The sequence below is a fragment of the Ictidomys tridecemlineatus genome, chromosome 1 (genome assembly GCF_052094955.1).
Source record: "Ictidomys tridecemlineatus isolate mIctTri1 chromosome 1, mIctTri1.hap1, whole genome shotgun sequence".
Lineage (NCBI taxonomy): Eukaryota > Metazoa > Chordata > Mammalia > Rodentia > Sciuridae > Ictidomys > Ictidomys tridecemlineatus.
Window position 1 is genome coordinate 19,399,534 of NC_135477.1, and position 72,089 is coordinate 19,471,622.

Here is a 72,089-nt window from a genome sequence, read left to right on the forward strand (position 1 = left end):
CAAATCATTTCCTGTAAGTCCCAGTCTACCTCACTGATACCTTTCCCTGTGAATCTGAAAACATTAGCAGGGTAAACTCTCTCTCCATACTCTTTGAATGTATAAAACACAAATTCCAAAATTAGGATTCTAAATTTTAAGAGATAGCATAGATTTGATCTTTACTTTTAATAGAACCAAACAACATACATTTAGCATTTCTTCCTGGTTTTGAGTGGTAAGGACCCTGCCTAAATCTTCAGGGTTTGAATTCCTAACCTTGTCTGATGCCAATAATAACATGGAAAATTGGGGCAGTGAAGTGTGGGCCTTTCTAAACTTATTTTATCCCATAACACATTTTCTGGACTCTGAGGTACTTTACTTCAAAGTGAACCCTTCCCTGGATTCTAAATCAAACTACCCTCCTTGTTAGAATAATTGAACTTGTAAGCATATATTCACTATAGTGTGTACATAATTTTATATATAGGTGGGTTATATTTACATATAGAGATATAAATAGATTTTTTTAAATTATAAATAATGGGAAGAATAGCAGTATGGCTCTGAAGTTTTTATTCCAAAGGTTGTCTCAATAATTACGGAACTGGAGGCTTTTGGAATTTATTCTCTTATACTTGGACGCCACTGCATTTGCTCCTACATGTACTAGTCTGACTGAGCTGACTGGGGCCGGTCAGGTTTGGCAGCAGTTGTGCATAGCTTCACTTTACTGAAGGCACTGAGGCTGATGAGGGGGTAGTAGCTGCCTCCTAGTCAATTTCCAGGAAAGGAAGACTCCACTCTACCACCAGGCACACTCTTGCACCTTATTTCCAAGTTTATTAACCATGTTCAGCTTTTGCTGGTACCAAATTTGAGGGAATCAGTCATGACCATGTACTGATGTTAGCCTGTCCTGCATTCTCCATATCATGGGGATAGGCTTACTTTTTTTTTTTTTTTTTACTCAAAATCCTTAAGAAGCTCCTCATGAAGGAGCCTGTTAATTAGGACATAAATGAGAGAAATTTTTTACAAGAAAAAGGGAAAACAGCTGTAGGTAACATATGCTCATCTTTTTACAATGAAATGGTTGTGATTAGGCAGAAATCCTCATAAGAAAATGAAACATCTTGGAAGAATGTATGAGTTGAGGGTAGGTGTCCATTTGAAGCACGGATTTGGAATTGTTCAATAAAGATAGCTAAGCAGGAAAAATAACCTTCTTCAGTTTCTCCAGACCCATTGAAATATTTAGAAAGGATGTTCAGACAGCCCATAAACATGCTTGAACATAGCAGGAGAGCCTTCAAAGGATGAGCAACTATGAAGACGCTTATATGAGAAAAGCAATGTGAGATTAAGGGGGGTAGGAGAGCTCTTCCCTGGCAGGCACATCAGTGGACTGCTGCAGAGGAGTGGGTCGTGGGGACTTTCTCTACGCTTTCCGTGCCTGGCATATTACCATTTGATAGAGGTAGAAATCAAGGCTCAATTTACATAGGTTTCCTGTGTCTTGTAGTAATAGAAATGAATTTCCAACCCAGTAGTGTCTCATTTTCACACTTCTGAATTAAGTGCCTCCTGTCTACATGCCAGAAAATTTATCTCAGCATTTCTCATTGATTCCTTACAACAATACTATGAAGTTTTCCTCATTTTACAGAAAAACGAAGTGGGGTTTTGGCCCAGTGATTCCAGTGGAACTATTCTTGTAACTCAGACTTACTTCTTCTTCTCCCTGTAATATTAGTAAAGAGCTAGTTAAAAAGTTAGGCCTTCTAAATTGACCACCTAACTCTTAAATGGGGAAGTTAGTTTTGGTTCTGGATGGATGTATTATTATAAGGGTGTGCCTGATGTCATCATATTATAATCTCAAATCATTTATGGAAAAATACTCTTGTGAGCATTATTACTTAAACCTAATTTATATCCTACCTGTTGGCCATGACCGTTGAATTCACAGCTATAAAGCTTGATCTGATATAGCTTGACATGAAAAGTAAAGTGAAACATATTTGGTATTATTCTGAAGGTCGCATCGAGTATTTAAGAAATAGAGTTTATATATTTAATTTTAGAGGACTTTACAGGAGAATTGGCACCTAAGATTCAGAAATGCAAAAGTACTGATGGAGGTCTCTTTTTTAAGGAAATGTAGGCTCTAGAAAGCAGAACAACAAAGCTGATTCATTCGTGGGTGATCACTTAGTTTTCAAAATGATTTTCCTACCTATAATGAAGTTAAACTGGGAGGTTCTTTAAATGACAACTTCAAGTTTTACAGTTCATTGTCAAGGAGAAGATCCAAGGGAAGTTGAAAAAGCACTGAGTGCAAATTAAACAGTTTCAAACAATGTAAACTTCAAACAAGGATATGACATTTTTGAAATGATTCATAACATCAAGGTAGGTAAATGCTTTGCACTCACAATACCTCAGTGTATCAATTTAAACCATTTTACTCAAAGATGAAAAGAGTTTAGCATATGATAACATTTTTACTATTTGACTAGAAAAATGGAAAAGTCTGGGGTTAGATTGGCTTCTAACATACTTGATTTTAGGATTAAATGATATCTTCAATGCACGTTCTGTATGTGTGGTTCACCTTTGTGTTGGTCTCGTATCACCAAGACAGAGCATGAAGTTTTAGTGGTAGGTTCAAGCTATGTCACTGAATTAAGTCCAAAGGGAGGGAAAAGCATGCCTTGGTGGGAGGTACACTAGCCAAGATCTGAAATGAGCTCTGATTGCCTGTGTATGAGTTCCATCACAGACGGTGAACTAGGTTTTGTGCCTAGAGGGATGGACTATGAACACTGGTGTGGGTTTGTACTTTCCATGAGCCTGTCTGAAGCAGACACAAACGATCTGATCTGAGAATTCAGTGATGAAATTCTGGGGGAATAATGCAAGAAGTATACACTGTGCTCAGCATTTACCAATGTTCAACTTTGAAAAAATATATGAGCGGTCAGAAAATAAACTGATACTCAAGGAAGCATCAGGAAGGAACATTGGTGGTGCCCTTTACTAGACAGGGAAGGGAATTTGGGCCTAGTTGTAAGATGCAGTTAGGACACAGACACAGGCAAACACACTCCTTCCCATATTGCAAAAGCTTCTGGTTACCTCTGGGCTCTTCAATAGGGCCTTCCCCACATCCAGTATCACTCTCACCCGCAGTTCACACGTGTCCCGTGTGCAGTTCACACGTGTCCCGTGTGCTGTCTCAACATCTCATGCAATCCCAGAGCCAGGATGAAAGATGATATCAACTTGGCCAAGGATAGCAAAGGAAAAGGTTGATATTTTTTTTCTTGTATTATGAGATTAAAAAATAAATAGAACAATGTTTAATCCTCTGGGGGTTTTCCAAGTGTCTTCAATATAGTTTAAGAATTATTAAATGCAGTCTAAACCCTGAGAAAAAAAATGTAATTCTATTTTTTCTTTGACTAATATAAACTGAACAGGGCTGCCAGTTTCCATTTTAGCTATAATGTTATACAAGGGTAAGTTTGTAAGTTGATCCTACTATACACATTGGTAACTAAAGAGGATCCATCTAGGATTCCAGAGAAGTGTTGTAGCCCCAGGAGACCCAGTTAGAAAGACAAGCACACAGAAAGTTCTGATGTTCAATGTATTTCATCCCCCGCACCCCACCCCCATTTTATTCCAGCCTTTTGCAGGTTTTTTACGAATTTTGGTTGCTGTCTTGAGTGGCATATTCTTCATTGGCTCAGTTGTTATCCACTTCTGAGAAACTAATGCATGTATTTCTAGTCCAAATTTTAATGCATGTATTTCTAGTCCAAATTGAAAGGGATTCTTCTTAGAAGTAGAAATATAACTTTGTGAAAATTTACCCTTAATTTGCCCATATAATGATTCATTATTCTTATAGATTATATTCATTACCCCCTCCTGATTTTTACCTAAATTTCCCCCCAACCATAGCTGGAAAACCTTTTTCTTATCCACCCATTCATCTGTATTTTAAGTCCAATCTTAAATTTTGTTCCCAAATAATTTGGAAATAAAATTTTCTCATATTTAAGTCTTCTTAACCAAGTTTGAAATCTTTGTACACTTATTGTCTGACTTACCTATAAAATCTCTTTCACACTTTAAGTTCTTTATATCTCTATAGCTTTAGCCAAACACACAGGGCAGGGACACTGATCTTAACTTCCCACGGTACCCCGTGTGATTGGACTCCTGTGATTAGAGTTGCTTTAATTCTTTCTCATCATTCTAACCATTTCTCAAGTTTTTGCCTATGTTCTACCATTGGTTTCCTTAACACAAGTGTTCAGTTCATACTAAATATCAGTGTTGCCAGAGATACCTATTTAAAAGGCAGATTCTTAGGCCCCGATTCAAGAGATAAGAGCCAGTAAATTTTTAGTGAATTCAGAAATCAACATCAACATATTATAATCTATTATTCAAATATGTATTTCCAGCTATGACAACTACTTAGAAGTAAGCATAAGTAACCTAGTCCTATATACATATCTACAGTTAGTTAAATTGTTTAGTTAGTTAGTTTATATCATGCTCCCCTGGTTACCAAAATAAGTGATCTACCATTTGTGTGTGTGTGTGTGTGTGTGTGTGTGTAGTGCTGGGGATTGAACCCAGGTCCTTGAACATTTGTACATGTGAGACAAGCACTCTAACAACTGAGCTATATCCCCAGCCCCCATGATCTAACATTTTTATTTTGTTTTATTTTACCAGGGAAGTATACTGATTTAATTCCTTCTGTAATGTATAGTTTGATGAACATTATATATGTATACCACCCTGCAAACATATTTGACACTCATGTATGCAGCTAAAATTAAACTCATTTGAAGACTACAATGGAATATAGAAATGGTTTCTGTGGTCCAGCAGTTTAAAATAGAATTAGGTAAAAAATAAAAGGCACAAAATAAAATATACCACAGTCATATCTTATGATGTAATAAATAGAATGACAAAACTAATGACTGTCAAATTGCATGGAAAATGAATTATATTTTATTACTAATTTCAAGAAAAGAAATGAGGTTTTGTGATCCTGAGATACACTTCCATAACTCTTTCAGCCCCTTCTATTTATAGAACTTTAGGGCATCAGAAAGTGTTGTCTCATGAAAGACTTACATCATTGTTTCTTTGTCCCTCCAGCTGTAATTTTCTGTGATCACACAGCCCCAACATAACTACTATGAGAGACAGAATCAAAATATTCAAAAGTGAGAAAGAAGCAAGAGTTAGTTGAGGAAAATATGAGATTTATAGAAACTTGGCTGCCCGAGTTTGGAGGCAGTTAAAAAGCCCAGATTTTTGAAATACGTAAAAATGTCATCTCGATGGTTTAGTAGTAGTAAGTCCACTCATTGAATTCACTGAAGTGTGCAATTATTTGTTCAAGGATTTTATTTTATCTGAGATCTCAATGAGTTATTGGTTTGTTTGGAAAATTATTCTTATTCTCAATTCCTTAAGAGAGTACATTATTCATAGCCCACCCAGCATAAAGTGAGAATCTAAACGGAATATAAACTGAGTAACCACTCACATGGGTTACATGTCATATTTCCCATATAAAATGATTTGGTAGAGAGCAGGACTCTGAGACAATTCATTAGAACAACAAATATATCCTCAAGAGTCAATCTTCTTCAACAACCCAGGAAAACATTCACATTGAGGGGGTTCAGAAAGTAAGACTTAGGAGATGCAAGGAATAGAGTGGAAGTAACAGTGCCATCCAACAAGAGGAATCCCACACTAGATGTTAGAGCTCTAAGTTCTAGTGCCCAAGTATTACGAACATCAATGGGACATATTTAAGTATCATAATATTACTAGAAACTGTGCTAAAATTTTCATCTAATCTTTCCTGAAATGCTATGAGTACCATCTTATAGTTTTATTTTATAAACATAAAACACCAGTCTAAAAAAAAAACATTAAAGGACTTGGCCATATTGATATCTAGTAAGTTGCTAAGTCAGGATTTTTAAACAAGAACCTTTACTCCAATACTGCTAAACCATTACATCTAGGCATTCTGTTTTGACGCATTCTGGGGGTATTAGGTATACTTTTATGCATATCAAATATGCACATATAGGATTTTATCATTTCCTTTCTATTTCATAGCATTGGACAAAATGTCCTCTTACATACGAGATTTGAAAGTTCTTGTAAAAGTGTGCAGTTCTATTCCAAGGTCCCGTGGCAAAAGAGGGTCTGCAGAGGCTGGGCGTGCAAACGAAGAAGAGTCCAGTCCAAAGGGAGGTTCTGCACACTGCGACTGTGGAGAGTGCATACTCAAACTGCAATTTCTAGTTTTTCAGAAAATTTTATGAATCCTTCATTGAATCGATATTTCCTTTTTTTTAAAGAGAGAATTTTCATATATATATATATATATATATATATATATATATATAAAGTTTTCGGTGGACACAACATCTTTATTTTATTTTCATGTGGTGCTGAGGATCAAACCCAGCACCCTGTGCATGCCAGGTGAGCGCACTACCACTTGAGCCACATCCCCAGCCCGATATTTTCTAACTATTAATTTAAAACAACAACAATAAAAGAACTGAGCCTATGAGGGTAAGCAAAACATTCTTTGAAGTTGCTGGCTTGAGATATTTATACCACATAAAGGGAAAATATTTTTGTTACAAAGAGTTGCAGTGTTAGAAAACAGAATATATTTTCAGCTAGACCTCTAGAATCATGGATTCTACATCTGTGCATTCAACTAACCATGAAACAAAAGTATTTAAAAAAAAATTGCATCTGTACTGAACTTGTGCAGAAATTTGTTATCATTTCCTAAATGATAACATTTCCTAGAGTATAGCAACTGCTTATGTAGCATATACATTGTATTATGTCTTCTAAGGATTCTATAAACAAATTAAAGTAAACAGAGATATTCGTGTAGGTTGTATGCAAATGCTATGCAAATTTATATAAGGGGCTTGAGCATTTGCAGATTTTGTTATCTGTGGGGTTCATGGAATCAATCCCCCTCAGGTTCTGAGAGTGGATTGCATACTGACAGTGCTTGGCTTGAATATTTGTGTCTTCTTCAAAATTAACATTATATGTAATTAATCCTTAATGAAATAGAGTTAAGAGGTGGGGCTTTGAGGTGATTAGCTCATAAGGGTCTACCCTCATAAAGGATTACTGCCTTACACCTTACAAAAGGGCTAAGGGTATCAGCAATAGACCAGTCCAGAAGAGAGAAGATTTGAAAGAAGACTAGGATTTGGAATATATATATATATATATATATATATATATATATATATATATATATATATATTCCAAATCCTAGTATATATATATATATGACTATCAGTATAATGAAGCATTAATATAATTTTTGTGCATGACTCCAGAACTTTTAATTTGCATCAATGAAACAGGGATGCAAGAGAGAACTTTTGCTTGGGAGGAAGAAATGACTTCTAAAGGCAATTATATAGGCAGGGGTGTTTCAAGTGGCATTTAGAGTTCAATGTTATTTATGTATTTATACAGAGGTTACAGAAATACTTGGCAACAATTTTCAAGAGAAACTTGAGCAATCAAATTTAGGGTGGGATGAAGAAACAGCAGTTTGTGAATCTGACTGCCCATGTGAATCACATGGAAAGATTGTTATACATACAATATAAATACGGTATCGAATCTACCATGTATTGTATGGAAAATGAAAAATATGCATTTGTAATAAGGACATCCACATGATTTTTTATCATTTACCTGTTAGCACAAACACTGGAGAGGATCTTCATAAGCCTAATTTACCCAGGATGATTCAAAAAGAAAAACAAAAGTGACCATTAGCATCTAGGAGCAAATTCTTTGTCCCAGGCCCTGGCTACTTGCATTATATTTATTTCAATTTTTTCTCCCCGATCCTTATTGTTTCATAAATGATGTCATAAAGGCTTCAAACAGTTAAATAGATGGTAACTTTGAAGTCATTGGATAATTGAAAGGGCAGACATTTGATTTGGAGGTTTGCTCTCAAGCCATTAACTCATGCTCTTATGGTGCATTTTCTGTGCCTTGGAGTGTGGGCTTGGGGACAAGGATCTGGCAGGCAATAGGACAGGTGGTGCCCTCGGGAGAAGACTAATAATTTCACCAAGTCTTCCAGTGCCAGCTTCAGTATTGTCCTTTTCCCTGAATGGAAAACTTGTGTTTTTCATTTTGTTGCTGCTACAAACCCTCTGAACAGGAAGGTGGCATCCGTGAGCAGATGAATAAATTAAATCAAGGAGGAGAGGGAAATTAGGCAACAGCAACAACAAAAGATATTTTCTAAACAGAATACTATTTATCCTATTAATGGCCCAGGCTGCCGGCCTTAGAGTCACACAGAGCTCTGCAGTGAATACAAAAAACAAGCTCAGGAATACAAACACAAGCAAGAGGACCTGCTTCGGAGGGAAGTGGGAGCTGTGCTTACAGTGCTGAGCATTTCAGTTGTCAACACTGCTACAACCACAGCAAGGCAGAGTAAGTTTCACTCACTTCTTGGGTTTATTCTTTTCTCCAGGATAGGACAATGCAAATGAGAAAGAATTTCTATTCATAACAAGGAGAATGAATTTTATAAATTAAAATGGTCTCCAGATTCTAAAGGTTGGCCTGGTCTTGACTCTTTTTATTCATTCGCAACAGATCAATGTTCAGTCTTGGTGGTTTCTGTCTCCTTTAACAGAAATGCTTGAAGGTGCTGTGAGAAAGGGCCAGCCATGCACATACTATTTTGCAGAATCGCAGATGGCTAAGGCAAACTACACACACACACACACACACACATTCATCATTCATATTGGAAAAAACGACATTGAATATACTGCACATGGTTAAACAAACTATTAAATTCAGATATAATGATTTTTCCAAGGGAAAAAGAAAAGAAAAACAATAGTTATTGTATTGTGTAATAATTCTGCTTAGTTGATTTTTTTTTGGGGGGGGGGTCCTACAGCTACAAGTACTTTATCAATAAGGAATTCAAATGACCTCTAATACATAATGTTACATATCCTTATCATGATCTTGGGCTACCTTAATGTTCTTTTTTATGGTGCAGAAAGAGATGTTACCTTCTCAGGATGATTGACTTAAATAAATGAATTATAGAAAGAAGAGGAAAAAGTAGACAGGGAGACTAAGTAGGAGTTATTACCATAAAGAGGTGTTGCAGTATATCAAAGGGATATATGCCTCTGAGCTCAGTTCAGGGGTGGGAATTCTGCCTATCATCATGCAAAACATGTAGTAAGTTCTCAATAATGTTTACTAAATTGAATTCAATTTGGCAACTCGTAGGATCAAGGAGAAGTTAAAGATGATTTTTTTTATTAAAGCCAATTTGTTGATCGTTAGAGGATCCAGGAGTGTTGGGGATTTGTGAGTACATGAAAGTTGATTTTAGTTTTGACTGAATGACTTTGCCAACAGTTGTAAATGTTGCAAAAATAAAGATTTTTTTAAAATCCACAAAAACAAAAAGAATTGACAAATTAGAAGATGTCAGTATTGCAACAAAAGGGTAATGTCCGCGCATGGAAAGAGTACATACATATTTTTAAGTTTTGCTCCTGTAGTTGGCACTTAGGTACACAAGAACATGACTTTAACCCACAGAAGTCGAGTTATCTCACATTACACAAAAGTCATTATGGATTATAAACCTCATTTCCCAATGAACTAAGTTAAGTAGAATTATTTCTGTCATGGAAGAGAAAGATACCAAAGTCAGAGTTGAAGCTCATAAATATGTATCATAAAGCCAGGTGACAGGTTTTTTTTATTGGTTCTTTTTAGTTATATGTGACAGTAGAATCCATTTTGACATAATTACAAAAGCATTGAACATTTCTTTCATTTTCTTACTGTGAGCATTGCTGTCTATCAGCAGAATGAAAACATTTCATCTTGCCTAGTCTCTAATAACTTGTTGCTAATGATTGTAGTTACCACTCTTTAAAAAATAAGTCTCAGATTTTCCCAATGTACAGACCCAGAAATTTTACCTAAAGATAGATTTACATAGAAATATATAAAGCATTTGGAATTATTTATTATTTAAAATCCTTTTATTATTTGGACTTTAATAACTTCAGCTAGGAAATAAAGACAAATAAATATGTATGGATCACTAGAAATTTATTGCTTCTTTATTGCTTTTAAATAGCTTGTATCTTACATAATTATTTCAGAGTTTGAAATTTAAAAGCACAATTTTAGCTGAATCACAACTATGGATGGGTTGGTGGGCCACCATGTCCATTTCTATCCCTCAGCATAAGTTAGAATCCATCCTTCCACCTTCTTCCTAACAGAAATTGGATTTCTGTTCAGCCTGTTTCCTGGATAGTGAGGGGGGTGCACTGTTGACCTCATTTTATTGGTACCAATTTGCTTCATTGAAAATCATGTTGATATTTTCTCTGGACTTAGCAGCTGGCTCCTAAGAAAGAAAAATATTCAAGTCATAGGAAAGAGGATTTACTTCCTCTATAAATCATATCTTTAGTTTAGGTGCTTGGTTAGGTTATTCCTCTGGGTGAATAAATAAAATGATCTCCACTCCACTGTAAATCGTGCTACATCAGAAAAGTATCTTATTCCATAGCAAGATAGACTTAATGCCTTGATACCTAGTAAATTGCTAGCTTTATAGTCAAACTTAGATCTTAGATCACCTCTCTTCCATGGTTTACCATGATGTGCCCAAAGGTGGAGTAGAAATGTGCATTCTTTTCCTGGTTCTTATTCTGAAGTTACATATCTATTTATTTTTTGCATTTATCACTGACTTGTGATATCAGTTTTGAACTCTGCCTGCTATACCATATGTTCACAGGGTCTAATGTCAATTTCAAAGATTCTGTAAAGTATAATTAATTTGACAATAGTTATGTCAATTGAAGATAGTCAGGTTCTTTTGATAAAGGTGTTCCCCTTGACTTGTTTATTTTTCCAGAGATACATTGCAACATTACCCAAGACTCTCCATTAAATTTGGGAATTGGGGAACAACTCTCAGCAACCTGGTTCTGTTACATCAATTAACCAAGACATTCTAATTCTTACTATCTCATGTTTTTTATGACCTCTAATTTAATAATAATAGATACTGAGCAGGTACTCTGCATTCCCATTAAAAAGTATTTTTCTCCTTGCACAAAGGAATCAACTATATTAAAATACCGGATTGAAATCAGATCCTTCTACCACACATAAACCTCATTACAAAACAAAAACACAATATGAAATAGTGAGTTATTGGAAGTTTATTTTGAATATGTTATAACTAAATTTCTTTCTGAATGATTTCAACATTTATACTAAGACATTTGAAATCCAAGTAAATAATCCACCCAAAATATTCATGAATCAGTGAATTAACAATTTTGAATTTGTTAATTCAGTGTCTTGTATTTAGAGGAGGATTATCAAAATATCCTGGGGCAGAGATATATGTTTTCATAAAGAGCAACTTAATTATCCCTGTGCAAGAAGTGAAAGGTTTCCATATATATTTGTAGGAAGGGCTATGTGTGTGTGTGTGTGTGTGTGTGTGTGTGTGATTTGAACTTCTTATGTATTTTTTGTATCTTATGATTAACTTTAGGATATCGGAGAAAATAATGAAAAGGAGCACAGGAAACTGAGCTAAACTGAAGGCATTCCCTCAGAATTAAATCTCATATTTATATTTTTGAGATGGGCTTTTGCTAGGGCTCAGCCTCCCAAATGACTGGAACTATCCTCATGTACCACTATACCCAAATATCATAATTTAAATTCTGCTTCTAATAATCTTTCTTGAGAAGTAAATATGTCCAAGTTAATGCAGGCTTATTTTGAAATTCCAAATGTAAAAACACATATGTCACAGAAGAACTGATAGATTTATGAAGAAAGGACTCCCTTTCCCATTATAATATTGATGAGAGTACCCTTCAACAATCACCCCAATTCTTGGCTTTTCGATAGCATTTTTTTCCCACAATAAATGATCAGGTAATACTTTTGAAGAAAAGTTCTGTTTGGAACTCTTTGAGGCAGAATGAGTTTACAAATACATGAAGAGGGTGGAATCAAAATTGGCTATTCCTGGTATGAGCCAAGGCTTGGCTGGATTAGCGTTGTTCAGATCCAGAGAACTGTCGGATGCCTGCATTACCAGCTCTGTGTGTTAGTCAGAGCTCAGCTAGCTGGCAAGACGTGCCCTGCAGCCAGTGATGTGGAAGCCAAAGGAGAGAATCACTTTCACTGAGCCAGGAAATCTCATCTTCGATAACCTTTTTCTCTATGACTATGCATCCTCATCCCTGCTGCAGCTGGATCTTTATGTATCCAAAATTGAAATAAGGAAATTTGTGTTGACTGAGCATCTTAGGTGGACTAGATGGTGGTGCTAGAGATTCAAAAGTGAATAACAGCCAATCCCCGGTCCTCAAGTTGTTCATAGTCCTCTGAGGGGAGACGGAGATAAACTATTCTCATGTTATGGGTAAGAGCTACTATAAATGTAATGTCCTGGGTATAATGGAAACATGGTGGAGGGGTGAGAAGGGTGTGGGATGGGGAAAGGACAGCCAGCAAAGGATGTTTGAGAGCATACAGTATGTGTGTTGAAAAATCAATAAGGACTTGTGAGATAAAATAAATAAGAATAATAATTATCATAATTAACATTTATAAATCACTTGCCAGGCATATATAACTGCACTTACTACTATACTTACCTATGTAATAACTACTATTATTATCTCCATTTTCCAGAGAAGCAAAAGTATGCTTTGTCATTTCTTTTTGGCTTTATTTTTTCTGTTATTTTTCTCTAAAAATGTGAAAGTTGTTGTTTATTTGATTATGCCAGTAACATAGGGAACTTACCCCTCTGGAAATATAGTTTGATTCTACTGATGGAGACAGAAGGAAGGAGCAAGTCAGGAATGAAAAAGGTCCTCTCTCAACCCATTTTGCCTTTCTTATAACTTGTTATGACTTTTGTTTAAATTTCTACTTCTGTCAATCTTTCTTATCTCTATTAATGCAAAGGAAGAGTGAGTTGTCCCCAAGGAAAATCTGGTTTCTGTTAACACTTAGATAAAAATATAAGATCTTGGTTTTCTGCTGCCTTAGTAATCTCTCTGATCAGATTCAGTACTATGTTTACTAGGACAGATATATGTTGGTACTATGGAGGATACAGAGTATAGGAAGACTTGATAGTCGAGGAACCTCTGACTTTATTCTAATGTAAATGAATACTGTTGGGCTAGGTCAAAAAAATCCACTAAGGAATAATTAAGTCACAATTATCCTAGAGTCAGAGATATTTTAGTGTTTTAGTTCAGGTTGCAGCAGCAGAGCAGGAGACATGAATTTTATGTAAGAGATTGATTAAGGTATGCACCCTGGTGAAATATATTAGATTGTAAGGAGAAAAGTACAGGGCAGGGAAAGCAATATAGGCAAAGATGTGGGTTGAAATGAAGTCTAATATCTGTTTGACCTTACAAGGAATTCTGGAGGACAAATAGGAGTACAAAGTTGTCCCGACAAAATTTATTTTTTTATCTGAGTCTCAAATCAGACAATCTGATAAAATGGCAAAAGACCATATCTATATTATAGGTTATTCTATGGATAAAACATGATAACATAGTATTCCTTTCTTGTTTTTAAATGGAGATTAAACCCAGGGATGGTACCATGAGTCACATCCTCAGCCCTTTTAATTTTTTCATTTTGAGACGGGTCTCACTAAGTTGCTAAGGCTGGCCTCAGACTTGCAATCTTCCTGCCTCAGCCTCCAAGTGCCTGGAATTTCAGGGGTGCAGTACCACACCCAGCAGCATTCCTTGATAGAAATAATTTGATACTGATTGGTAGGATCAGTAAGTCCTTTGAAGTTTTCAATAATGCTGTAAACGTTGTCAGTGAAGCCTTGAATTTTGTGTTTTGATAAATGGTACTATAGTTCCATCATTAAGAGTGAGTACTGTTGTTTTCCTACATAGGCCATATATGCTCTTCTTGATGTTTCTGGAATAAGAGTGACCAAGGCAGGGTGAGGGTATCACACAGTGAATCTGCTGGGAGCTTTCTACTTGTTCTTTCCACATCAGCAGAAAGTCTCAAGCCATTGCTCCTGTTTCAAAGCTCAGTTGAAATCTGAACCCTAAGTACTTGCAGATGTTGAGAGATGAAATATGGAGAATTAGATCAAGCAGTTAAGTACTGCCAATTAGCTTTATCCACACTGTAAAAAATGAGCTTCTGCTTAAACAACTTACCAGTAAATGGATTGCAACTCCTGGACGAGTTTGACCAGTTCTGAATAAATTTCAAGATCCAGGGACAGAAGTTGCTATGACCCAAACATTATTTCTTTGGTTTATTGCATATGAACAACTTCCAACCTGGATCAACCAGGAAAAAAAAAAAAAGGTTCTATTTTTTCTCATTACATACCGTAGAAAAGAATGTACTGAAAATTGCTTAGAGGTATGGTGGCTTGCAGAAAGCATCTATTTACACATGAACTTGAAATTAGAATGTTCTAAAAAAGTGAAAAAGATGATTGGATATCTAAACCAAACTGATGCTTGAAGCTCCAAGAAGCTCCTGATTATCTCTGATAAGTCACCGAGTCCAAAGAAGAATCCTTTCAGATCTCTGAGGAAATTTCTTTGAATCTTTCATCCCATCTTCTCCTTTCTGCCTCCCCAAGATTCCCCTTCCATCAGTCACAGAATGATCTTTTTCTGCTCCCTTCCCAACCCCTTCTCTACCTCCTTCTCTACCACATACTTTCCTTCACACCTAATTGAAATATCTTCTAAAATGATCAATATTCTTCATAGTCACAAAGGACCGTTTATAGTGATGCTAATTTTGGAAGGTGGGATTACTGGAACTGCAAGAAGATATTCTTACTAATTCAGATGCAGTTGATAGAGGTAGCCTGAAGCCCTCCACCAAGGAGCAGTATGAGGAGATTGAGAACACAGTGAGGATGGAGATGGGAAGCAGTGCGAAGTTAGGATGAAGTGGCGATCACTTATCCATTGAAATGTTCTGAGCTGGGAAGGAGGACAATGTGACCAGGTTTACCCTTTATACAGATTTTTGTCTCTCATGGGGAAAGTGGACAAAATTGGACCACATTTAGATTAGACTCTTGCAGTCTGAGAAAGAAAACTGGATCGTGGATATAGATTTCTTGATAATAGAAAATACTCTAGACCAGACCCTACGCCAAGTGATAGAATTGGGAAAACATGGAAAGATGTGAAGACTGTATTTGTATAAGTCTGGATGTGTTGAATATATACAAACCCCAAAATATAATCTGAAATTTCTTATTTGAATCACATAAACAACACAAACATAAACAACATAGACAAATTTTGTTGTCATTTTCTTTCCATATTGAATTTACATAATGCAAAATGCCACGTATTTGAACCTCAGTGGGCAAGTAATGATCAAGGAAGATTTCTTTTTTTCTTTCTTATTCTTCATCCACATGGCCTTGAATATTGCCTCTTTATCTAGTTGTGTCTGTCATCTTCCAGTGTGTGAAAGGCAAAATGTTTTGGGAAGAGAAAGAAACCATGGGCGGAGGGGATTTCACATGAGTTGCAAAGCTGAAAGTCTTGACCGCCATGCTGGAGAAATAAAGAGGCATCATTCAATAGATCTCTTGAGTTTCTTACCTTATTTTGATTAAAATTAAGAGGTCAACCCATGTATGACATGACAGAATGGGTTTGGAGTGGTATAAAGGCCTGAACCCAGCTTTAATGTTGCACTAAATTAGTTTGTGACTTTGAGCAAATAATTTTTTTTTCCTTTCTGCACTCATATGTAAAAGGAGCAGTTTGGTTTAAGTGATCCAGTTTATCTGCTTAAAACATGAGCCAACAGAGAATTATTAGATTTGGTGGAGGTTAGTGACTAGAAAGAGAAAAATGCAGCCACTGAGTTTCTGGTAATGTTCTATATTCTAATTTCTGTATTGATATCAAAGATGTATTCATTCAAAGAAAAAGTAATCAAATTGCATTCATTCTGTTATATTTTAATAAAAATATTTGCATTAAATAAGAACATAAACAGATAAAAACACTCAGGTATCTCAACTCCTTTGGAGCCAAAAATATACAGAGGAATAAGAACAAATTTAATCTACCTATAAAGATCCAATTTATAAGCAACTCTGAATTGAAAATAACAATTTTAAGAAGAATATATGTCAGTAGTAGCCTCAGCGCATAATCAAGATGGTCTGATTAACAAATCCTTATTTGAATAATCAACTTGAAAATCATTTCCTTTGAAACTATAGCCTGACTATTACACAGTTTGATCAAATCTAATCAACTCTTACGTAGACTTATGAGATTTAATTAATTTCAGATGGACATTTACTGGGAAAATGGTTTCCAAGGCACCTCAGTGGCCATGTTGTCCTGTGGACTCTTGCCCACAGCCAATGTGACAGGAACAGTAAAACTATTGGGACACAGGAAGTCCAGAATCATACCACGGGATCCAAATGTCTTATGTACAGATTACAACTAGATGAGTGAAACCATTTCTTTGTATTGAAAGGCAAATTTCAGTTATGGCAGGCCCATCTTTACAATGAATTTACTGTTATCAAATAAGGATAGCTACAAATATACTTTGGGGTTTATGGAAGCAAGGTGGCTTCAGGATGAAGCAGCTGTGGAGGAATGCTTTGAACCATGTGGACCTGAATCCCTGCCCTTAAAATGAACTTCAGAATTTCTTACAAGTTTGAGAAATCTCAATAATCAGTTTCTAAAGAGCTAAAAACTGGTATTGAAAACCTGATTTTTGTAACCTGGGAGACTTTCGAATGAAGACCCAAAGACTCAGCAGACCATGAATTTTTATTCTTAGATCCAATGAAGCAGTAACAATAGGGTAGAAAGGTGATTAGACAAAAATGGTAATGATCAAGTGCTGATGAACTAAGTGAAGCAACGCTTCGCACCCACCCCCACACACACACAAAAAAAAAAAAAAGAAAAAAAATCTGGTGTTAGATAAAGTAAGTATTCATAGGAATTTAAATTGGTAAATCACTTTGGAGAATTATCCAGTGATCCCTATTCAAGTTGAGGATACACATATCCTATGAGGCAATGAATTTCATTCATTACGATGAGCCCTGAAGAATTCTGCTCACATGTGCCAGAGGGTCACGGGCAGAGAGTTCATGGTATCATTGAACATGACAGTGAAATATTGGAACAAGTTGTATTCCCATCAGTGTGAAAATGAACAAATAAATCATGGCTTCAAATAATGAAACAATACTCTGAAGCAGGGAAAATTAATTAACTAAAGGGATACATATTAACATTAATGTATTTCTTCAATATATTCATGAGTGAGAAAAGCAAGCCAAAGAATACAGTATGTTATGGCTACGTGACATTCACAAGCAGGGTGACATCCATAAAAAGATAGAAATGATAAGCATCAAGTTCAGTAAAGCAGTTCCCAGTGAAAAGGAGGTTGGAGGAAGGTACATAGAAAAGGAGAAGACTGATAGGGACGCAGGTATCTCTTATGTGAATTTGTAGGGTAGCTTCATATTCATTTATTATGTTAATCTGAAATATTCCAAAATATAATATAAAAACTTTATTTGAGTGATAACGTTACATCCATCTGTTCATCTACTCATCCATTTGTCCATGAATTTATTCAATACATTGTATTGAACTTCTACTTTTTTGCCAAGCTCTGTAGACAGCTTCCTCTAGAGAGACCATGAGAAATAAAAGGGCCTTAACTTCAGCCCTTAACTTCAAAGAGTTTATGCTCTAGCTGAGAAGACATAGAGAAGAATTTTATAATACAGTGTAAACATTTGAAAAGGGAAACCTTAAAGTAAGACATGGTTTAAAGAACAGGATACCCTGGACCATTATCTGAGGCAAGGCCTGTTGACAAAACCCTATAGGGACACTGAACAAAGATCCACTCACTGGGGTCCTTCCCCCCAGGATTCAATGGCATCCACTGTGTTGACAATGGTTCTTACTCAAGGCTGGTTATTATCAGCATTTTTTTTTACAATGACTAGAAGTTTTGTACAAAGAACAAATTGGATTCTGTTGTACGATTTTCAACCTGTCACAACATTTCTCAGAGTTGTAGCAGTGATAGGCACTGTGTAAATCAACGTGATGTTTTGTATGTGGAGAGCACTTTGACCATTTTACTCCAAAGACTTTATTTAATAGCATATTGGCTCAAGAACAGAGCTGAATTGACCTCTCATGAGAAGAGGGAAATAAGGTAGGAGGGCTGGGTTGTTCTGTCTGACAATTGTGTAGGATTAGGTGGGAAGTGCCAGAAAACAAAAACAACCGCAACAATAATGGCTCAGGCTGGGGTTGTGACTCAGCAGTAGAGCACTTGCCTAGAACATGCGAGGCCCTGGGTTTGATCCTCAGCACCACACATAAAAATAAATAAGTAAAATAAAGATATTAAAAAAATAATAATGGGCTCACCTGCAAGTTCCTCAACAGATCTGAATTTTCTTGGTTCAGTTTGCAAAAGTAGAGCTATCACTGAAAACCAATTGGGGGATTTTATCTGTGATTACCTGTATTAAGTGTGTGTGTGTGTGTGTGTGTGTGTGTGTGTGTGTGTGTGTGTTATGTTTATATATTTAACCTTAGTTGCTACATTGAATGATCTTAAAAACAAAAGCTATTCCTTTTACACCAAGAGAGAACTATTTTCATCCATTCCAAATTGTTCTCCTCTGGGATTCAGAATTTCCAAATTGGTACAGACTGTGATGTCGGCTCTTCTGGTCTCTCTTCTGTTTAGATAGTCTTCAAACTCAGCTCCTTATCCTGCCTTAATTTGTGTAGGTTATGAAGTAAGTTGTAAGCCACAGTTTAAATATTTTGTTTCATTTGCAGCCTTATTTACATCAGATCTTCATGATTTTGAGAAGATAGTATGGACTCTAGTTTCCAGATGAGATAATGAAGGTGTAGACACGTTATAATTTTCCCAGGTCAGTATTCCTTTGGCAACTGATGGCTGAGTTTAGAAGTAAACTTAGCTGTTGGTTCCTTGTTCCTCCCTGCTTTCTTGATCCTGTAGGCATCAATATTTTCATAAATTGGAAGTTATCACCCAGCACCTTCACCATATTCTCAATCCTGTGTCTACTCCTTGATTTTATAAACTATTCAAGTTGAAAGAGAGTTTGGGGATCTCTCAGTTTGAGGTTCTCCTACAGTGAATCCAAAGAGCATTGCTCCTCTGGGCCTGTCATTAATTCATGTTATTCAGGAAGCACATGGCTGTTCTGTCAGACTTCTCAGAGCTTAGATTTGTGAAAGTCGGTCTCTAAGAGGGTATAGAGTATGCACTGTTTTTCAAACAGTGTAAATTGTCAAATGCCTGTTTATGTTTGTCATGCTGAAAGTTGGAACACCTACTTTGGAAAGCACTAGTCTGAAACAACACATTTTTTTCGGGAGTTGGAAATGCTCGTGCAAACTATACCTACATAAAAACAATAAAGAAGAAGAAGAAGAAGAATGTTTATTCCATGACAGAAGCCTTTCTCATTTTTCCTTTCCTCACTCAAATCCATCCCTTCCACTAGGATGTTTGCTACCTACTTCCTCTCAGCATAGACAATGTCTATTGTGTCTGATTTCATTTGCTCAATAATATGAAGTTCAAATTTGTCATCCACACTGTTGTATCATCCCGGTGTGAGAGAATGTACCACAGATAATTCATCTGTTCAACCATTGACAGGCATTTGAGTCATGTTCAAGTTCATTTTTGTTTTGTTTTGTTTGTTATTATGAATAGTGATGTTATCAACATTCTGCTTCATGTTCTTTGGTGAATTTAACTTCAGAGGTGTTACGGCGTTAGTCTGCTTTCTGTTACTATAACACATACCTAAGATAATTAACTTATGAAAAGAAGAGATTTATTTTTACTCACAGTACTCGAGATTCTACTCCTTGATTGGTTGTTCCCATTGCTTTTGGGCCTGTGATGGGTAAGCATATCCTGGAAGAGAGCATGGTGCTCTCTACCAGGATAGCTGCTTACCTACCGCCAGGCAGTGAAAAGAAGGAAGAGGGCGTGGCCAAGGCCCTGGGATCCCCTTCAAGGTCACTCTCCCAATGATCAGAAAGCTTTCCACTTGGTCTTACCTCTCAAATGTTTCACCACCTCCCTATAATGCCACCCAGGGAATCAAGCATTTTACACATGGACCCTTGGTGACGTCTTAGATCCAAACCACAGCAATTATGAGACAGCTTTTTATCTCTATTACCCATTTTCACAATATGTTTGTGTAATAAACAGCTATGAAATCTCAGTGGCATACAAAAATAAACATTTATTGCTGAGGGTTTATGGTCAGCTGGGGTTCAGTTTGGTTATTCTACTGCTTCTGGATGGACTGACTCACAGGTGTGAGGATGGATCGTGTTGGCTCATCTCAGCCAAGCTTGGCTAGAACAAGAGTAACTCAAATCCCTCCATGTCCCTTGCATTCCCCAGCAACCTAGTCTAAGCTTGTTCTCAATACAAAGGCAGAGACACTATGGGACAAGTGGAGATGCCCAAGTGCTGTGTGATAATTACAAACAATGCCAAAAATAAGACAGATAGATGAACAGAGTTGAAGGCAGGGGATCGGATTTTGCTTCTTGATAACCAAGAGTATTGGCACAAGAGGAAAAAGGAATTGAGGCCAACAATGCCATTAATTAACTTCAGTTTTCCAACATAGGTCAACCTATGCTGCCTTTAGTATTGTTTGAGAGTTATACTTAATCAAAATTCTTACCAACGTGTGTGGTTTTTATTTTGTTTTGTCTTTGGCTATTTACATTGCTCTTCCTGGAGTTGGGGATGTAGCTCAGTGATGCTTAACTAGCTTGCACAAAGCCTTGCATTCAATCCCCAGTACTAGGAAAAAAAAAAGTTCTTTCTCCTTCTCCTCTTCATAGGGTATATAAAGATTTTGCAGTATTATTTTGTTAATATTTTAATTTTTTTACATTTGCATATTTATTAATGAGGTAAAAGACATTTTTAATTGATTTATTGGTAATTTAGATGTGCTTGTTTAGGAAATTTTTGTGCAAAGTGTTTTGCTTTTGCTCTTATTAATTTGAGTGTTTTGCCCACGTTTTTTATTTATTTTTGTATATCTTCTACTTATAAGGATTTGTAGGACCATATAGAAATTTATATCAATAGATAATTATTTCTCCCTCTCTGATGACTTTTATTTTTCTAGTGACATCTCTGATGACAGAAATATTGAAAATGTCCTTGGTGTGTTAGACTGTGAGTGTGACTGGCACAGAATTGGGAAATGAGTGCATCCCTCAGTGGAAGAGAACATCCTTCCTTTACAAAGGATTTATGGTCTAGGCTAGGGGCCAAGCAGAACATGCCTGAGAGGAAGAAATGTGAAACCAAATATAGTTTTGAACAACTGGTTAAGAGGAAAGGCTTTAAAAGGCTTAACTTAGGTTTCTGGCTTTACATTGGTAAACTAGATCACATTGTGTAATTGACTTTTCCTCCCTGAGCTCCCAATTCCTGAGGAAGACTTGGTTCATTCCCCAGACCTGGAACCACATCAAGCACAGGTCTATCCCAGCTGGGGGAAAAGCTCTCTTTCTCTCTTAAACACAACAGCAAACACAAGCAAAAGATCTCCTGCTAGTATGAGAGAGCACCATTTATCACATGATTCCTTAAAAGTTCAGAAAGAAATAGGAACACACAGAAAGCTGTGGATACTTAGACTGCAGATTTTCACTACTGTTTCCGTTTTCCAAGATGTGACATTTAATCTCTTAAAGTGCTCTGTATTCTTGATGAACTTCTACACATCTGTTTCATATTCCAGAGAAGGGACAGGTGAATCCCTAAGGGAATGTTGTTAAGAATTTTACACAGTGGCAGTCTGTCAGGGAAGGCCAATCACCTGAAGGAGAAGAAAACCCATCAGAACTGTTCAAAGCCACTTCACAGAGTGTGCACAGAAGAGAGAATTTGAAACTGCAATCTCCTGGAAAGGAAAGTTCTAGGTGCGTGAACAGCCATCTCACCCTCAGGAGTAGGTTTCCCTCCGGAGCCATTTTTTAAAATCTTATTTTGAATCAAAGTTGCCTTCAGTCTTTAATGCATTGCAGGTACATCTCTCTGAAAGAAATATCTCTTTGCAGTGACATAGGATTTGTTTATTCACATCCCTGAGATATTTAAAGAAACTTGGCTTGGGGATTTTGTTATTAATTTCTTAAAGCCTCTCCACTTTTTTTCTTTATGGTCAGTACATTCTTAAGCAATGCAAAAGCTGGAATTACGATATATTCAGAAAATATATAACATTTCCATATTGTTTAATTTGAGACTAGAGAATTTACCTCTTAATGTGTATGATAACCGCCCCCGCCCCAAATATAATATCTATGTCTTAATCCCTAAAACCTGTGAACGTGTTACCAGAGATGGTAAAAAGGGACCTTTCTGATGTGCTCAAGAGCCTTGAGATGGGAAGACTATCCTAGATTGTCCAGTGGGCCTGCTGGAATCACAAGCAGGAGGTGAGAGTGAGGAGGAAGTGATATGAGGATACAAAAGGAGTCGGAGTGACACAGCTTTAAGCTCAGGAATGCTGGCAGCCTGAAAAGGGGGCCAGAGGGGATTCTTTTGCACCTCCAAAGGAATCATCTCTGTTAACATCTTAATTTTGTCCCTATTAGACTCATCTAAGACTTATGAGCTCTAAAACTATAATAGATGTATTGTTTACAGTCATTACCTTTGATTAATTTATTATAGCAGGCAAAGGAAATTAATAGAGTATTCAATATGTTGTATGGTCAAAGTTAAAGAACAGGCTTAACCTCTCTTATGGGTAGCAAAATATATAGTTCCCCAATTTAAACCCTCCATGAGACGGCAGCCATCTCCAACCAGGAGATATCTGAGCCATGGCTTTATCTAACAAGAATGCATTAGGAAATTAAAGGTCTCATGTTAACACTGATGCTAAAAACTGCTCTGTACCTCCTCACCTGAATGTCAGGGGACTATATGAGGAAGTTAAGTTATGCCTCAAATCATAAACGACTGAAGCTGTTCCTCTGAATGGTATATGACTTTACCAGAACTGTTAAAATCTGTGCAATATAATCTTCTATTTCTAAGAATGATGTAGTGACTATTATCAGAATTAACCTCTTACCATAAGGAAATATGATACTTTATGCAATATATGAAGAACATGCTTTCAGGCACTGGACAAACATCCCAAAGATGTGATTCATAAATTAAGAGAAGCATGTGAGCTGGAGTTCACATTTCTATGAGGTTTGTTTCAGACATAAGAAATTAGGAACAAGATACTAGATGTCCTTTGCAGGGAAAGGAATTGGCAATTTGAGAATTATGCAGAAAGTGAACCTTAGAACTCTATCAGGTTCCCTTTGAATCTGTGGCTAAATGCTAAGCATCATATGAATGAAAAGAGAGCCTATGAGGCCTGACAGAGCAGAGCTGCCTGGGAACCATTGCCTGGCTAGAGATTTTATAGAGCATACAGTTTGGGAAATATTAAAGTTCCAAGGAACCTATCTTATTCACAGCTCAGTTGTGCCAGGGTGTTGGGGTAGATTGTAGACAGGCCAAAGAAAATGCCCAGCGTGGGAGAATATGGTTTATTGGGGAAAGCTTATGAGAGATCATGGACTGCTCAAAGAAGAGGTTAATGGTGACAGGCTAATAGATGGCATCTCTGACCCTGATGGTGTTTTGTCTAGTTGTGGTTGTCTGGACATATCCTTTTTTTAAAAAAAAACTATTTATTTATTTTAATTAGGTATATATGACAGCAGAATGCATTTTGATTCATCGTACACAATTTCAGCACAACTTTTCATGGTTGTACACAATGTAGCGTCACACCACATGTGCAGTCATACATGTACCTAGGGAGATGATGTCCATCTCAGTGCCCTTGATTACATGCACATCCTCAACATGGAATGTCCTAGAGGTACTTTATGTGTTAGGCTGTAGAAACAGTGATGTTTTCAGCATCAGCTTGCTTAGTTTACTTGTGTGACCAGCATCCCAAGAACTGTCTTGGCATTCATGTAAGAAAGCAGTTTTTAACAGGTAATACTAACTTGTCCTGGTTCCCAGCAGAACAGAGAGCCAGTGTCTTTCAAGATAATATTTATTTGGACTTTCTGTCCCAGGCTTGCTCTCATTAAGCTAGATTTTTAGAAACAGAAAGGGGCATTCAGGGATTTGTGTTTTATGGTCCCCCTTTGCTTTAGGGATGATATACTCCACCTCCAACATGCCTGATCGTGCCCATCTTTCACAATGTCTCCTGGGTGGCATATCAGGATATAGGTTTTACCTAAATCCCACAACAGTCATACAAAGAGCAACAGAATGCAACAAACCCTAGCTATAAGAATGCAGATCGAATGCAGCTTATCTCCAGGTAGCATGAAGGGTAACCAAGTAGAAACAGGATCAGTGCTAAGTTTACCTATAGTTATAATGCGGGTTTGCAACTGTATCACTGAAGGCAGGTTGGGTTAACCATCACAACATTTTGTTTCAATGAGTCCACAGATGCTTCCCTGTGCTGTAGTTAGCATAGTAACATTTTACTTTGAAGTAGCACCTTACTCATTTGGCTTGTTCTTTTTAATTTTAGTTTTAGTAAGCAAAGTTCTGGCTCTGTATTATCTAGGGTGGTAGCCATGTGTTTATCTAAAGCCTTAACCTGTAACTCAATGTCAGTGTTTGTTGTTTGAGGAGAAGGTACAGCAAGTGGGAAAAGTCACCAGGTGGGTAACTGTTTTAGTCAGTGATTTCATTGCTGTAACTAAAGGACCCAACCAGAACAACTGTAGAGGAGGAGAGATTTATTTAGGGGCTCACAGTTTCAGAGGTCTCAGTCCATAAGGGGTTTGCTCCATCATCTGGGCTCATGGTGGGGCTGAACATCACCTTGATGTGGAAGAGTATGACAGAGGAAAGCAGCTCACATAGTGACCAGAAAGCAGAGAGACAGGTCTCCACTTGCCAGATACAAATATGTACCCCAAAGCCAAGCCTCAATGACCCACCTCCTGCAGCCACACCCTACCACTTCAGTTACCACTCAGTTAATCCTAATCAGGGGATGAATTTACTGATTGGGTTAAGGCTCTTATACCCCAATCATTTCTCCTCTGAACCTTCTTGCATTGTCTCACATGTGAGCTTTTGGGGAATACCTCATATCCAAACCATAACAGTAGCTGAAGTTATTTTGTGTTTAGCTTTATCAGATTCTAATTATATAGACAATGTGGGAAGTACATAGGCTGTATGGTCCTTTTTCAAGTGTACTGGCCAATCCTCACAAGACAGATATTGCCACCCATGGGTACCACATGTCCACAACTACCCCCAAAGGAAGGCATGTACTCCCTCTCACACATGTTGTTTGACTGCCATTCTAAGCAGCCAGTGTTTATGAGTTCAATGGTTAAATTGCATTGATTGACAGGTTCATGCCAGAGGTAGGAAGGTATTACTTCCGGTATTTCTGTTCTTCGAGGAGCTTTTCTTTTCTTTTTACCTGTGTTCTACTTAGCCATTTCAAATCATCAAACACAGAAAACCTAAGCAAAGAATTAGCCATTGTCATTTATTCCTACACCAAATGGAAGGCATAATTGGTATCTTTTAAGGAAAGTTAATTTACATTTAAGTCCATAGGGCAATTATCCATCTAGTTTATGAGTAGTGATTATTGCTGCAGTTTAACATCTGCTTGCATTGTACCAAACTGACTGGCTGAAGATGTCACAGGAGACCAGTGGAGGAGGACAAGGGAAGCTCACCACATACCCAGTAATACCTTTTTTTCTGCATCTCTGAACAGTATTTTCCCACTTCGCAAATACATTAGCTCTAAGGAGGAAAGGTTAGATCAAATCTTGATTATTTAACAACACATAAGAAAACTGATCATTCTGAATGAAAATAGTACCAGCCTATGGCCCGTGACCAGGTTTACAATACCATGTTTTATTATAATCTCAATGGTTCTTGGGGTTTGGGCAAAGAAAAGTATGACAACAGATAGGTTGTTACAGACCATAATGAAATGACCCACTTCCCTTAGAGATTAAAAGCCCTGAATGAGTAGTTTTTTTAAATGTCTTATTTTAGTCTTTTTGCCCGTGGACCTAGGAACCCACACCATGCAGGCCTTATTTGCAATTCCCACAGTCAGTGGATTGTAAGGGTTCCCTAATGTAGCTGTGTGGCAGCAGCAATAGCAAATTATCTTGTTCTCCGGTTCCTGGAGCACAGGAGTTTTTCTCAAGAATTATTTGAAGCCCGATGGTATCATCAGGTTCTGGTATTGATATCAGGAATGCATCTGGGGATCTTTGAGTCCTGCTTATTGATGGCCTTGATGGCCCTCCATAGTTGCTTTATTTACACCGCCAAGGGTCCATCTTCCACATTTAGTTGCTGTTTTAGAGGACCACTCATTCATGCAATTAATTCTGCTGTAGCTACATTACAAGGGAAGTGGAAAGGCCAATGTATGCCTAAATTCCCGTTCCATTTTTACACTATGTGGTCAGTAAGGTGTGTTCCCTTGTCATTGTCTATGGCCACAAGGGCAGCACACAGGTGACAAGCAATTGAAAGCAATTGGTATGGTCCTTTTGTAAGCTGGTGCCTGCAACAGTCTCATGTGCAGGTCTTCAAAAGTTAATGCAAATTTGCAGCCTTGGTTTAATGAAGTCCACCTGCTACTATTGTGAAGGTTGCATCCCTTGAGCTGTCTAAGCCATCACATGAAGCATTGGCCCCAGCTGCTTCATGGAACAGGCAGAGTAACTGTCTCATACAAATGCAGCATCTAAAGACATCCAATTCATAGGACTCTTCCTGTACTAGTATGTCTGAGGCTTATACTTGTTCCACAAATAATTTTGCTTGAGAAAAAGCATCAAGGAGTTCAAGTTTCCAGTCCCATCAGCATTTTCTTAACTAAATCATACAGCGATGTTAACATTTGGGTTGAGCATGGATTGGAGAGCATCTTGACACTCGCTAAAAGGTCTGTGAATGCTTAGGACTAAGGAAAACTTGAAATTTATCTATAGCAGAAGTGCCCAACTAGCTAGACCCTATGTACTTGGCTGACAGCCTAGATCCTTGCAATTTGGAGGGGTTGATGGCCCATACTCTGTCTTGGAGATGCTGCCTCCATCATTTGATCTGCCTCTTCTAGGTGGGAATGACTCAGAAGTTAACATCAAATCATTAATATAACAAAGCATTGCCACTGAGTCAGGTTTATCCACAGGGACGGTGCTGCTGCCACCATCCCATGATGTAGGGTTGGGCTATGTAAATCTCCTTGGGGAAGAACATTGAAAGTCCATTGTTGGCATTCCACATGAAAACTTTCCTTATAGAGCACCGTGTGTGTGTTTTCTTTGTCCTCTCTTTCTTCTGCCCTTTGAACCACACTCAGTATCCCTCACTTCCTAATCTTTCCAGTTACCACATATATCAACTCAGAACCCATATCAGAGCTCCATAATATTGCTCCGGAGCTGTCCAGAGGAGGATGTCCTTTATTCTTGCTGTGAATGTTTCATTATCAGGACCAGTGTGCTTGCTGCATTAATGGCCTGATTTATCCATGAATCTCTTAGGAAGCCTTGCAGTTCTGCCATGCATTGCCCATCTCGGGCCATCATGGGTAACTCCCCTATATGGGGCTAAGCATTCTTATAGGCAGCTATCAGCCAGGCCAATAAAAAGATGGCATGGCTCTCATTAGCAGCTGAATGTAAGTGTTGTGTCAGAGCAGGGCATGTGGGGACTGAGGTGAGTTTATTTCTGTCACTCCCTGATAGGAGTTTGCGTCAGTACAGTGTCCTGAAGCAGCAGTAGCTATTCTGTGACATTTTCCTTTGCTTTCTGCAGGATAGTAGCAGTCTCATCTTTTATGGAGATATGGATGTGGGAGGCAGGTTCTCAACATCCACTCCCACCTGCTGTGGCTGACCCGTCTTTACCTTTTGAGTTCTGACAGGTCTGACCTTGGTACTGGCAGCTCAGTTGCTTCATCCCAGACCTCAACCTCTTCTTTTGAGGTGCTGGGTTCACAGAGGTCCTACTACTGGGAGTCCCAGTCCTTTTGAGTAGACACCGTCTTTACTCTAGCTTGTGTTAAATGTTCCCATTTTAGTTTAGCAAAGTGGCAGGCTAACGTTTTCAAATTTTCACCAGCACTCAGATGAAAATTTCAGATGCACAAGTAATTGCTCAGTGAGTCCCTGACTGAGTTAAATGTACTTCACGCTCCAGCTTTAACTCTTCCTGCAGTTGTTTAAAACAGGCTTGGACTGCTCTCCGCCTCTCTTGCTTCCCACAGTGCCATGAGGAGGGTGGCCCCATAGCTGCTGCTCCCTTACACAGCTCTTTCTTTTCTTTAGACCATATTGCTGGCCCACGAGCCATAGTATTTCCCCTGACCCTTTGGGACATTACCATACACACATGGTGGCCCCCAGGCATCCATAATAGCTACAGCCCTTTCCCACATAGAGGTAGAAGATCACCCCTGGAGTCCCCCTCCCCGCATATTTCCCCTTCTCAATTTCCATAGTCTCTGTGTTCACAGGGGCTTCCTTGGCCTCCTGCCTGGCTTGCTGATTGTCTCCTCCACAGCCCAGCTGTGCCGGGATGATGGGGTAGATTATAGACAGGCCAAAGAAAATGCCCAGGAACAGCATGGGAGAATATGGTTTATTGGTGTTATGGTTTAGAAATGAGATATCCTCCCAAAACTCATGTGTGAGGCAATGCAAGAGACTTCAGAGGTGAAATGATTGGGTTTTGAGCGCTTTCATCAGTGTTTCAATCTGCTGATAAGGATTAGCTGGGTCTTAACTGTAGGGTGTGGTTGAAGGAGGTGGGTCACTCTGGCTGTGCCTTTGGGGGTTGTATTTTGTCCTTGTTGAGGAGAGTCAGTCTCTCTCTCTCTCTCTCTCTCTCTCTCTCTCTCTCTCTCTCTCTCTCTCTCTCTCCTGTTGTGATGTCTTGACCTGCTTTCCTCTGCCACACCCTTCTGATGTGATGTTCTTCCCTGCCTCTGACCCTGAGCAACCTCTGAAATCATGAGCCCCAAATAGACTTTTCCTCCTCTAAAATTATTCTTGTCAGGTCTTTTGGTTGCGGTAAAAAAATGCTGATGAAAACTATTGGAGAAAGTTTACAAGGGGATCAGAGACTGCTCCAAGAAGAATTCAGTGATTACAGACTGACAGCACCTCCATCCCTCATGGGGCTTTGCCAAGCAGGCGCCTCCCCTCCCTCATATTGCATCCAGTGATGGCCGGTTAGACAAGTGACATGTATCCTTTCCACAGTGCCCTCAGTTCTGTACCCATTCCTGCTAAGACAGGGGTTTTATGTTAGGCTACACAAGCAGCCACATCATCAGCATTAGCTTGCATAGTTTGCTTGTATGACCCGAATCCCGAGAAGCAACTGTCCTGGCATCCATGTAAGATAGTAGTTTTCTACAGATAACACTAAGTTGCCCTGGTCCCCAGTATGCAACAGAGAAAGCCAGTGTTCTTGGAGACAATATGTATTTGGACTTTTCAACCCACGCTTGGTCTCATGATTTCCTAACTTGGCCAGGTTTCTGGGAACAGAAAGGACATATATTCACGGATATTTAGGGAAATGTATTTCTCTATCCCCCTTTGCTTTAGGAATTATACACAGCCAGAGGGAAGCAATATCACCAGGCAACCTAAGTATTTATTTGAAATCTCTGAAGAGCCATGTTTTAGGAACAATTTTTTTTTTCTAACCCTACATTAACCCTTCTCTAAACCTATTGCACCAATGCCTAAAACCAGCCCTCCACAAGATCAAGCTGACTCAATATTTATTAACTGTCCGCTAGAACTAAACTCAAAATTCTTGAAGCAGACAACACAGTTCAAATTCTAAATGATATGGCATCCACAGTGTTCGCAGAGGGTTTCTTGGAAGTTCACCACTCAGATTTCCCTTTGAGAAACAATTTGCTATACCAGGCCACAAGCTCTTTGTCTCTAGACACAGCACTTCAAAATCCAGCTCATGCTTTTGATGAGAGCCGTAGTTTTGATGGTCAGCCCTAAGCCAACACTCAAGCTCTCAAATAAGAGCCTGTGCTTAAAGGTTGCACCTCTTTGCTCTGGCTAGTTGGAATTTGATTATGTATTAGTACTGATCTTCATTCAGCTAGAATCTTCTAATTATATTCAACTCCCCATGTCTCATCACTGTGAATACTCTGCACATGAGGCAATTTCTAAGAATGGTTGCTCCTCCTTCCCTGCTTTCTTAGTCCTCTGTCTGGCTGTGTGTGTCCCTTGATGCACTGATCTTTATGCAGTCTGCCTATTCTACTACTCATTGTCTTAAGGTTGCTTACCTATATTGTTGTAAAAATGTCATGCCTGGTCTTTAGAAATATCTATTGTTGTTTATATTCTAGGAAATTGGGGCTTTTCTGGTTGTCTTTACCTAACATTCTCTAATGAAAAATTTCAAACATAAAAACGTTGAAAGAATTTTGCAAAGAACACCCAGATATCTACCACAGATATTTGACAATTTTTTACTGTACTTACACATTGTGTATCCATCTGTCATTTTTTGCTGCATATCAAAGTAAGTCACACATCCTTATGTAAGTAAGTTACATCTGAATATTTTATTGAATGCATATCATTAACTACAGATAAGTATTTTATAGTTCTTTTTTATGAGATACAATTTATGTAGAATAAGTTGTATATGTTTGGCTTTTTTCTTTATATCAGGGAAAAGAGTGAGTAAAAAAAGTAAAGGCAGAAGAAGGAACAAAAAATAATGATTTTGCCTTCATACAGAAATTATAGTTCAGGCATATTCATTTCAGGATCTAGGTGAAGATTTTGAAATTATGAAAGTAATAACTTTTTAGTATTTAGGGAGGATTTGAATGATTTAATTTATTTAAGTTACTATCTTATTCTGTTTTTCATCAGAGCTTAATGTTTAAAAAGTATCAGCAATGAATTAAAATAGGAGATATTGTATGCTAGTAGCAATCTTTTTTAAAATCAAGGAAATAAATCACATACTGACTTGGAATGAACATGAAGTTTCAAATACAAAAACTAGAAATTAACAGAGATTTTAGGGTGAGATTGTCAGGATGGGGTAAAGCTGTCAGGATGTAGTTTTGATGGTCAGTTAGTACATACTAACTTCACTGCACAAAGTTAGCAGTTGTTATTCCATTCCAGATGGTGTGACCACATTCCACAGACTGGGTGAATTATAAACAGCAGGATTTATTTCTCATAGTTCTGGAGGTTGCCAGCATATTTGGTGCCTGGTAAGAGCCATTTTCTGGTTAATGGATTGCACCTTTTTATTTTTACCTCGCATGACAAAAGAGGCAAGTGATCTCTTTTAACCCTTAAGAACACTATTATGGTTTGGTTATAAAATGTCCCAAAAGATCCTGTGTTAATGCAGCAGGTGAAGATTAGATCATGAGGGCTATAACTTACTCAGTGGATTAATGTATTTGATGGGTTAATAATTCCAAAGGACTGTTGTACTGGTGGTTACTATAGGCAGGTAGTAAGTGGCTGGAGGAGGAAGGTACCTACAGACAGACCTTGGGAGTATATCTTGTGTCCCCCCCTCCCCCCCCCCCCCCGCTTCTCCTTTTCTCTCTCTGCTTCTTAACACCCATGAGCTGAGCAGCCTTCCTCCACCAGGTCCTTCTGCCATGATGTTCTGCCTCTCCTCAGGCTCAGAAGAGTGGAGTGCATCCATGGACCTCTGAAATCATGAGCCCAAGTAGGCTTTTTCTCCTCTGAGTTTTTCTAGTCAGGTATTTTGGTCACAGCAATGAAAATTGACTGATGCAGCCACCATTCTTGTTCCAAATATGACCATCACCCTAGAGGTGGACATTTCAACATCTGAATTGGAGGAAGGACATTTTCAGACTACAGCAGCTGTAGTATATTTACTTTGTTATGAAATATTGAATATTTGGGAGACTATACAGGCCAAACATTACACATATCAATATCTAAAGTAGAGGGAGTTTGCAGCTACATTAAATTCCTGCATTACCACTATTATCATCACTACTCTTATTATTGCTGCTTCTTATATGTGTTAATATTTATGGGATCATCTTAAATTTGTCAGTGCTTGATGCCAAATAGTTTTATAGTATTATTTATATATGTTAATGCCTATAGATAAGAAGTAGTTTTATGGAGTCTACAACCATTTCCTAAAACATCACAAATAATATCTTAGTAATGGATTGCTTAACTTATGTTAAATGAATCCTAATAGATAGTATCATACAAATAGCATATATGCTTTAAAAACTCAAAAAATTTAGTTGGTTGTGGTAGAGCAAGCTTGAAATCCTAGCCACTTGGTTGGCTGAGGCAGGAGGATTGCAAGTTCGAAATCAGACTTGGCAACTTAGTGAGACCTTAAGTTACTTAGGGAGACTGTGTTTCACAATAAAAAAATAAAATTGTCTGGGGATATGGCTCTGTGGTACAAAAAATAAAAAATGAACAACAACAACAAATTCGGATTTTATCACAATTACTAAGATATCAAACTGTCAAATGTTGGAAATATGTCATTTCATAAACAAAACCAATTTGTTCTGCTATTGTAAAGTGCCTTGCGTAGTTAATAGCAGATCTTTGGTACAAAGGGTTTAGTTCTGAAGACAGTGATCTTCCTCCCAAGTTCACTCTTAGCAAATTCAATTTTCCTTCTTCCAAAAATGTCCTGATAATTCCTGGATACTCTTAAGGACTTTGGAGGTAGCCTCATTATAAGTGCCTCTACTTCTCTTAAAGTTGAGTTCCCATTACCTTTGGCCTTGAAGAAGGAATGTGATGGAGTAGAAAATATGATAGAGAAAATACTCCAGGAAGAGAATATATTTTTTTCTACTTTTGAAAAAATCCACTTATTACCTTTAAATTATTTGTATTAACAATCAATATATAATTTAGATAGTGGGGAAACGGTGTAACAAAAACACATCAGAGGAAATTAAAATCATTATAACCTTCTCACACAAAGATGAACAACTTGCTGGCATAAACATCTCTTGTTTTATATATATGCATATAAAATAATGAATACTTATGTATAAGGATATCTAATAATGAATACATTCTCCATCTAGAATACTTTCTTTTTTTTAAGAGAGAGAGATGAGATGAGATGAGAGAGAGAGAGAGAGAGAGAGAGAGAGAGAGAGAGAGAGAGAGAGAGAGAGAAAGAGTTTTAATATTTATTTAGTTTAGTTTAGTTCTCGGCGGACACAACATTTTTGTCTGTATGTGGTGCTGAGGATCGAACCCGGGCAGCACGCATGCCAGGCGAGCATGCTACCACTTGAGCCACATCCTCAGCCCTAGAATACTTTCTTAGAAGAAAAAAAAGAAGCATGACTTAAATTATTACCATAAACTGTTACAGAAATCACTTTGAATTCCATTGAAAGAATAATGTAATATGTGTGTGTGTGTGTGTGTGTGTGTGTGTGTATTCAGGCAGAAAATAACAGTAATAACAATATACTTGTGAATCTGTTAATAAAATTTAGTGTTTAAAATTAGCATCTTAATTTTAAAAAGATGTTTGTAAACCCTTTGTACCAAAGATCTGCTATTAACTAGGCAAGACACTTTACAATATTAGAACAAATTGGTTTTGTTTATTAAATGATGCTGAGCTTGCACATCTCCAACATTTGGCAGTTTGATCTCTTCATAATTATAATAAAATATGAATTTTTGTTGTTCTTTTTTTTGTGTGAAAATTGACATTTAATATACTGCCTGGTATGTATGTGTTGGATATTAAGCAATTTAATAATAAGTTTTTCTAATTGATAATTGATAGTAGGAGTTGTTTAAGAATTTAGTGAGAGGTTTTTTCCTCTCATATATAAATAGTTTTTCTGATTATTACATCTTTTCTACTGGTAAAAGAGAGTGCTTCTATTTGGTTATGTATTTATTTTAGGAGTGGAGAGTTACAGAATTATTCTTTCTAGTATCAGTATCCAGAACATGAAAATTCAAAGTCCACCAGCCCATATCTACTGTCTTATTACAGAATGAATTTCCATAGAGTGAAGTTGGTGCTTGATTGTTTTTACTTTTCAATCAGGCATACCTATTTCACAATTGAAAGTTCTCTCTGTCCAACATTCAAAGGGGTTGCTCTTCTTGCATGCCAAGTAGTAAATCTCCAGGAAAACTGCCCATAAAGTCCCTTGCAAGGTGCTAAGTGAGATAGGCTTTGGAGAAATAGGAAATTTGACCTATATTGATTTTATGTCCTCTGAGAAATAGGCAGCATGGGCTTGATTAATGAGCATTTCCCACCTCATTTATGTCCCAAATCTCTGCAATTGACATCTGAAAATTCTCATACTTTGTTCCAAAGTATGTTATGTTGAGTTCCTTCTCTGGTTGTGAAGTCTTTCTGCCTCAGATGGCCAAGTGTAGCATTCTTGGTCATGCAGACAGCAGCCGGATCTGGGAAGGATGCGAAGGAACATAAACAAAGCAAAGCAAACAAAACCCACAAATATGATATGTGTGATCTGAATCTGGGAGTAGATTGATCCATCTACTATATATCTATAGATAGATATATACACACATTTATACATATTTATTTTTGAGTTTATTTTTTTCTTGGATAGTTGACCTCCTTAATGACTATTTTCATATTTAACATGAAAATTTTCTATTTCTTTAAAACCTGTGTCACTATCTCACAGTATCAGTGAGTTAACCCTACTATAAGGAGAAGAAAAATTATGGTGTCACTTTAAGATTAAAGATGCAACCTGTATTTCATGAGGTTATATTTCAGTGTCCATATTGACAGTTGAGTGAAAGAATCTTTAAAAGGTAGAAAATCAGAGAGAGATGTTAAGAAGATATTTTCTACCCAACGGTATTCATTAGAAACATCTGGGAATATTCTCTCCCCCCCCACACCAAATGCACATTAGGCATATAACATAGAAGAGAGGTTGGTAAACATTATCCATAAAGAATCAGATATTTAGTATTTTATGATATTTTAGGCCATGTAGTTTCTGTAAGAAGGACTCATCTGTTGTTCTACCCCCAGCATAGCCATAGCTAATATCTAAAAGAACTAGTGTGGCTCTGCTCCAATAAAATTTTACAGACAAAAATGGTCTAGACTTGGTGCAGAGGTGTAGTTTACTGACCTCTGCTCTACATGTCGAGTTTGACAGACCAGTGATTTAATTCTGATAGAAAAGCAAAGCCATAGACTTCAGAGGGCAGTCATGGAAACCACTGTTTATCGCCCACATTGCCTTGAATAAATTAAAAAGCCAACAGACATGAAAAGGAAACAGAAAATTGCCTCACGTAAGAATAAACTTTAAAAGAATTATAAATTATCTAGATGTTAAATTTAACACAGACTTTTAAAATGACTTTAAAAGAACTGATAAGTAAGCTAAAAGTACATTAGAAATGAATTTATAGGTAGTGTTTACGAATCTCGGGAGAAACAATGGAAGGTGAAGAAATAAATCTTACTACGATTGAATGAAAGAATCGATGTATTAGATAATAAGTATGATGCCAGGTGATGAAAAACATAGAAAAACAATACAGAGGAAAAAAATGAGAAAATAAAGAGAGCATCAAGGCCCAGGGGGGGTGGTCATGGCAGCATTAAGTAGAAGTGCTTGTGATGCAATTGTCTAGATGTGGGGACACTTGTCCAATATGTAAGAGTTCAGTGTAGTTTCTTTCATATTTAGTGGTCTTTCCACATCTTCCTGCCCAGTTGTAAGAGTCAGATTCTGCCTAACGTTGCTTCAAGCTTCTTGGATGAAATGTGACCTGATCAATTGCCATCCAAATGGATGTTTAGAGGAAATTATCACCTTCATTTTATATTTGCAGCCACAGTTTTTTTTTTCCCCAAAGGGAGGCTATCTATCCATACTAGTAAATTAAAATAGAATGGTACTAACATTGCTTGCATAATCAAATGCAATCCACAAGAAAATGCACCAGTTTAGACTGGACTTGAGCCTCTGTCGTGTGCATAATGCCCTTCATTTCTTCCTGGATACTGTGATGGACTGACTTCTGCAGTTGTGTTTTATTGGTAAATTTATTCCCACCATTTCCATCCCTATATCTGAAAGGGAGGGATAATAACCAACTTGATGTAAACTGATTATAAACTAACTATGCTAGAACTCAGGTGGTGAAGGATAAATGATTATAATTACATTCAAGCTACTGTCACTGTATTGGACAAGTGTAAGTGGATATGAAATAGCCTTTTAAAAGGACTTAGCAAAGCAAATCTGTCCATTTATATACTTCCTATAATCTTGCTGAATATTAGAGTCTATGGCAAAGTACACATTTCCATTCTGGTTGTTCTATAAACTCTGGTATTAGTTTGAGGACGTGCCTGCTAAAATGTTTACTTTTCCATCCAGAAAAGGGGCCGTATGCTTAGAAGCTGGGACTCCAAGAGCTGTATTGAAGCTGTATTGGATATGAAACACAGTGCTCATATCTGCATTATTTATTTCAGGTGTCTTGGGAATGGAGAGGTCTGTGGCTTGCTGTTCTTGGGTCTCCCAGCTCGCCCTATGGACATCACTAGTTTTTGAGATCATCTTTCCCTCCCTTCAACTGTAATTGTTCTATAAATGTAGAAACACTCTAAATGATCAAACTAGAGATAGCTTTTGTTTCTGGGAAAATTTATACCAATAAATAGGAATTCAACATCTTCCCTGCCTTCATTGTTCTGTATAGAAAGATAAATAAATAGAATTTTTTTATACTTATTTTCCATTTAACATGTCTTAGACATTTCAAAATATTTCAAAATATTGATTTTCTCTTTGATCATTTTATATGGTGAAGAAATATGGCAAGAGGCTATTAGAATGCCTTAGGTCGAAGTTGTCTATTTATTTAAATACTATTGCTAAAAATATTGAAATATCCTTAACTAAAAAGCCATTTAAAGTTCATGGACTCCTAAACAAAGATGTATGCCCTGGTGTAACCGGGCATTGTATGGGTGAAAAGGATTGACTACTCTGTAATCTGACCCTGTAGATTCTTTTTTTTTTTAAACATTTTTTAAAGATGTTGATGGACCTTTATTTTATTCATTATTTATATGTGGTGCTGAGAATCAAACACAGTGCCTCACACATGCCAGGCAAGTGCTCTACCACTGAGCCACAAGCCCAGCATTATAGGTTCTTGATATAAATGGCAGGATTAATTGATTACACTTTGTTCAAAAATGTCTCCAAAGGCTCTGCTTTCATAAGTTTTGGACAATTTTTCCTCTGTCAACTAAACAGTGACAAAATAATAATGGAGGTGTAAACATTAGGCATTTCATTTCTCTAGAAGACCTCCTTAGAAGAAGATAACCCAGTACCCAGCTGGGTTAATGCTTATGTTTATAGTCAAGGGACATTGGAAAAAATAATTTCACATCTTTACAAGGTGCAATACGATTGCTTTTGGTACATTTACACATTCAGTATTTATCAAACCAGGATGTACAGGTTACCCATCATCTCAAATATTTATCACTTATTTATGAGAACATTAAAATTCCTCTCTTTTAACAATTTTATATGATAAAATATTGTCAACTATAAGTAATTATATGATACTGCTAACTATCATCACTTTCTGTATAACAGAATATCAGAAATTATTTCTCCTATCTAGTTGTGACTTTGTATCTATTAGTGGGTCTCTCCCACTCTCTACTCCCTAGCCCTTCTAAGCCTTTGGTGTCTACTGTTCTGCTCTCCTTTAATGGTCTACATATAAGTAGAATCATTTGGTATTTGTCTTTCGGTGCCTAGATTATTTTACTTAGCATTATCATTTCTAGTTGCATCTATGTCTTCCAAAATACAGGATTTCATCCTTTTTAAGACTGAGTTGTATTCCATTATGTATAGAAATACTACATTTATTTATCTACCACCCATCATTGGACACCCTTGTTGATCCCATATCTTGGCCTTTGAAAAAGTGCAGCAATAGACCTGGTAATACAGATATCTCTTTGACTTACTAATTTCATTTCCTTTGGATACGTATATACTCAACATCGAGAATGCTGAATAATATGGTAGTTTGATTTTTAATTTTTAAAGAAAACTTCATGTTTTTTTTCTATAATGACTGTATTCATTTACATGCTCACTAACAAATGTTATTATGTACTTGGCACCAAGCTGAGCACCTGACATACTTTTGTGCAATTTTCACAATGGCCATATAAGATAGTTATTATTATTCTAATTATATAATTGAGAAGACTAAAAGTTATACATGTTGTTTAAAACATCATTTGACAAAGGAAGTCATGGAGACAAAAATGTGGACATCAAAATCTATACTATTGAGAAGAGATCTGAAAATTAAACACTGAAGACTAAATATTAACCAGGTTTTTGTATGGTTTGTGAGCTACTTTAAAATTTCTTAAAAATTAGAGGAAGAGTAGTATTTCCTGACTCATCAAATTATATTAAATTCAAATTTGAAAACCTACAAGATATTTGATTTCATCATAGCTATGCTCAGGAGATTTTGGCCATGCCTGTTTTCCTACCACAATGGAAAAACTGAGTAGTTGTAGCAAAGACCATATGTGGTACTTTTCACTTCTTTGTACTACTATTTAGTTTATTGAAACCTGCACTGCTGCAGTTACAATACAATAATTATTTTGAGTGTCTCATATGTGGCTGTATCAAGATATTTTATGTATCATTTTATCACTGGTGCATACCCAAAATGGCAAAACAACAATAAGAGGAAATTAACTTCTAATATTGGGCTTTAAAGTAGAATACCGTATGGATTATGTTATTACTGAACTCAGTATCAAAGCACTGTGTTTATTATGTAATGGAATTATAGCTATTCTGGAAGGATTTGCTGTACCTTGACATTATCAAACTAAACACTCATCACAATATCCCTACTAACAGGAAAACAATATTAGAAAAATTAAAAACAAAAATAAATTATCTTCATTGTAGAATTTCTTCACAGAAATAAAAATTTTAAAAAAGTTGTCTGAGTGACTCATTGTTATCCAAGCAAGGAAAACTGTTTACCAGTTGATTAGTTAATCAAATCACATTTTATTGCCAATGCCAGAGAAATGTGTCTTCAGAAAAATTAATTTGTTTGAAACTACTAGTCTATCTGCAGTAAAGCTTAATTGAAGAATTATAGACATTAGAAGCAAAAATGATCATCAATTAAAAAGTATGATAAATGAATGATTCTGAGGGGTTTTCTTTAAAAACAGTACTGTTTTTAAAGTGACTGAAGAATTAGCATCTATTTATATCCAGCATGAATCAACTACAGGCAAGAATATTTTCAAAGAAGTTGAGCATGCAAAAATTCACTAAAACCTGAAGTAGAAACTGCTGAGAAGTATCATAGCTAGTGGTGGCAAAAGTATAGGTGAGTTGGGGAAAAGAACAGTTTATATTGACAGGATTGAAAAGCTTGTCGAAATTCAATTTAAAACTTATGTTCATTTATAATTTTATTCATTAGCGTATACTCTGTAGAAAATATTTGAATTTATAGTAAGATAGAAGCAGTGGTGTCAATGGTGAATCTTGTGTACACTACTGGACTCAAAAATTATTATTTCATTCATTATTGTCAAAAACAAAAGTTAAATATCTTAATTTTTTTCTACCACAAGCAGACTGGTGATTTACCATTGCTGAAGTTTTACTGTGATTTTCAAGCTCATGGCTGGACTGAAATTTTCTCAATATGAAGAACTACCATCAAATACTATCTTAAATTCTGTGGCAGATTCAATAAGGTATCTAAGTGATTTCAATCCAAAATGTCAAGGCAAAACAGAGGCAGTACATAGACCTTATTTAGCTTAAAGTTAATCTCAAAATGAATAGTGTTATTTGAAGCACGAATAATGTAAACTGCCTTGTAAGCCATCCATGTTGATGGTCATTATAACAAAAAGTAATATTATCAGTCGCACAAATTTCCAACCTCAACCTTCAGTTCCAATGTTGTGTTTCAGACCTTCATGCAAATGCAAAAACAATATCCATGTTTAAAAATCTGTTAGCCATGTAACTTGAGTTGCTTCCATCTTGAATTGGAAGTGATTTGCAGTATGTTGGCACATTTAAAGGCAAATATACAGAAGAAACTAATAGAATTCTTTAAGAGCTCTCAAACAATAAATGTGCTCAATTAAAATCATATGATCATGGGTTGCTATCAATGTTCTATAATACGGAACTGTGATGAGACATGTTCAGATATCAAATGCTAAGATAACATTACAGATCAGCTAATAAATGAACATTTGCAATCAGTTTCATGGTGCTGAAAACTATCTTTCAACCAAATTAAAGACAATATTACTTCTCCTCTCATAAATATCATTCTTCTGATAAGAGCACCTGTATGATAAAAACATTTTCAGTTACTCTTATTGTTACATCTTGAATTTCAGAAAAATGTGTGGAGATTTGTTTTCTCACTGGCTCTGTAATATATTAATAATATCCTTAGTTTTGTCTCTTAGATCAAAAAGCTGAAAATTATTTACTCTGTGGCCTTTCATTCAAAAATCTTGCTGATATAATCTAGTGCTCAGAACCAATGAATATAATAATTACAGGTTTTCTTCTTTGATCTGTCACTAGTGTCCCCATAGGGAAGACTAGATGGTTTCCATTTGCTTTGACTCCACAAACATTTATTCTTGCTAAAAATCCTTCATTTCGCTGCTGTGCTGCGTAGTTACAAGGTCATGGAGCCTTGTGCAAGAAGTGTATTACATGTCTAAGACTGTAAAGTACACATATTTGAAGACTAACCCATGTGTTTATGAAAAATTAAATTTAACTTTCTATTAACAGATTAGGAATTGTATAAAATTAGATGCATTAATAATGAATGGTCATCAGAGCCGAGTTATTAAGAGAATAAGTCTCAAATCTCTTTTAAATCCCAGCTATACCCCTAACTTGCTGCATGAACTATGGAGTTAATTGAGATGATTTAAAGACTACAATCCTGGCCTGGTATTGGGGCAAGTTACAATTAACCAGGAGTTTGCTACACGTAGAATGGGACATTTATGACACAGGCAGAGAGAGACATGTGTGCAGAGGAAATGAGGAGATTAAAAGAATGTGATTAATTCAAGGGACACAGAATGGAGTCCATTCTAACTCAACACAGGAAGCAATAGTGGACTGGATTGATGCTGTGAAGGTAGAGGGAACAGGAAGATGTGGGGTGACTTTGCAATCCAAACTCAGGTTATTTTTCCTTTGAAATACTTTTGATATACCATGGAATATTATTCAGTCTTGAAAAGGAAGGACATTCTGATGCACACAGCAATATGGATGAACTTCAGAGAATTATACTAAGTGAAATACACCTAGTCACAAAAGCTTCCACTTATAAGATGTTTCTTGAGCAGTCAGATTTATAGAAAAAGAAAGAAGAATGGTATGATAGTTTCCACACGGATAATATATATATATATATATATATATATATATATACATATATATATACATATATATATATATAAATTTGTATTTATAATGTACGTATAATATGTGTGTGTGTGTAATATGTCATTTATTTTCATCTTGGCTTGAGAGTCTAAAATATTTATTTTCAAGTATTTCACATCAGTCTTTAAACTCTAATGCTAAATTGCATCCACAAAGTGTGTGTTCTGTATAGTTTATAAGATGAAATTTATTTGCCTATATTCCACATCCTTTGAACCCTGTACTTCTTCAAGACAATAACTTAAACACTCCTATATATAGGGACTTAAAAGGACATATCTGTGTTTTGGTTACAAAATGCTGTTTAGAAAGAAAATACTCAAGTGCCAAAGCTATCCTCAACATCTCAAGTTGAATCAGTTTTTTTCATTAAACCAGTTTATGAAAATGCAAAAGACTAGAGCCATATCCGTACCTAGGGAGCCTTCATGGAATGGAAGTTTTTCTGATAGGAAAGTAGAAAGAAGTAAAGTTCGTTATAAAATTAAGATGAGAACTAGGGAGGTGACTAGGATTTGCTAACGATAGGCTACTGCTGGAGCAAGCTGGGAAGCTTTATATATGGGATATGGGACAGTATAAGATATCAGAAAACCTAAACATAGAGACCGGTGGCTATTACTCGGAAATTTAATCTAAAGTCCCTTGGTTAGATGCTATGAGTTGAACATGTGAATGCTAATGGCCAAGCAAGGTAATTCTTTCTGCGATGGCTACTTTTGGAAAGTCTCACTGATGGAATGCTGCTGTGTGAGAAGACTTAGTCTCTAATATTCTCCTTGGACAGAAAAAGAAAGCAGCAAGAAGCAGATGCTGAGGAATAAGCGGATGAACACTCGAAGAAGGTAGCATGTTTGCTTTATTGAACAGCTAACATGTTGGGTGCTGTGATAAACACTTTGTAGAGTTCACAGGTAAATATGATGCTCCCTATAAGATTTTATAATCTAGGAGAGAAAAGATACATGAACTTTTGTATTTGCCTTAAGATTAGGGAGTAATCAAATGCATATTTAGGATTTTTTTTTTACTAATGAATAAGAAACAAAAAGAATGTGCTTTTGCTAATACATAGATAAATCTCAGTTTTAAATTCTCATTGTCACTATGAAACTGTCTTCTGTAACTATCCTCTAACACATTTGAATATAGTTCTCTCTCTGGGCCTGGTCCTGTCAATGGGTTGAATAAACTTGGTAATTGCATTAATTCATAAATAAATGCCCTGGATGGTAGGTAGTAACAGTTTTTGCTACTATGTCACATTCCTTTAGTCTGTTGTATTTGAGTAATTATAATATAGAAAAAAATTGAGTGGAGAAATTATAAGCCATGAATATATACCTGTTTGCCACTGCTAAGGAACTTTATTAGGGGCTAATGATGCACAGAATTTGAACTAGGAGTCACTCAGATGACTGTGGAGGAGCATTTGAGGATTTTGGCATAAGCAGTAAGTGAATCAACCAACTTCATCCTATATGGTAACACTCAAATCAGTGAAAAAGGTGTAATTCACCTCTCTATAAAAACCATCTAAAGGCATTTATAAAGAATGATTGAACTACTCCAACACAGTGTACTACTCATAAGCAGACATAGCAATGTATGGTACCCACCATATCGACCCATGACCTATTATAGAAATGTGTTTTGACTGACCTCCCTTCTTGCCCTAGCTTTCTAGTTTGACATACTCAAATGGAGAACTAGATGAAAGACATTTCCAAATGGAAGCCTCCCTTTAATATCATTCAGTTTATACTGGATTTTCAAACGTGCAATATATACACCACCGTGGCCATTTCAACCTTAGAATTGAATAAGGAGAAACAATCAAATAACAGGATGTATGTCTAACACGTTATGTGGTAAAGGTGGCATTTGGGCCTTACAGTTATTGAATGTCATTCATCTGCAGAAATGTTAAAAGTTTGTTTCAATCCTGGTTTATTCTGAATTGGTATATCATTTGCTATTCCTTATGGAGGGTGCATATAAAACCAAATCTCCACAGATAGTTTCTGCAACCATCAATTTATATCCATGACTTACAGTGTCAGAGTTTCTTTTAGAAAGAAATGCTATTTTTGTAAATTTATTTCTAACAATATCTTTTTTTCCTCAGAATATGGAACATTTGCCGTAATCTTTAGCTTGGCCTGGAGAAGAAAGAACTAGCATTATGGAAAAGAAAGGAAAACGTGAAAAAATTTAAAAAGATAGCTTTTAGCCCTTTTGAGAAATATTTGTTTAAAGTATGAGCAGAAATTCAAGTTGCTGTCTCTAATTTGAATTTGTTTATACTTAACAAATTACAGATAGCAATATTTTGAGACGTTCTGGAAATTTTTAAAAGGCATTTCTAGTGGAAAATAATTCCTAAATTGGCTTCATTTTGATGGCGTGTTATATTTTATTTAAAATTAAATCCTTGTTTTCTTGTATAATACTGAGTGTCCAATAAATGCTTATTAGAAGGCTGTCTGGGTGAATTTATTACTTTATAAAGGTATTTATTTTTCTTATTAGTTGACATAGCAATACTTTAAAACAAATATACCATACTCCATTAAAAGATGGCTACATTTGACTTGTCATTTTGGTTTATCTGTTTTCTGTTTCTTTCTCTTTTTTTTTAAAGAAGCCATGAAATAAAAACTTACAGAAAATATTTACACTTTGCTACTTTTATACTCCTTCAGTTTAGTGCTTAACTCTACTTATTTAAGGCATATTTTAAAACAATGTATAAGCCATATTTATATACATACACACATGTTTTATATATATAAAGTTTAAGACAGATGCATATGCCACATTTGTTTTAGAGTACAATAAATTATAGGTGAAAAAATTGCAATTGATGCTGTCAAGTGATGACTCAGTGAAAACAACTTTCCTTTAAAAATTACTCATTTTTAAATTTTTATCTTCACTTTGAAAGATGCTATTTTCTATACACCTTTCACCAGGCATGAATGTATCTAGGCTACAATGCTTTCTGACAGGCAATCAAGCACATTCGCTGTTTGTACTTATCATCTCTATACAGATAAAGCTGTTCCTACTCCTCCTTAAATAATAAAATGAGACCATGAGAGAATGAATCTGATTATGTATTTAATAAAGAAAAGAGGTCATTTTATAATTTGAATTTCACAGTATTATAAACACCTTCCCATTTTTTTCTTTCAGAATCTGAAAATGCTGGTGATATAAATTGGTAGTTGAAAGAACATGGTAGAAGATTGTTTCATTGGGAATGGTGGAACTCCCTACATCACTCTCCTTCATAAAATCCAAGAGAAAATTGGCAAAAATTGTGGAAATCAACTTTTTTGAAAATTTTGAAATTTAATCAAATGCCATAATTGTAAAACATTTATTCCAGGGGGGGGGAAGTTTTAATCTTGGTAAGAACAAGACTTCTGGTATTTTAACTTGATCTCTTCCCATCCTCCAATACTTATATTGAAAACCAGTAATTCTATATACACAATGAAAACCAGCAGTCCGCAGCCACTGGCTCAGAAGTAGAGTCCTTGCCTAGCATGTCATCTGGCTCACTATTTTGGAGGTTCCAGACCATATTCACAAGAAAACATCATGACGGGGAGTGCATGGTAGATCCAAGCTGCTCACCTCATGGTGGATGGGAAGGGGAGAGAGAATAAGAAGGAGAAAAGGGACTGGGTACAAAAGATTATTTTCAAGTACATGCTACCAATGACCCACTTTCTGAAACTAGACCTCACCCTAAAGTTGCACCTCCTTCCAACAGCACCACAGGCAGACAAAATAGGACATACTAAAACACAACCAAATAGGACATACTAAAACTTATGGGGATGTAGCCAACATCATGCTAGAGAAAAATCTTCAAGTATAAATGACTGCAATATAAAAGGATGATAATCTAACATTCCACTCTAAGAACCTAGAAACAGAACTGAGTATATTTCCCTGTAGCTTTAGGAGCTAACATTATGTTTAATGGTAAAACATTGAAAGCTTTCCTCCTCAGATCAGAAATATGACCAGAATGCCCAATCTTATCCTTCTCTATTCAACATTGTTCAGTCGGTTCTATCCAGAACAATTAAACAAGAAAAAATAAATAAAAGTCATATACCTTGTAAAAGAAGTGCTCTCCTCTATTCACAGATCACATGATCTTGTAGGCAGAAAATCCTACAGAATTCACACATAAAACATTTAAACTGACTATTTTAGCAAGATTGCATGTTAAAAGATAATCCACAAACATCAACTGTATTTCTAAACACTAGCAATGATCATTCCAAAAATAAAGAATGATGCTAATAAAAAAATAAAATACACGTCAATAAGCTCAACATATTTATAAGACTTGTACACTGAAAACTACAAAGTATCATTTAAGTAAATTAAAGAAGAACTGGGATGTAGGTCAGTGGTAGAGTGCTTGCCTAATATGCATGGGGCCCTTATTTTAATCCCCAGTACTGAAAAATGAGAGAAGGTCAGATCTCAATAGATGGAGAGACATATACCGTGTTCATAAATGGAAAGAGTTAATATTGTTCAGCTAGCACATGCCCCCTTATTGACCTTCAGATTCAACATGTTCTATACCACAATCACAGTTTGTTATTGTTGTTGGCAGAAATTGAAAATATGATCACAAGGGGACTAACATCTCCTAGAATCTCCTAGTTCTGTAGGCTGGGCAGTCCAAGATGGAAGTACTGACCCATTATTTGTCTAGCAAGGCTTCTCTCTCTGCTTTTGAGATAGCATCTAATTGCTCTATCTCAGGAGGGAATCAACACTGTGATTTTGTGTGATGAAACTGATGGAAGGTAAAACAGTAATGTCACTGTATGAAGGTTCTTTTTAAAATATATATATTGTAGTTTTATACAATACCTTTGTTTTATTTATTTTTATGTGGTGCTGAGGATCAAACCCAGGGCCTTACACATGCTAGGTGAGCACTCTCCTGCTGAGCCACAACCTCAGCCCCTGAGAAGGTTCTTTTATAAGGACATTAATGTCACATGTAAGGGAGGAGCCCACATGACTGACCTAAATGCCTACCTGTACATAGTTTTGCTTTGAGGATTAAGTTTCAACATGAATTTTGCAGGAAAGTAAACATTCAAGCCACAGCAAGCCCTATTCTCATCAAGTGGTACTTTGGGGGCTCTTTTTCTATCATTGGTGGGAGTGACACATGACAAAAAGAAGGCACATTTATTCTGAGTATACCCAGGATGCCCGCCCTCAGTAGAAATAGGGTGAGCTTACCTGAAAGGTGGGGAAAATCAAAACACAATATCTCTTTCTAAGAAAAAAAAAACTCCAATTATTCTTTAATAATCTTTCTATGTGCAAATGACGTATCTTTTTATCAAGTGGAGGGATCTGAAAGTTCTAAAATTAATTCACATTTTTGTCTTTTAACATCTGCCTATGAGGATTTGGATCCTTGCTTTGCAAATTCTCATGTTTATATATCAGTGCCTTGTTGAAAAGTCATTTTTAAGATCTTTTAATAAAGGATTTGTAGTCAAGGCTATGACTATATGGGTATTAGAGAAACAGTTTTTTCAGTAAAGTAGGTGCTTATCAGACATTTATTAGATATTGAAGTAATAATCAGATAGGTTAAAAAAATGCAGTCCTGCTGCTGATTAATATTATTTATACTTGGAGATGGGAGATTGATCCCCAAGTTAGCCCTTGCATTGGAGATGATTAGGAGAGAAAACATATTTTCTAAATCTTATATAAGGATAGCTCATATGTGCTATCTTACCTCCCCATATGTGCACAACTATCATTCTTGACCCAGGTAATCTCCACTAAATTTAAAGCATATATGCTTTTTCTATGTATTTTTCAAAGTAGAATTTGTAAAAAAATAAAATGACATTTCTTTTAACTTGGAAAATCTTATTAGTATTTGCCATTATTTGCAGATTGGTAAAAGTCCTTCTTTTTTCCTTTCATATCATCATTATTGATGAAAAGCTGAAAATACAGTTTATAGATCATTACACTTGTAATCTTCCTTTCTACATCATTATTCCTTTTCCTCCATTAAGCTCTTGCAGAGTTAAGTGAAGAGCTATAGTGACAGTGATGGGCAAGAATATTTTCTGCTTTGTCAATTCAAATAAATCCCAAGCTAGTAAATGACAAGCTATTTTGTCAGCAAGGATTAACATCTAGTGATGCCTGAAAGAAGGACCAGTGTATATACAGTCCTAACTGGATTGATAGTATTTTGACTAGTATTCATAGGGGGGAAATTCTATCATTTCTTTAGAATGGTTTTAAGTACACTGAGTACCTTTTTCCTTTCTACATCTCTATATTAATTTTATTTGAAATTGTCTGTAGTATAAGATACTCACTCTTGCTGGTACTCATTAGGAACTAAGTATTTTGTTAATTTCATAAAAAACATTGTTCTTATTATATGACTATTATAGTTTAGATCTTCAATGTCCCTTGGGGTAATGTGCTAAAGCTTTCTTTGCCTGTTGTGCTGTTGGAAAGAGGTGCAACTTTAAGAGGCGGGGTCTAGTTGGAGAAAGTGGGTCACTGGTAGCATATACTTGAAAATAATCTTTTTTACCCAGTTCCTTTTCTCCTCCTTGTTCTCTTTCCCCTTCTCATCCACCATGAGGTGAGCAGCTTTGATCTACCATGCACTCCCCATTCATGATGTTTTCTTGTGAGTATGGACTGGAACCTCTGAAATAGTGTGCCAAATTACATTTTTCTATCTTTTAAGCTGATTTTCTCAGGTATTTTGTCACAGTCACAGAAAGCTGACTAACAAAACACACCTGAGTGCAAGATGAAGCCAAATTACCCACTAAATTGGGAAGATCATAAGAGGAAGAAGGGGAATAAATAAGAGTGACATTACCTAGTGTCTGCAGGACAGGGTTATATAAGTAATGACCATGCAATATATTTCATCACTGTTCTTTTAACATAATAACAAATTGAAACAACAAGCACAGTTTGTTTTTCCTTTAGTTTGTAAAACCAAATTATTGTTACAAAGTCACTAAGAACGACTGTAAAATACATATCTATCTATCTATCTATCTATCTATATATATATATATATATATATATATATATCAGCAGACCTGGAAGTAATAAAAGACTGAAAGTTGTTACCAGATAATAGTAAAGCATGCATGCTTTTTGCACCAGGCAAAAGTAAGAGTAAATTTATTGTAAAAAGTAAAAGTGTATATTTGCTGTAGTTTGCCTATGGTTTGAGTGTGTCACCCAAAGTTTCAGGTATTAGAGACCTGGTCTCTGGTGTGTTGGTACTGAAATGGTTGAACCTCTAAGATGTGGGGTCTTATGGAATGTCATTATGTCACAGAGGCTTCACTTGCACAAGGGATCTAGGGAGTGTGCACTTGCCTTTGCAGGACAAGGTTACAAAGGAGTCTAACACCTTCCATGAATCTCATGCTTCCTCTTCTTCTTTTTTTTTGCGCATGCTCCTGCCCTGATGCCACCCACCATGTTATGATGTAGCCAGAAGATGCTCATCAGAGCTAAGTGGATACTAAGTCCATGTTTTTTGGACCTCCAAAATAGATAAATAAAACTCTTTAATTTATACTTTATCCAGAATCAGGTATTCTGTTATAAAGTGATAGACAGCAAACTAAAAAGACAAAAAAAAAAAAGAAAACATATTCTCTTATCTTATTCTTGCATCTATTGTCCCACAGTGCTTCTAAGTTAACTCATGTTGGGGACATTGTAGTTGATTAGAGTGGAGTCCTAATGGAGGCAGGAGTGCAGCTGCTGTGTTTCTCCAGATGAAACCCCATGATAGCTTCAATGAGGGCAGTAGCAACTCTAAGTCTAGGAATTTCAATGATTTTAAGATATATATATTTTTTCATGCACAATTGACAGAGTTTCTTGGTAGAAATTACATGACTGTCTACTTCCTGCCTCATAACACGAGTGAGTGGTTTTCCCACTGAATGCTTACTCACTTCAAGTCCATTCATGTAGGCTATTGAGGACGTTTAGTGGACTAATGGATAGAACCATCATGAATTAGACTAGTTCACTTCTTACATGATTTGCAAAGGAGTTTGGAAATTTTGTGATTTTTTCACTTCTGCTTATTGGCAAAGGTCAATAGGTAGTAGAGATGTGTAAAATAAAATGTAATGATGCAAAAAAAGAAGCCAATTTGATCTACATCTCATTAACTCATTTTTCACTGAATAACACGAGGCATTAAAAAACCTTTAGGATCCAGTAAATTGGCAACTAATTGATCTTAAACACCTCCTCTTTAAAGAATAATTGGAATTCGTGTACTTAGGAAGATGGTGGGTCTAATCTTTATGGGGAGACAAAAATGTAGCTACGTTTTCGCCAAGTTCTGCAGCCATATGCAAGGTCAAAAATGCTTTAGAATTAGATAATCAATTCGCATGCATTCAAAATCAACCTTGTTTCGTAACCTTCAAACTTACTGTCTTCTTGTTTTTTGTCTTGTAATTTTCAGTGCTATATTTGGATAGTCTTGGTAGATTTGACTTTTTAATTTGGTTTTTTCCTGTCCTTAGAGGAACTCCCACTTCTCCGCTTGAGAAGAGACATTTGCAGAACATGGAGAGAAAAATCTTGCAGTATCCTGAACATCTCCAGGAAACATTCTGACAGGAGGGTGAACGTGTGTGTGCCAGGCTTCCATGAAGAGCCTGTGTTAATCATGATGGAGGGATGGCAAATGTCCTCTGCTTCCTATTTCCTATCTAAAGACCTCAGATAGTTTCAAATGGGGATACAGGCCTGGAATCAGTCAAGGGTAGGAGACATATTTATGATGTCACAGAGGATTCTTTCTCTTGATTCCTTCCAGCTCCAGTTAATATCAAATCTCTATTGGAGATTTCTGGTTGTTTTTTTTTGTTTTTTGTTTTTTTTTTTGTGTGTGTTGGGATTAAATCCTCTACCAACTGAGTCATGGCCCTAGCCCTGCATTGGTTTTTGGGTAAAAGGACTCTGTTGAATCACACCACTTATGTGAAGGTTTGTGTTACAATGAGTGTATCAGTTTTTCTATTACAGTTACATTTTATCTCCAAATTTACTTATTTAAAACAACAACCATCTGCTTTGCTCAGGAATTTGTCATTTGGGTGACGCCTGTTGGGTTACAGTTGGGGCAGCTTCCCTGGGGAGTGAGAATCCACATGTGAGAGAGCTTGTCTGCTTGCTTACTCAGGTGAGGGTCCCACTGTCAGCTGGGAGCTCGGCTCCTACTGGGGGCTGGCAACTTCAGTAAGGGTCGCTGAGCTCCAAAGTAGGTGTCCAAGAGAACTAGGCAGAATTTGTATTTTCTGTCCTGTAACCTTGAGGGTTACTTAATGTCACTTCTCTCACAGCTTCAGCCTGCCCAGATTAAGAGAAGGGAACTAGACCTTACCGTCTCTATGGGAAACGTCAGAGGCATAGGATAGTAGGGCACTTGTGATGAATGAAATTGTTTTTGCCACTTTCGGATAATACAATCTGTCACAACTTATTTTTCCTTGGATACCACCTAAAAGAATTCATTTTTTATAGCAATGATTTTCTCCATCTTCAAGGTGTGACTTCTAGAGAGACAGAGATCGAATTTTCAGGGATATTAGCATGTAAGTATTATTTCAAATTAAGATCTATTAGAAACTGGAAAATACTTGTATTTTTTCTTTGTAAATTGGCGTTCATATTTTTGGTGTGATTCTTTAATTGATTTTAAAAAAATCAGGATTCTGAGACCTGCCATGGAGTGAGAAGGCATTTCAGTTAGCTATAGGCAAACACACACAAACAGAATCTTAAGTCACCTTCCTGACTCTACCAGACCCCTTTCCTCCCCCAGTCCTACACACACACACACACACACACACACACACACACACACACACACACACACACACGGTGGTGAAGAAGCCCTACTCCTGCGGTGCATCCTCGGTTGTCCTCCAGCCTAGGACGCTCAGACTCTGCTCCAAGTCCAATCAGAAACCAAGAGAAAAAAAGCATGTCCCCTCCTTACGTACACAAACACCTATAACACTGAAAAGCCCTGCAGACAGGCTCCTGTTGGAACAGCTAAGAGGCAGCCGGGGTCAGGTGGCGGCGGTATAGGCAAGCCAGCAGCGAAGGTCAGTGGTGGGCGGTAGCGCCAGCGATGGAGAGCTGCTGTCTGGGTCCCAACGGGACAGGAAAGCCTGATGAGGTTCCAGGAGTCCCCGCAGCTGCTCTTCCTGCGACTTGTGTCCGTTCCAAACTCGCGTGACTGTGGCTCACCCTCAGTCAACATCAGCCACTACCCCCCAAATTGTATTCGCTGACCGCCCTCCAGCTGGAACGGAGCTGAGGTCCAGAGATCCCTCCTCCCACCGTTGCCCGGTGGAGTCCCCTGCAGCGCCACTCAGGACCCGCTCCAACGGTGCGGAAAAAGTGGGAAAAGTTGCCTGGCAGCGGCTCCATCTCTCCAGCTCGGCTGTGCGCTCTGTGCGCGCTCATCGCCAGCACCCGGCTCCTGTGATCCTTTGCTTCTCTTGCCTTTTCCATTCTGCTGCCCAGAGCCCCTCGGGTTCCAATCCTAGGAAGTAAGAGGTGGTATTTCTTGAGGCCAGGCGCCCGCCTCGCTCCTGCTTCGCTCAGGGTGCCCTCTACTGGGAGAGAGTGGAGAGGAGGAAGGGAGGCTGGGCCAGTGCACTTGACCAAGCGAGCAAGGCCCAGCCCAATCCACCAACTGCCTGAAGGGCGCTTGGCAGCAGGCTTGCTCCAAGAGTTTCAGCTCAGAAATAAGTCATGGATCTTTTATTAAAAATAATAATAATAATAAAACAATGAAGAATGAGTTGAGAAATGGTGTTGGGGCTAGATGCAAAGAGATGAAAGGTGGAAAGGGTTAAAGTCAGATGGAATCCAAAGGAGGATGAGGTTGGATGAGAGCTTCTGAATTTGAGAAGCTGTGAACTAATCCCTTCTCCCATATTTTTTGGAAATAATGTTAGGTAGTGAGAAAACAATCTGCAGATGTATTCCATCTCGTCTGCATCTTCCAAAGCTAAATGTCCAGGAAACATTTAAGAAACAGACACATTTTAATTCTAGTCTGCTTCCTGGAAATCCATTTCAACCAGGCTGGTACCATCCTCTGTTTTCAGTTGTAATATAGTTGCCAGACACCTTTTCAGAAGAGTATTACTTTACCTACTTAAGCTTTTTATTAAAAGTTGTGTATATTTCACAATAATCTTCTGCTCATTTTGAGGTTTCTTTGGTGCAAAAGCATATGTTATATTAAGGCAAATTGTGATAATAGTATTTGGGATGAGATCATCCATGGTATGCCCTGCAACTCGGCCTTCATGTCAGAGGTGATGATTTCATATCATTCTTGGAGTCGTTTAATCAAATAATTGAATCAGAAATTCTTTCCATTCATGTTTGAGAGACTTTTGTCTTCACTTCCTAACTCAGTCACCTTATCTTTCCTATCATAACCCTGAAAATTAATCCTTTAATTTAAACTTGAATCATTTCATACTAATTGAATAACTTTCTGGCTCCTTGAGGTAATTAATCAAAGTTCTGTATTTAAGTAGAAAATTGAAATTCGTGAAATAGGTAAGACTTGCAGGGATAAGATTAAAAGAACTTTGGACTTAAATGAAAATATCCCTTACTTCTTTGACTTCTATATTTTTGTGTTTTTTGAAAGAAAGATCTTGGAGAGATTGAGGAGAATGGAGCACATCTTTGGAAAATTCACAAATGTGTAGTTTAAAAATGCAGCAAAAGAGTGCTGGGTTTTCATCTAAAGTGCTTTAATCCACAGTGGAGCTTCTTTGACTAAGGACATAGGGAGAGAATAAAGGATGAGATTTCTGGGATAAACAGTAAATGATAGGGGATTCATCTTTATTAAGTATTTGAGAACTCAAAGCATGTTTACTAGTGAAGTTTCTTCCCTCTGAAATACCTTCAAACACGTACAGGGGTGGCTTTGTCAACATTTATATACTTACTGAAAAGGAAGAGCTTCTTTTGTTCCTTTTAAATAATATACAAAATATTGTTCTATCTTTTTATGTTATCTTAATTAGTGTTACTTCTATCCAGAAAATGCAGATGCCAATTTTTTTCTTTTCTGAAAAAGAGACACTGCTGAACATCATTCCTGCAGTAACCAAATGTAGAGACTCAAGAGCTGAGATCAGTGTGAGGAAGAGCCACACCAGCGCAAGATGAATGGTTACCTCTGAGAAGTATGTGATTCTCTTTGCTTTGAATGGGAAATATATTCAAACCATGTATGTGAAGCAAACACTACTGTGTGATGTTTAATATGAAAGAATAGATTTTATTTTAGTATGTATGTAAAAAAAATAGGATGTGGAGATTCTGTAGAAGAACATTCATGGGTAGAAATTTCTTATTTGGAAATAATTTCAGATTTGCAGAAGACTTACAAAAATAGTGGTGAGAGTTTCTGCATACCATTCACTTAGGTTTCCCAAATGTTAATCTGTTACAAAACTATACATAATATATTACCTGAAAAAAAAGATTGACATGGGTGCAATGTTATTAATTAAAATGCAAACTGTACTTGGTTTTTCTAGCTTTTCCATTAATGTCCTATTTCCACTCTAGGATTCAATACAAGGTACCATCTTGTATCTAGTTATTATGTCTCTTCCAATCTGTGACTATTTTCAGGTTCTCCTAGTTTTTTTTTTTTTTTTTGGTGAGATTGGCAATTTTGAAGAGTACCGGTCAGCTGTTTGATAGAATGTCTTCTAATTAGTTTTATCAGTTTTTTTCAGGAATAGAGTTGCAGATTTTTTTTTTTAAAAAAAATAATTTTCATAGCAATTTTAGATTTATAGAAAAGTTAAGAAGATAATGAGGTACAGAGTTTTTCCATGGGGAACTGAGGTGTGGTTCAGTGGTATAGCGCTTGCCTAGCATGTGTGGGGCCCTGGGTGGCTTGTCTAGCATGTGTGGGGCCCTGGGTTCTATCCTCTGTAACACATAAAAATAAATAAACAGAAGAGTTATTCCACTCCATACACTCAGCTCTTCCTGTATTAATATCAAACATCAATATGGTATATTTGTCACAATTAATCAGGCAATGTTGATAAATCACTATTAACTGAAGCCCATACTGTATTTAGATTTTCATAGTGTTTACCAACTACCTCTTTGCTGTTCCAGGAGATGACCAGATTCCTGGGTCCAGGACAGATACTTTATGGGCACAGGATCTGAAAAGGGAGAAACACAGGTGTGGTAGGGACATACCACCCAGATGTAACAACAGCGTCCATTGTACATATTGGGCTGGTCATATGGATGGTTGAGGCAAACATATAAATGTCAGTCTTTAGAGTTAAGGGTGTGGTAGTGGAAAGTGCATGAGGTTTGGGGCCATAGAAAATAAGTTCAATCTTATTATTAATTTCAGTATGAAATAATTCAAGAGCCCTGGGCAAGAGGTGTCACTTCTCTGAACCACAGGGCTTTGCAGTATGTAAAAGGTACTTGATGCACTAATTTATTCATTCAGTAAGTATTAGTATTGTGAAGTGTGTTAGATCAAGTGGATGCAGAGAGAGATAAATGTACAAATATGTGAAATGGACATGACAAGGCACATAAGGATAATACGATAGAGTGATGTGAGAGAGTGACAAAGGGGATAGATCAGGTTGGGTGTTGGAGAAACCACTTTCTAAGAAGGGGATATTTTCATTGAATTGGGAATAATGAAAAGGAGTTGTCTGTGCTCCATGGACAGTTATGTAAACCTAGCAAATGATCATGTCAGAGCTCATGTTTTTGATCAGAAAAGTATGCGTCAAACCATCAGATGGAAAGCGGATTTAGAGATGATCATAGCCTGGGAAGGTCCTGTCTTTAGGATGTGTCTTAATTTTCTGAGGAGCTTGTTAAAATGCATTTTCCAGAGTTGCAGCCCCCTGTTGCCCTTTCTCTCCAGCCGGGATCTGATTTCTAATTTAGGTGAAGCTCTCCAAGTCTGGCTTTCTTTTGAGCCTATCATTCAAAGAATCAGTAGTTAGGTTGTTTTTTGTGCTCCCAGGAGCTTAACTAAAAGGAAAGCGGACAGTACCCTGAGATCCTGGAGGGAAAAAAAAAAAATGTCCTGAACATGTGCTGACTGTGAACTATGAATCAGGCCATTTTAACTGCACCCAGTTCTTCCCCAGTGGCCTTCTTGCTCCCTAAAAAAGATTTTAAGAAAATTCTATGAGTTGCTACTGATTGGATAGTTAAAAGTAATCCCATTTGCTTGGACCCTGCCTTCTATCAATAAATGATGTCACTATTAATGCCGTCAATTTAATCATAGGGAGTTGATAATCATATGGCTCTCATTACATGATATCACATTATCATTCTAAAAGTTGAGCCAATTTTCATGGCTGTCACTGTTGGCTCAGAGTAATAGTTTGGATTGAAAGAAAGGGTGTTCTGTTTTTTTTTTGTTGTTGTTGTTGTTTGTTTGTTTTTTATCTAGAAAGAACTGATGCTTGCTTTACTTGCATGCTTATGTTATCTAATCTCAACTTTCCCCTCTCATTCTAACAGATCTGTAAGATACTGTTCCAGTTATCTTTTCCAGGGACTAATTGTTCATCTCAGTACCTAGATTATAGAATTCTACCTGCAAATCCTTAATAGTAGTTGCATGAAAAATTGTGAAGCCAAATTCTGAAAGGGGTAAATGCAAGTGTGAAGGTGGCTTATGGGGCCATTTTGGGAAGTCTCAAGAAGGACTGTGCTGGGGTGGGGTATAGCTCAGTTGGTAGGATGCTTGCCTCTTATGCACAAGGCCCTTGGTTCTATTCCCTGCACCAGGAAAAAAAAAAAAAAAGGAGGGAATGTCCTTAAGGAAACGTACCTTGAGTTCCTTTCTTTCTGTTTTTCTTCCTTTCTTGCCTTCATAAGTATGAGAGGTGTTAACATCAGCATTCAGAGCTGCCTCAGAAAAACATAAAATGCCCCTAAGAGTTTTCAGCCTGAGGCAACCAGTGGAGAATAAGGAAGACCCAACCTGTCTCTTTTACTTTGGGGATGGTGGGTGTTCCCAAGTTATCTGCTCAAACACAAGCTTTCAAAGAAGGAAAGATGGAGAAACAGGAGAGAGAAGACAAATTTTGTATTAAATTTATTATTTTTCTTTTATAAAAATTTGTTCTAATTAGTTATACATGAGAGTAGAATATACTTTGATACATCATGTATAGATAGAGTATAATTTCTCATTCTTCTCTTTGTACATGATGTAGACTCCCACCAGTTGTATTGTTATATATGTACATAGGGTAATAATGTTTGATACATTCTACTATCCTCCCTCCCCCTATACCCCCTCCCTTCCCTCCAATCCCCTCTACCTAATCTAAATTAAATTTTGTATCAAATTTAAAATTACAAAGGGATTAAATTCTAATATGTTAACTTAATCTGTCTCCAACTCCTCTTCCCAAAAGTATCCAGTTGGTGTTTTTAATTGTTTTTTTCATTAGTTTCTTAAAAATCATATATTTTTATCATGTATAAACAGATCAATGGATACCAGTTTACCCTAGAATACATCTTTATTAATTGTATATAAATTATTATAAATTTAATAATTTAATAATGGACACTAGTTTACATAGAATATATCTTTTTCTAAACTTAACATTTTGATATATTTTAGTTGTATTTTTGCTTATTCAAAAATATATACACACAATTAAATTGGAGGTATTTTGTAACATGATGAAATCAAATGTTCAGATTGTTTCCACGTGTATGCTTTTTATTCATTCATGTCACATATATTTTCCAAGGTGTTATGGGTATTATAGTGTTTCTCAACCTGAGATACATATTACAGTCTTTTGGGGAACTTTAGAAATAATACACATACCCACATCCATGTCTCCAGAAATTCTGATTCAACTAGTCTGGGAATGGTTTAATTCTCCAGAAGAATCTAATGGGGATCCAGGCTTGGAGCTATTGATGTAGGTAAGCCTCTTTTTAAAAAAATAATTACTATTTTTTTAAATGATATAACTTGCTTTTCCACAATGTTGGTTGATATTCAGGTGAGATTTAGTTTAACTTAGTTATCTTTTCCCCTGTGCATAGAAGCTCTGGATCATGAGGCAACTGTCTGATTTATGTCTCTGATAGATCCATAATCGAGATGGTCTTTGAATTATGGTATGCACACAGGTTGACCTAATTTGCCTTGGCTAGAAGCTGGCTTTGTAATTAGGAACTATGGTTAATGACGTGAGCTTAGAGCTGACCTCAGAAGAGGCAGGTAACAACCAGAGCAGGTGTATCAACTCAGGGCCAATCTTCAGGTTAATTTATGGCACTCTGTGATGATTTGTGGTCATTTAAACTCATTACCAAAGCACCTGGTGCCCAGATGGCCCCAGTAGCTCCATTGGCCACCTGATGTGAATGAGTGAAAGGATCACTAGCTTTCTTAAGTCACGGTTAAGATGTTTGGTTGCTTTTCTGTTGAAACATTGTGTAGAAGATCCCAAGGAAGCTAACCATGAAACAAATATTAAATCCACCACTGCACTACTGGCTACCAGGTAAGAGGAGATGCTGTTTTGTCATTCAGCCTCTCAAAACAGTGTGCATGCAAGTGTGACCTGATTTGCCTTTTTCTTCAAAATCTTTGTGCAAAAAGAAACAAAAAATAAAATGCTGAAAGATATGCAAGGAAGGGAAAGAAATTTAAATTTAAATTTGGACCTTTGGTTTCCAGGAGAAGCTGATCCCTATAAATGAGAATTTATTTGAAAAGAAATACCTGATTGCATAGAAATAGTGCTGCAAATGTGTCCCCCCCCCCCTCGCTTTTTCATTTTTGAGTATTTTCCCCCTGCTGAGTTGAGGATCTCCCCTCTGCTGGGACTGGTTTAAAATCTCTGTCTGATAGTTTTTTTTCCAGAGAAAGAGCCTACTGGCAGATACAATGGTTGTTATTGCTGGCAAAAGCATTATTGGAGGCTAAATTTTCCCTTCCCAAACTGTAGCAAAGCTTGCCTGTGTAACTTTATTTATTTTTTTTTTTAGCTTGTGTTCATGGAGCACCTTCTTTGCACCAGGCACCATTAGAGGGTAGAGAGATGGGGAATAACACAGGCATGGTTTCCTTTTTTTCAGAAAGCTGGCAGTCTGGTGGAAAAAATGGATGCAGACATCACAGTGGGAATATCATTTAGAAACACTCCCTCCCGTCTCTCTGTTTTTCACTCTTCTCTTCTCTCTCCTCTTCTCACTTCCCTCAATTCCCTTATTCTTTTCTCTGTCCTCTCGAACAGGAAGAGCACCTGATGCCCCTGGAGAGAAAACATTTGACTCTGTAGGGAATGTGTGGTGCATCCCCTGATGCAGAAGTCTCATCTCCACCCCCACCTTGCGTGACAGTCGCAGTGAAATTTAAAAACACAAATGATCCTAAGGAGGTGGTAAAGGAGGTAATAGTTTACTCTGATACTTTTGAATTAAAGTATAAGACGGCATATTGAGGGGAACAGCTGCTTGGTATCTTCATCAACTACCTGAAGCCAGCTGCACATTTTATTTGCTCCCTTCTCCTCTGCTCCCTTCCTTGCCCCTGATATCCCAGGTTTAGCTTGAGATTCACATCGGCTCTACCCCAGAGTCGATCTGTCAGCATATAAACTTTCCTACAGCTCCTGTTTGAGAACTGACATAAATGTACAGCCCGCTCGCCCCCCAAAGCCTGAGTTTCCCGTTGACAGGAGCAAGCTCTTTCCATGCTTTGATGGCCGCCATTAGCATGGAGTGGTTAACTGCATTTAGAAATAAATGGTGAAATAATAGTTGTCAGGGAGGCTTTTTAAAGATCACATTTTCTTCGTGTTTAATGCTTCTTTAGCTCTTAGGGAGCAGCCAGGGGTCCATTTATGCCTTGGAGCAGAAGCTTGGAAGTAGCTCCCACTCCCCCAGCAAGCGTCTTCACTGTGTGCAAGGAGTCCTCTGTTGCAGGGGACAGGGGAATGCATGTGGCTGTCTTTGAAAGGCTCTGTTCTCCTGACTCTCTGCTCTGCCATGATGGTTTTCAGGGCAGGAGGGGAAAGAAAGTTCCTATATTGTTATGACACTGGAAAGGACTGTTTACCAGCTTGTGGCCTCAGAAGAAGCTAAAATTCACATTCCTTGGACTCTTTTATTTGGGCCCTGACAAGGAAAGAACTAAGCATTCCAACTCTACTTCCTGCTAGAGATCCACCTGATTCAAGGCCCAATTATAAATGAAGAAAAAGGGAAGGATGATGTGTCCCCTAATCGAAACAGGGGGCCCTGGTGCATTAGAACTGAGGTTTTGGCTGGGAGCCCATAGCCTTCAGCATCTTCTGGCTGGAACACAAAGAGGAAAAGGAGTAGTCAGGGCAACAAGAGAGTGCCAGAATCAGACCAGGTGAACAGGCATCCAGTCCAGCACCTGCCCCTCAGTGTTGCTAGGTAAATGTTTGCTGACCTCAGTGAAGGGAACTACAGGGGGGTTTTGCTGCCTGTTGAGGTCCTGGTCAGAGAGCACTGGGTGGACCCTGGTCTGAAGGAATCCACACTTGGCTGGTAACCATCGTCAGCTACATTTCATTCATTTGACCTTCCTTTATTGCCTCATTCAGTATTCATGGGGAACTTATTGTTTCAGTGCTCATGATTCAGTAAGGCACAGGACAATTGCAGTCCTCACTCTTGTGGAATTTACTTTGCAGCTGTGTGGCTCAACCTATGTGCACTCTGTAAATTGCCTGACCTGCACAAAACCTGTCCAGCCCAGCTCCTGCCAAAGGGTTTCCTGAGCTGTGAGAGAGTGCCATCGTTTTTATCATTGAGGGCAATTCCTTGCTTATAAAATGGATATGATCATGTCTATTCCACAGACCCCACCAGATTAAATGGGAGATGAATTTCTCCAGATCAAAAAGTGTGATGCAAATTGAAAGCACACACATCATCTCGCGTGTAAGGCTTTACTACAGTTAATGCTCTATGTTTTAAAGGAACATCCTTCACTTCCTGCACCATGATTTTAAAGCATCCTGATAGGAGCCCCCTTGGTGGTAGAGCCTGGCAATCTCTGTCCAACTTCCGTTCTTTGGTTCTCTCCTGACTATTTTTCACTGAGCTTCAGAAGCTTTTGTGTTTTCTTCCAGACCTTTTCTCTCTTTGCTTGCTGATCCCGATTTCTTGTTCTAGCTATATTTCTTGTGTCTCTTGCTGCTAATTCTGCTCCGTTATGTCCATTATGCATTTCAGCCAACAGTAGGCCCTCCCCAACTTGAGTGCAGAGAGAATTCCATACAGCTAAATTAATCAGGTTCAGTTTATGAAAATCCATGAATTATGAATTATGAGCCACTTCCTTTGTGATTATGCCTGATTAATCAGGTCAATCAATGCATATTTTTTAAAACAGTCATAATACGGTAGGTAATACAGATTTTACCTTCCTCTAGACCTCTGCTTATCAAAATATCTGATTATTTAGGATGTCAGTATATACATTATGTGATTTTTGTTTATCAAATCTAATTTGTATTCTTGGGCATGCATTATGGCTTTACTATTGCATGTCAAACCATGAGGAGGAACCTCACTGTTATATTCATTGGCTCTGATCTAATATTTTCTTTTGAATAAAATGCTCATGTTTGACTCATTGGATTAAAAGATACGCATATTTCTAGGTCTGCATAGTTCCATATTTCTAGGAGGTTTATTTTGGGTACATAATGCTGAATTATTCCTCCTAATTTTGTTGTTTTGAATTTGGGTTTTTTTCTTTTGCCTAACATACTAATGTTTATTATTAGATTTTATATTTGTAGCTCAATATGATAAACTGTTTTGTATATTAAGTTGCTGCAAATACTGTTGTACTAGACACAGTTGGAAAAGAAATTTGAATCAAACCTCAAAACAGTTGTCTTTCAAGGTTGCCACATTGATATAAGTCTTGATTAAGTGTGAATCTATGGAACAGAGTCCTTATCTTGTCACTGATATTTATCCAGAGCAAACACTGTATTTCCTTTGAATCTTATTATACTCATAAATTCAAATAGAATCCCATTTTTGAAAATCAGGACTGCACCAAGGGTATTGTTTTTGACAAGCTTCATCGTGTGTGTGTGTGTGTGTGTGTGTGTGTGTGTGTGTGTGTGTGTGTGTGAGAGAGAGAGAGAGAGAGAGAGAGAGAGAGAGAGAGAGAGAGAGAGAGAGAGAGAGAGTAGTTTCTCTTCTCTGGCTTTCTTTCTCTTGGTAATGGGGATTGAGCCCAAGGGCACTTAACTCCCCAGACCTTTTTTATATTTTCATGTAGAGACAGGATCTCCCTGAGTTGCTTAGGGCCTTGCTAAATTACTGAGGCTGGCTTAGAACCTGCAGTCCTCCTGCCTCAGCCTGTTGAACCACTGGGATTATAGGCTTGTGTCACCACCCCTGGATGTCTTTCTCTTCATTCATCTTCTTTGCCCCCATTAGTCTTGGACGCCAAGGAAAATTGAGCATAATTATCATGTTTTAAGATTCCGTTCAATGACAACTTCTAGAAATGGCTAATTTTTCCTCCCCGCTTCCTCCCAGGTCCCTTCCTCCTCCTTTTCTGTGCTTCATTCTTTCTTCTTTTTCTTCCTTTTTAAGACATCACTTCCCTCAGCCAAGGTGTTCACAGTAGACTTTGGCACAACTTTGGAACAATTTGGACCCATGATTTTGTAATTTGAGGACAGGTGACATTGTCCTGGGAAAACATATAAACTGCAAAATACTAGATTTCTACCGTATTAAATATCACCCTTGAAGTTACATGGTATGACATAGAGCCTGAGGGTGTTACCAAGTGCATGATCTAACTTGGGCTTTTTGCTGATGATGGATGTTCCTGGAGAAGTTTGGCCTTAGACACAGTCAACAGGTAAGTCATTTGCAGATCCTAAACTAGATTCTATTTAATTGTGGCTTTTAGTTTGTGACTCTTTTTCCTCTTTTTATTTCTGAATTTTCTGTTGGTTTAATGAAATAATTATTTGTTAACACCATATGTTTTTCACAGACATACTTAAAAAAAAAATCCTGTCTCTCTCTTTGTCATTTCTAGAAACTCAAATGTATTGAGAAGTATTAAAGAAAAGTGTTGCTTTCTGAGTTGTATTGTCAGTGCTACTGATCTGGTTTCTTCCTGCTCTCTAGGACTAGCTGTGGCCACATGTACAACCTCGTTGGCCTGGGCAAGCACTTGTGCAAAATGCAAGTCTATATTTTATCTTCCAGATTAGATAGACAGCACTGCCTGTATTTATATTCCTTTCTGTTAAAATAACAATAGCATTTTTCTCTTTGGCATTATACAGTTCATGGTTATCTCCTTCCTTGTGAGTCAGGGAAGTACTGATGGAAGAAGGTTGGGCCGACTTCAGGCCTGGTGATTGGTTTATGTTCTGTGGGGTACAAGTCCAGGAATGCTTCTGTGTGGTTCCTACTCAGTTGGTCCCAAATTGCCATCTACAAAGTATTTAGTGAATGCCTCTGTGCCAGGTAATGAGAGAAGCTTTGGAGAATCATTTCTTCTCTCTCTACAGAAAAATACATGCAAAGATGGGAAGCCTGCTTTGGTTGTGTTACATTGATAAGGCTGGGAACTACATTTCCAAAAGTGAGACACATGTGATAGATTTGGAAGGCAAATGAGAAGTAAGCCACTCTTACCATGGAAACACCATGGGAGTCACACAGGCACACAGCAGTGTCTGGTGGCTCCAGGTTGTAGCTCTTCTCCTTGACTATTGGCTTCTATGCTTAGCAGTGGCCCCAGGCCAACCAAGTGCATGATGGCAGCCCCTGAGAAAAGGCTTCAGAGAATACTCTCTCTGCATTTCTGTGCTGATGCCAGCCATGCTCATACTTTTTGAGATTTTTCTGCAAGCATTGATCTGTGTGCCCAAACCCTGCTTGAGTCTGTCATGAACACTGACTCCTCTGATCCTCTGACTCTGCCCCTCCAGGTCTTCACTTCTGCAGATCTCTCCAGGTACGTTCAGTTTATTTAGTAAGTCCCTAGTTCCCACCATGCCTATGGTGGCTCTGCTTTCCTAAGTGGTCTTCATGGATAGCCCTGGCAGTGTGCAGAAACACCAAGTGCAGGAACACCCACTGGATTTCACTAGAAAGGTCCACACAAATCGTTTGGAAAATTAGATGATGAAAAATTCCCTAGGACAGCCCCACGTTGACATTGGTTTTCCAGTTCCTCAGATAGAACACAGATCTGCCTTTTAGATGTTATAATTTAATCTAGTTACTATGCACAATGGTGGTCTTTTGAGGACAGAAGATAAGTTGAAGACTTGGGAGATGAAAGAGTACCGTTAATCCTGGGGGAAACTTGGTCGTCATTGTAGTTTTAGGCTTCCTTTCCTTCTATTTTAGAGTTAAGAAACAGAAAAATTTGTTTCTTCTCTTGTTGTAATTAGGCATTGCCCTTATATTGCCCATTTGCTGTGGGTGATTTACCCAGCTCTGGAAAAATTTAAAAGAGGACAGTGTAATACCAGTTTCCATAGAAATGCTGGTCTCTGTGGAATCATCCAATAATAGCATAGTGGTCCCCACAAAACCAAGGAGGAATGTGCTTGTTTGTTCTATCACTTTTCCTTCACTAATAGGGATTTATTGAGTAGCTATTTTGTAGAAGGAGCATTTGAGCTAAACCCTGTGCTTTTTGATGCTAGGTGTGTGTGTGTGTGTGTGTGTGTGTGTGTGTGTGTGTGTGTGAGAGAGAGAGAGAGAGAGAGAGAGAGAGAGAGAGAGAGAGAGAGAGAGAGAGAGAGAGAGATTATTGTGGTTTTAGTTGAGGACATCACATTATCTGGAGAAACCACATTTTAAGAGTTTTCATATTGGATACAACATGGTACTGTCATAGTGGCTGAAGGTGGAAAAAGGAATGAACCTAGAAGCCGGTGCTGTGGTGCACAACTGTAATCCCAGCTGCTTGGGAGGCTGAGACAAGAGAATAGAGTGTTCAAAGCCAGCCTCAGCAAAGGCAAGGCACTAAGCAACTCAGTGAGATCCTATCTCTAAAAAAATACAAAATAGGGCTGGGGATGTGACTTAGTGGTCAAATGCCCCTGGGTTCAATTCCTGGTACACCGCCCCCCCCCCCAAAAAAAAAGAACAAACCTAGAAATTTATTATACACCTAGGTCCTAGAGTGGTAGTGATTGCATGCTATTTAGGACCATAGGAGAAAACCTGGGTGGTGAGGATGAAGAAGACAGGAGTGAGGGGAGCACATTGGGCATTGCCTGTACTGGGTTACTGTGAGGAAGGGAATATGGGGTAGGGTGAACAGGGTTGGCTAGTTCCAGGGAATTCTCAGTCATTCCAGGGATGGTCCTTGGGATAAATCAGGGTAAATATTGGCTTGGTATGTGATAGGGAGTTAAGGGTATAGACTCAAGATTGGTTAGTCGAATATATAGAATCTTTCATCTATCAATGAAGGATTACACTTTCTTTTCAGAAGCACATGGAACATTCTCTAAAATAGACCACATCTTAGTCCACAAATCAACTCTTAGCAAATACGGAAAGAAAAGACATAAGAGCTTGCATTCTATCAGAACATAATGGAATGAAATTAGAAATTAACAATAAATAAAAAAACAGAAGCTACTCTAACACCTGGAGACTAAATAACACACTATTGAGTGACCAATAGATAACAGAAGAAATCAGGGATGAAATAAAAAATACTTAGAGGCAAATGGACAATAGCAACACAACATATCAAAATCTGTGGGACACTTTGGAGGCAGTTCTAAGAGGAAAGTTCATTGCACTGAGCTCACTCATTAAAAGAACAAAAAATCACCCAATAAATAATGTAACTTTACATCTCAAAGCCCTAGGGAAACAAACAGACAAACCAGGAAACCAGCACCCAAAGCAGTAAAAGACAGGACAACATTAAAGTCAGAGCCAAAATTGATGAAATTGAAACAAACAAAAAACAGTTTAAAAAATTGAGGAAAAATAGTTGTTTCTTTGAAAAAAATAAACAAAATTGATAAATCCATAGCCAAACTAACAAAGAGAGAAGCCCCAAATTATTTAAGTTTGTGAATAAAAAGGAAATATCACCATGGACACCACTGAAATAGAGATAATAAAAAAGAGTCTACTTTGAAAATCTATACTTCAATGAAATAGAAAACCTTGAAACATCAGCAAAATATGACATACCCAGATTGAATCAAGGAGACACAGAACATTTAACAGATCAATTTCAAACAATGTAATTGAAGACTCCATCAGAATTCTACTAAAAAAGTCCAGGACCAGATGGATTCTCAGCCGAGATCTACAAGACCTTGAAGTAAGAACAGACACCAGTCCACTAAAATTATTCTATGAAATAGAAAAAGGGATCTGTTCCAAACTCTTTCTGTAAAGCTAGTATCACTCTGATACCAAACAAAGACACACACACAAAAAAATAAAACTTCAGACCAATATCCCTAATGAACATAGATGCAAAAATTCTCAATAAAATACTGTCAAAAACATATTAAAAAGATAGTGAACCATGATCAAGTGAGTTTCATCCCAGGGATGCAAGGTTGTTTCAACATACAGAAATAAGTGAAAGAAATTAACCACATCACTAGACTTAAAGACAAGAATCACATGATTATCTCAATAGATGCAGAAAAGCCATTTGACAAAATTTAGCATCTACTCAAAACAGTAGAAAAACATGGGATGATAGGAACAAACCTCAACATTGTAAAAGCTGTATATGTTAAACCTAAGGCCAATGTCATGGTAAATGGTGCAAAATTGAAAGCATTCCTTCTAAAAACTGGAACAAGACAAAGAGGCTCTCTTTCCCTACTCCTATTTAACATAATCTTTGAAACCCTAGCCAGATTAATTAGAAGAAAGGAATTAAAAGGTTATGTGTTGGCGGGGTGGGGGAGGGAGAAGGTCAAACTATCTTCATTTGCTGAGGACATAATTCTATATTTAGAAGACCCAAAAACTCTACTAGAAAGCTTCTAGAATCCATAAACAAATTCAGCAAAGTCACAGGGTATAAAAAACACCCATAAATCAATTGCTTTTCTATAAACCAATGATGTATCATCTGAAACAAAAATCATCCCCTTTATAATAGCTTCAAAAAAATGGGAATCAAGCTAAAAAAGAGATGAAAGTCCTCTATAATGACAACTACAGAATAAAGAAAGGATTTGAAGAAGACCTCAAAAAAATGGAAAGAACACCTGTGTTCTTAGATAGGCAGAATTAATATTATCAAAATGTCTATACTACCAAAAGCACTCTACAGATTTAATGCAATTCCCATTAAAAATCCCAATGGCATTCTTCATAGAAATAGAAAAGGCAATCACTATATACATTTAGAAAAATAATAAGCTCATAGCCAAAGCAATCCTTTGTGAGAAAAGTGATTACAGGATACATCACAAAACCAGAACTTTAATGATACTACAGAGCTGTAGTAACAAAAATGGCATGATATTGGCACCAAAACAGACATGAAGCCCAAGGGAACCACATAGAAGACAGAGAGACACCCCCATATAAATACAGTTACATCTTACTAGACAAAGTCACCACAAACATACCTTGGAAAAGAGAAGGCCTCTTCAACAAATGGTGCTGGGAAAACTGGAAACCATGTGGAGCAGAATAAAATTTAACCATTATCTCTCACCCTGCACAAAACTCAGAGTGGATCAAGGACCTAGAACCAGAGACCCTATACTTACTAGAAGAAAAAGTAGGACCAACTCTCTATCATGTCAGCTTAGGAACCAACTTCCTCAATAAGATTCCTGAAGCACAAGAAGTAAAATCAAGAATCAATAAATTAGATGAGGTTAAGCTAAAAATCTTCTTCACCAAAAAGGAAACAACCAAGAACATGAACAGATATCCTACAGAATGGGAGAAAATCTTTACCACCTGTACCTCAGATCAAGTATTAATCTGCAGATTATATAAAGATCTCAAAAAACTTAACACTAAAAACCAAAAATACAAAACACACAAATAATCAATAAATGGGCAAAGAAATTATACAAGCACTTCACAGAAGAAGAAATATGAATGGTCATAAAATAAATGAAAGATATTCAACATCTCTAGCAATTAGTGAAATGCAAATTAAAACTGCACTTAGACTCCATCTCACTCCAATCAGAATGACCATTATAAAGAATACAAGTAGCAATAAATGTTGGCAAGGATATGAGGAGAAAGACTCTGTCATACATTGTTGGTGGGACTGCAATTTGGTGCAACCATTATGGGAAGCAGTATGGAGATTCTTCAGAAATCTTGAAATAGAACCACCAATTGACTCAATTTTCTTACTCCTCAGTCTATACCCAGAGGACTTAAAATCAGCATAATATAGTGATGCAGCCACATCAATGTTGATTGCAGCTCAATTCATAGTAGCCAAGCTATAGAAATTACCTACATGTCCTTCAGAGAATTAATGGATAAAGAAAATGTGGCATATATACAAAATTGAATATTACTCAGCCATAAAGAGGAATGAAATTATGGCATTTTCTGGTAAATGGGTGGAGCTGGAGAATATCATGTTAAGTGAAATAAGCCAATCCCCACAAAATAAAGACTAAATGTTCTCTCTGATATTTGGTTGCTAACCCAAAACAAAGGAGGACTGGGGGAGAGGAAGAAGTCCATTGGGTAAGACACAGGGGAATGAAGGGAAAGGTAGGGAAGAGGAATATGAAGGACAGTAGAATAATCTGACATAACTTTCCTATCCTTGTATTTGAGTACAAAACCAGGGTAACTCTGCATCATGTACAACCACCAGAATGGGATCCTAAATAGAATAAGTTTTACTCTATGTATTTATAATTTGCCAAAATGCATTCTACTCTCATGTATAATTAAAAACAAATAAACAAACAAAAAATACAAAATAATAACAACATGACACTGAAATTTAAAAAAAAAATTGTTGGTTATATATGAAGAGTGGAGGCAAGTTGTTGCTGTCTTAAGAATTAGCTAGCTCTGGGAGGGCAGTCTTTCCTGAAACAAAGATATTTAAGATGTTGAAACATTGTAATATACTAAATAATAAAAAATAGTTATAATACAAACGATGAGATTTAGAGTATGCTTGTACTTTTCTTCCCAAACAGAACACCAGTTTTCAAAAGCAATGGCCTGCTTCTGGCAAGGATGTAAGTTCTGGGCCGTTGTGGGAGTTGAGCAGCAGGCATGACGTGCAGAATGTTATTTTTTGCTGAAAGGAGCTGTTACCTCTGTTGGAATAGTCTTGATAAATTTCCCAGGTCAAGTCGTATTTACAGATGAAGAAATAGCCTCCCAAAGGAACAGCAGCTCACCCCAGGCTACTCAAACAGATGTCAGCCCGGGAGTTGGATGTTGGGTTTCTTGGTCTCTAGGCCTTTTCCTCAGTGCTGGACGGCATAGGAAGCATTACAGAACAAATATTTTCTGGACATTTATTGTGTGTTAAAAAAGATATACTTGTAGATTTTTTTCCTACATATTCCTTATAAGAACTCCATGATAGAATTTTACTGTTGAACCCATTTTACCAATGAGGTTCTGAGATGAGAGAGCTTGTTTCAGTTCACATAGTTAGTAAATGAGAAACTAGGAGACCACTCTGGGCATATTTGAATATAGGCATCACACATCATTGACTTGTCTTTCTTAATTTTCACAAGAGATAATCCCCAGAGGTCAGGATCATGAGGTAGAGCCCTTGCCTAGCATGCATGAGGCACTGGGCTCAAACCCTGGCACCACATAAAAATTAAAGAAAATAAAGGTATTATGTCCATGTACAGCTAAAATAAAATTATATATATATATATATATATATGTGTGTGTGTGTGTGTGTGTGTGTATTTTTTAAAATAAAAGGAAGAAAGAATCCCCAGATTTGGTGCCAGTGTTTTAGAAATGAGGAAACCGAAGCACAGGGAGATTCTGTAAACTAAGTGTAAATGTCATATCTAATAAATGGCAGTATCAAATTTGGAAACCTCACAGTTGAACCCAGAATCTTCCATAATAATGAATTCAAACACAGAAGGACATAACTGGGTATGGAGTGGCTGGAGGGATGCATGTATGCACCCAGGGCTTTGTCCTCTCTCTATCTAGACAGGAGAAAACCCCAGGGATTGGAAAAAGACTTGAAAGGAAAATAGGAAAGGTTTATTTCTCAGCATCTCTCAGCAACACACTATAAAGTCAGGGCAAAGCTGAAATTCTAGGCCTTGACCAAGAGTGATGTCCAGGGAGGTACACCTTCCTTCTTAAAAACAAGCAAACAAACAAACAAGAAAACCACTTTTTTCCCGCCCCCAGAGAGATCAGACCTGGACATTGTAGGAGTTCCTTTCCTCATCCAAACTGAAGCCTAGTGCTGCTCATTCCCTGCCACATCTTAGGAGCTAACAAAGCCTATTCTGATAGAACAATGTTAATTAGAGCCTAGGTGATGGATGAAAAGTGTAAGTAGGAAGTCTGTTAAGACACCTGGATTTGCTTGTTATTGCAGCATAACCTAGCCTTTCCTCATTGATACTCACACAAGTGTGTGTGTGTGTGTGTGTGTGTGTGTGTGTGTGTGTGTGTGTGTGTTTAGGGAAAGGCTAGATGGAGGAGACAAGATGAGAAGGAAAAGTGGGAGAAGAGATAGTTTATGCTTTTGGTCTTTTCTTTCTGTTGTTTTGTTTTATGTTGAGAGTGCCGGGGCTCAAACCCAGGGCTTTGTGCATGCTAGCAAGTGCTCTTCCTCTAAGCAACACAACCCCAGCCTTGTCTTTTGTTTTTAACTTAAAAAAAAAATAACCAATTTTAAGTGGGTATTGGGAAGAGTTAGAGGCATCATCTCATTCAGTTCTTACAAAAAATGATCTATCATGTCTAATCCATAGTCTTATTTTACAAAAGATGGAACTCACACATGGTGTGGTTAAATAACTCAACTAAGGTCTAACATAAGTACTTAGGAACTAAAACCTAAAGTTTTGGTTTGGGATTTTGGTTTTGGTTTTGGTTTTGGTTTGGATTCTAATTAAAAAACTGTATGTTTTTCTATGTTTTAAAGTTGTTTAAATATGGCCGATCACCAACATGATATTGACTATTAAATTATTGCATTTGAGTAGCCTGATTAAGTCAGACCCTGTTTAAGTCAGGTTTGATGCTATATTTGTATTTGTCAGGCTCGGCTCCAGATATGGTAGAGGCTGAGAGGATAAATAATTCCCAAGGATGCTCAAAGATCAAGGACTCAAGTAGTATGTAAATCACTCTAGAGTGAAGGAGCAGATCATAAATGCCACAGAAAGAATATACCATAGCCCAGGGGTTTCACAGAAGTGAGGGATTTCTTCTAAAGAATATATAATGAAAGTTCTTTTATGATTTGTATGAGTTTGAACAATAAAAAAGTACAGGAAAATTATGAATGTAATTATAAGGAATTTATATATGATATACCTTTGAAAGGTTACATTGTATCCAAAGTCTTGTCATCAAATAGATGAAATTGGAGCTCTTAAATTACTATGCATGGTATTTACTAGATGCATTAATAACTAAGAGTTGTGAAGAGAAAGGAGTTGGTTCTGGGAGTTGAGCAGAGACTGAAATATTTTCAAGAAATTCACTGTTATGTCAATGATCTCTGCAGTGGTTCAATTAACAGTGATAGTAAACACATCCCTGGTGACACTTCTCAATAAAATTTAAGTCTTCCTTATTGATATTTTTACACACACACACGTGCACACACACAGAAATTAGCTTCGCTGAAAGCCAGAGCAGATGACAGTAGACACAGTGGCATGACTTATAACATGGTGTAATCCTGGATTATTCCACTGGGAAAAGAAGCTATCATTTTTCAGGAGCTATTTCTATTTTC

General features: G+C 37.2%; 1 long non-coding RNA gene across 2 annotated transcripts; it reads left to right on the top strand.

Annotated features, from left to right (window-relative positions):
* The first annotated feature begins 8,273 nt into the window (after positions 1-8,273).
* LOC110597709 (uncharacterized) lies at positions 8,274-44,442 on the top strand. 2 transcript variants are annotated; one of them, XR_013425135.1, is made up of 5 exons: positions 8,274-8,550; positions 19,047-19,144; positions 40,093-40,215; positions 42,747-42,873; positions 44,088-44,442. It is a non-coding gene; the product is annotated as an uncharacterized LOC110597709 (long non-coding RNA). The 2 variants fall into 2 exon arrangements; XR_013425136.1 differs by lacking the exon at positions 8,274-8,550 and adding an exon at positions 12,222-12,568.
* Positions 44,443-72,089: the final 27,647 nt, after the last annotated feature.